General features: G+C 44.1%; 1 pseudogene; it reads left to right on the forward strand.

Annotated features, from left to right (window-relative positions):
* The first annotated feature begins 1,010 nt into the window (after positions 1 to 1,010).
* Positions 1,011 to 58,372, forward strand: LOC123482683 (annotated as a pseudogene).
* Positions 58,373 to 72,089: the final 13,717 nt, after the last annotated feature.

The raw sequence follows: 72,089 nt of genomic DNA on the forward strand, positions 1-72,089 counted from the left end.
TCTTGGTCAGGAAGAAATCCAAAACCAGTCTAATTGGAATGAATGGCAGTAGAGGCATAGGTGATGCATTTTCTGCTTTTACTTATGCAGGAAAATAAAAGTAAGGCATGTGATGTATCATAAATTGTGTAATGGAATTATAGTCAACCTAAAATATTGTCATATTATCAAAAATACAGTTTATATGGGGTTTATACCAACTTTCTGTATAAATAACCTCTAAAAAAATATAAACAGAACATAAATGTCTCAGATTTTGTTTTCTTGGAAAGCTGTGAGTGCTATTATATGATACAATATCAGTAGTTGTTGCATTTCCAACTTGTCTAAATCCTATCATTAACTGATTTGAGCCAGTGTATGGCTGTGGATTGACAGCAATGTTTGAATGGAATGTTGGCATATTGGCAGTTAATTTGAAAAATTAATGAAATCCTTCCTCTAAAACTGGCTGGTTCCAAGCTAACACACATACAGTGCAGATAAATCATTCACATTCATTGTTTTACAAAATATCTTATCACAGCACTGGCAAAACAAAGTTGACAAAGTCCTTGACCAACATGGCTGACCTGTGGCCCATCATCAGAAGGTTAATGTCCATTCAAGTATTCTAAATCCTAATGCTATGCTATGGTTCACTACCTCTCTGTATAGTTCTCTGTATAACAAAATATACAGGGGCCTTCTCACAATTCATTGTTGTGATACATATTGGAAAACTGTATGAAACATAGTATCAGTCAAAAGCCTCTAATCTAATATTATTCACCACCAATCATTTACAAGAGTAATATATTCAAGTGTTATTGTCAAAGCTTTTTCATTATAATTGTTTTATTCCCACTTTCATACCGTATGTGTTTCCTTTCCTTATGCAAATGTTCACCTCTATTCCTTTCACTCCCTCTCCCTTATAAACAGCCTCACTCTGTCTGTTGGTCCTAGTAAGTGACGTCTCTGGAGAGTAGAGAAGAGCAGCACCCTCCAGTTCAGCTTCAACATAAACCATGTTCCCTGCATCTCTGCTGCTGCTGCTGGCTGCTGCCTCCTGTGAGTCTCTGAATTTGGGGGGAACAACAAAATAATTAGTGATGGCTTTAGTTTTGTTAAAACTCTATGATGCTATTGGGCTAGCGTCGTCCAGGGTAGGGGAGGAAATGGCCGGCAGGGATGTAGCTCAGTTGATAGAGCATGGCGTTTGCAAAGCCAGGGTTGTGGGTTCGATTCCCATGGGGGACCAGTATGAAAAATAAATAAAAAACATTATTCACTAACTGTAAGTCACTCTGGATAAGAGCGTCTGCTAAATGACTAAAATGTAAATGTCTATTGCAATGGGTAATGTTTTAAATGCTTTGTCCACAGGTGTTCACTGTGAAGAGCTCACTCAGCCAGCCTCTATGACTGTCCAGCCAGGTAAACCACTGACAATCTCCTGTAAGGTTTCGTACTCTGTAGGTAGCCATTACACAGCTTGGATTCGACAACCTGCGGGGAAAACACTGGAGTTGATTGGAAGCATATATACTGGAGACACTTCCTAAAAAAACTCCCTGAAGAACAAGTTCAGCCTCACTTTAGACTCCTCCAGCAATACAGTGACTATAACAGGACAGAACCTGCAGACTGAAGACACAGCTGTGTATTATTGTGCCCGAGACTCACCGTGATACAAACCAGGGCCAGACATGTACAAAAACTCACTCATCCCTTAAACAGCTGGAGTTATATGTATCAATCAGGAGGGGGTGATATTAACCTTCTTAATAAACACAAGTCAAATCATTCCTTATTGGATTACTTTTAAATTAAAAAAGGATGTTTGCAAAACAATACATTGTGGCACCTTTCTGTTTTCTCAATGACATTCAATTAATCATTGAAAAAACACACAAGTTGAAGTTTGTTCCACCTGAGTGAGTCTGACCACAAGTCAGAGACCACTATGATGACACACCAAATGTGTTTGATGGATCCTTTTTGTCTTCTTCTAATACCTCTTAAGGGGAAAGTAATGCTTAAGTAACTGAAAGTAATCAGATTACGTTACTGAGTTTGGGTAATGCAAAAGTTACATTACTGATTACAATTTTGGGCAGGTGACTCGTAACTGTAACGGATTCCATTTAGAAAGTAACCTACCCAACCTTGTCTGTCATTGTAAAGCTCCAACCTGTTATTTCTCCATAATATACTATATATTGAAAAGTTCCAAACTGTGGACATGGAACCTCTCATTAAGACACGATACGAGCTTCAGTATGCCCACCTCTACAGTAAACCCCCTCTCCTCTCCCCCTCCATCTCTCTACCTCAATACAAACCCTCCCTTCTTTCCCTACTTAAACAGTGTCTGTCTGTCTGTCCTAGTTATAGAGTAGAGAAGAGCAGCTTCAACACAAACCATGCTCCCTGCATCTCTGATGCTGCTGGGGGGTCGGGGGACACTGTACTTAGTTACTGGCACTTGGACAGCTTGGATTCGACAGTATGGAGGGAAAACACTGGAGTGGATTGGAATTAAATATACTGGAGGCACGCACCACAAAGACTTCAGCCTCACAGTAGACTCATCCAACAATACAGTGATCTTAACAGGGCAGAGTCTGCAGACTGAAGACACAGCTGTGTATTACTGTGCTTGTCTCCAGAGTGATACAAACCAACACTAGACCTGTACTAAAACTCCCTCCTAACTTGTACAGTTGAAGTGAAATGTATCTACACAGGAGGGGGCGATCTGAGTCTGAATCTCAAACCTCCCATGATCTAATGACTACATGAAGTTTGTTCATGAGATAACATATGATAAGCATGGTATATAAAACAAGAAAACAAGAAACACAAACCTCCACTTCATTATCATATAACCTCAGAAACTGTCACAGCGGAAAACAGCTTATTGAAGGTGATTGTCAACTTACATTTACTGTAACTCCTGTCATCAAAGTTTACGAAATACACTTATCCACATTAAAGGTATATATCCTGAACAAAAATATAAACGCAACATACAACAATTTCAAAGATTTTACTGAGTTACAGTTCATATAAAGAAATCAGTCAATTTCAATGAATTCATTAGGCCCTAATGTATGGATTTCATATGACTGGGAATACAGACATGCATCTGTTGGTCACAGATATTACTTACAAAAAAGGTAGGGGCGTGAATCAGATAACCAGTCAGTATCTGGTGTGATCACCATTTGCCTCATGCAGCACGTCACATCTCCTTCTTGATTAGGCTGTTGATTGTGGCCTGTGGAATGTAGTCCCACTCCTCTTCAATGGCTGGGAAAATTTGCTGGATATTTGGGCGGAACTGGAATACGCTGTCGTACACGTAGATCCAGAGCATCTCAAACATGCTCAACGGCTGACATGTCTGGGGAGTATGCAGGCCATTGAAGAACTGGGACATTTTCAGCAAAGATTTGTTTCATTGCTCTATCTGTGTTTTCAGCTTCCAGGAATTATGTACAGATTGGACCGTGCATTATCATTCTGAAACATGAGGTGATGGAGGCGGATGAATGGTACGACAATGGGCCACAGGATCTCGTCACGGAATCTCTGTGCATTCAAATTGCCGTCGATAAAATGCAATTGTGTTCGTTGTCAGTAGATTACTACATCATTCCATATGTGTTATTTCATAGTTTTGATGTCTTCACTATTATTCTACAATGTAAAAAATAGTAAAAATAAAGAAAAACCCTTGAATCAGTAGGTGTGTCCAAACGTTTGACTTGTAGTGTATGTACACATTAAAATACAAAAACACAGACATGGGAAGCACAAATCAAACATCACAAATCACCCAGAAAAACAGTTACATTCCTCAACCAATAAGTCCCTAATTAATTATTTCAATTGTCCAAAAGTGCACCAGAACATCAAGACAAAATCTATTTTGAATTTAGCGTTCTAAGGCACTGCATCGCAGTGCTAGAGGCATCACTACAGACCTGTGTTCGATCCCAGGCTGTATCACAACCGGCCATGTTCGGGAATCCCATAGGGCAGTGCACAATTGGCCCAGCGTCATCCGAGTTAGGGGAGGCTTTGGCCGGGGGGGCTTTACTTGGCTCTTGGCGCTCTAGCAACTCCTTGTGGCGGGCTGGGTGACTGCAGGCTGTCGTCAGTTGAATGGTGTTTCCTCCGACACATTGGTGTGGCTGGCCTCATGGTTAAGCTGGCGGGTGTTAAAAAGCGTGGTTTGACGGGTCATGTTTCGGAGGATGCATTACTCCGTTTTTTGGGATTTTTTAAACAAATCAACCCATTCGTTTTAGGTTCTGTTCCGACAACATCTGTCATTTGTTTCAACAGGTGTTCATGGTAAGACACTGACTGAGTCTGAACCAGTGGTTAAAAAGCCTGGAGAATCCCACCAACTGACCTGTACAGCTTCTGGGTTCACGTTTGGTAGCTTTGAGATGAGCTGGATCAGACAAGCTCCTGGCAAATAACTGGAGTGGATTGCATATATTAGCACACAGAGTAATCCCATCTCTTACTCCCAGTCAGTCCAGGGTAGATTCACCATCTCCAGAGACAACTCCAGCAGTAAGCTGTACCTACAGATGAACAGTCTGAAGAGTGAGGACACAGCAGTGTATTACATTTTATATTTACATTTTAGTCATTTAGCAGACACTCTTATCCAGAGCGACTTACAGTTAGTGAATACATATATATTTTTTTTTTATACTGGCCCCCCATGGGAATTGAACCCACAACCCTGGCGTTGCAAACGCCATGCTCTATCAACTGAGCTACATCCCTGCCGGCCATTCCCTCCCCTACCCTGGACGACGCTGGGCCAATTGTGCGCCGCCCATGAGTCACCCGGTCGCGGCCGGCTGCGACAGAGCCTGGATTCGAACCAGGATCTCTAGTGGCACAGTTAGCACTGCGATGCAGTGCCTTAGACCACTGCGCCACTGCTAGAGATTTACAGTGGTAAAACTAATGGGAGTAGCTGTACAAAAACCACTTCCACATTCAACACAGACAACTTCATTTATTTCTGATGAATGTTTTAATAGCTAAATGTTCACAATCACCGATATACATGAGTCTTTAAAAGAATAACTTGATTCTACAGTATAGGATTACCAATAATAAGAAAACAAAGTTGATCCTTTTTACAGTTTCATCTCCAGTAAGTGTAGTGTTAAAAACTTACACATTATCACATAATTTCCCCCCGTTTTGCACTGATATTCCATGTCCTTTATACCTGATTGTCATTATGCAAATGTAATCTTAACCCTCTCTCTCCCTCTCTCTCTCTCTCTCTCCCTTATATAAACAGGCTCTATATGTGTGAGCCCTAATACATCCCTCTGAGTCCTGGAGAGTAGAGAAGAGCAGCTCCCACCAGTTCAGCTTCAACACAAACCATGTTCTCTGCATCTCTGCTGCTGGTTGTGACTAAATGGAATAGAGCTACTGTCGTGTATTGAGATTATGACTGTTTTGGAGGAACAAGGAATGCTGTTTATGTTAGTATCAAGAGGGAATGTTTTAGGTGTAATACCACATACCACAGACAGGAGGTGGGTTGTAGACAGGGGAGACTGGTGATTGGCCAGAAGAGGGGGCATCATTGTTTATAAATAGGGGGGAAAATGACGGAGAGGGGAGAGCAAGCAGCCATTCTGAGGCGTCGCTCTCCGGGTGTCATGTCACCTGTTACTCATGCTGAAGCTTGTGATCTGAATAAACCTTATGATCAACGTTCAGTATGAGCAGACTCTTTAATTGATGGTAACACCTACGATTGACGTATACTACAAATGGAGGCTCCGCTGAGATATTGATTGCATCGTTGTTGGTCCCTTTCCTGGATTCGCGAGGTGACTACTGTCCAAGCCGGCTTTAAAGGTGAGAGATTACTCACAAAGAAATTTGGCCATTGGTTATCCCGCTGATTCATGAGAGGGCTTTGACGGTGTACAGTTAAAAGTACTTGGGTCGTGGTCAATGTGGGGTGTTGCTGTTGATTGGGAGTCTGAACGAAAATATTCTAAATTTGGTTGATGTGTAAACGCTGTTTACAACAATGGATTGTACAAATGGATTGGAGAATAATGTTGGGATACGTATGCATTTTTAGGGCACCGTTAATCTGGAAAAGACCTCAAAACGGGGCGACTCGCAGGAGTGGGCCAGAAATCCGGGGCTTAGTTAGACTGAGTCAGGTTGATTCCTTAAGCGGGAATTATGAAGTGAATGGTTGTATGTATGTTATACTCCTCCTCTGGTCGACGGGAAATTGGTTGGGGGTAACCTCTTGATATGAGATTCATCTTTCAAGGCAGCATAAAGTTAGACGGGGAGAATTGGACGATTATTTATTTGGCAACGGTGCAGGATATTGATTTGTGTAGTATACCGCAGTTAGCTAGAGGCTACAGCTCATTCTTCATTGTTTCAGGCCACGTGGTACATCGTGGCTAATGCTAACGGCTAATGCTAACGGCTAAATGTGTGTTGTGTCACCATGTACTTCAGGCTAATGCTAACGGCTAAATGTGTTGCTAATGCTAATTGTGTTGTGTGCTACATGCTAACGTATCCTTAGAGATTCCGTTGCGACGGGTGAAAGTCTCTTAAACTTGTTACTGTCTGTAAGTCAGGTTGTATGTTTTGTGAGCGCTGGTAAATGTTATTTCACTAGGAGGGGAATGGAAGGTACAGCTGGACTGTTATCCGTTTAGTGGAGGGGAAAATGTGTTTTTGATTGGATGTGCGCATGCGCTTGAGTTTACAGGGCTAAGACTACCACGTTGGGCGCGCTGAGCCTCCAAAACAAAATGGTGGCTTAAGGTCAGAGGTCTTTGGGGTTTCTTGCAGGGGTTTAATAGCTACTGAGAAGGAAAGGTGGACACCATCTTTTAAAATCGTTAGAGTGACTTTTATTTGAACGGGAAACTATTTGGCGAGATGTAGTAAAGTTATAAATCAAATATATGTTGACGGAGTATAATTAATTAAATTAAAAGACGATTAAAATTAAATGAAATGTTTTGGAGCGATTTATGTAATAAATGATATTTGCGCATGCGTGGGATTCTGCAAAACAACACATTGGTTAAACTGCAGGGGGAGACAGAGGAACACAGACGACGGAACAAATAGGCACAAGGAGAGTTTAACACGAATCTTATAAGTTTACACGGCGGTGGGTTAAGATGAAACTTGTTTGGGTACCTATTGAATTTATAAATTAAATGTATGGTAACGGATTATAATAGAGTGAATTAAATAATTAAATAACGAATAAAAATAAATGTTTTTGAGCGTTCTATTTAGTTCTGAGTTTAGTCTTAGAGTGAATAATGTAGAACGAATGAATATTGAATGGTTGGAAATACTCAGTGATGGCATTAACTATTAAAAGCTGTTTCTGTGTCTTTGTCCCTTGTCATGAGAGACAGGAGAGAGGGGGAGCGAGGAGATACAGGAAGTGATCACGTGACGCGGTGGAGGGATCAAGTCATCAAACAGGTTACTGTTACAAGATATGTGAGCTTATGACGATTTTGCATAGGCTTGGCAAATACTATTTCATTAAAAATTGCATTTTGGATGCTCTGTGTATCATTTATTGAAGGGTTAGAGGCTTTGTTTTTGGGATTGCTTTGGAGTTGACTAATTTACTTGCATTTGATGGGTTGTGGTAATATAGTCAACACTAATGGATAAATTGGGGACATAGGATATAGGAATAAAAATTGGTTTTAATTATTCATGATTTTTAATTGACTTATTGGGATTTATTTGGAGTTGTTAGGTTATATTAAGAATTACAGGGGGGAAGGCTACATAAGCTATATAGTCTAAAATAGGATAGTTCACAATAAAGGAATAGAAAGGCTTGTTACAATGGGGTAAAAAAAAAAAAAATATCAGGACTAGGAAAGTCAGTACATCGGTTGATATAGTGCATAGTGGTAATCCTTTAACTAAAGTGTTGCTAGGGTATCCGGCAAGTGAAACAAAAGTTGCTCTTCATTCTCAAACACAAATTGATAAAATATGTCAGCGATAAGATAGGTTTAAAAAGTAGAGCTTAGGGAGGTTTATTCTCAGCTTACAATGATCATCCAGGAGTGATTATTGCATCAGAAATATAGATTAATAATAGATAGGGTACCCGCAGTAACAACGATGAAGATGAATCCAGAAGATGGAAGAAAATGAGATGTCTGGAATGTGAAGGAGAAGAGGATGATGAAGATGAGAGTGATTGATGAGAGGTCATGGGTGGAGGTGACTCTGTGATCAGAGGGAAGTGGCAAGAGAGGAAAGAAGAAATGGATACTAGAGATTTGATCTCTGATGGAAGTTGAAGATGAAGAAAGCGATGAAGATTTGGAGATTAAAGGTGCTTTATTTTCAAGAGGAGTTTGTCTTACAAGGACTGGCACAGAAGAAAAGTAAGAAGATGATGGAAGATGATATTTCAAGGACAGAACTTAGAACTAAGGTTGAAGAATACTGATATGTCAACGACGAGAAGGAACAGGACCAAGAAAACCTGCTGAGAAAATAATCCCAAGAGTTGGAGAAGGAGAAAATAAGTTTGGTTATGAAGAATCAGAGTGAACCAAATCAACAATCACTGTTACAGCTTCAACTGAACAATATCAAAGGCACTTGTACCAGCCAAGGGGGGTACCAGGTTATCCATATCCACTGTCAGTTTCTGGGCAGACACAGAATTGGAGAGGAAACAACAGAGGAAGATAAAGGAGCAAGTGAAGATCACCTGTTCTTCAGGTGAACACTAAATATTCTAGAGTGCCTAGAATATCCGGAAGGGGGGTATCAGCTGAGAGCATCGATTAGAGAAGAAGGGAAAATAGCCAACAATTGAAGTAAAAACAACCGACCATTAGAAGTGATAGTGAATAGGGGAAAAACTTATCTGGGTTCAGCCTAAAGAGGTTAAACATATCACTCTGTAAAATAAACTAATTAGGTTAGGATAGGGATTGGAAGTAGTAAACAGTTTAAATACTCTTAGGGAATCAATTGAGCTCTGCTATAGAAGTCAAATAGGAATTAAAAGAGACAATATACCAATGACATTGTGGGAAGAGATGCATGGTGTAAATTGAAGTGTTCAATCAGAGGCACACTAGATGACTGACTGTCTGGTAGAATATTTTAAGAAGTAGGGTTTTTGGGAATCATTTGCTTAAAAGATAATATCATAGGAAGGATGATAATGTATTAGATTGCCTGTTAGACAATCTGTCTGGGAAAATAAACTTAATAGAGTGACTGTTATTCTGGGTTACATCCTTACACCAAGAGATTTGAGGTTAGGCTAAAGGTGTTTAGTCATTTGCCAAGTCTGTGTAAAGGAGTCAGGAGCAGGTGGGGAATTCCCAATCACGTATTCTAAAAATTGGTGGGGAAGGAATTTTGTCAATAAATCAGTGGAAAAAGGTTTGTTTAAAGGTTAGGAGAAGATTAGATTAAAATAAGTTAGGAGAACTAGGGGTGAAGGAACTCTGAGACAGTGAGCTAAGTTCAAAGTTAGTAGTAAGAGAGAGAGAACAGTAATGAATGACACTTTAGAATAGGAAGATCAAGGTAATTGTGGGTACTTTTTGTTATAATCAAAAGGTTTAAAGTTTAGAGGTAGAACTGAAAGGGGGAAAAAGTGACACTAGTGGTGATAGATGGAAGTACAAGTAAAGAGTTCAGAGCTTTGGGAAAACTAGGCTGATTATAAGGGTTCAGCACCAATTATAGGGGGAAAATACTGTTATTAGAGTTAGGATAATAGTAATAATAATATGCCATTTAGGATGATGACGTTTCTTTCACAGAGAGAGAGAGAGAGAGAGATGATCAGGGAGAATATGTGTACTTATCTAGTGAAAGCATTAAAATTTGTTTTGGTTAAGAATTATTGGTTAAAGGGCTATGTAATTTGTAAGGTGACGCTTATAATGGAAGATTTGAAGTCTGTAGAAGTTTCCACAGTCACAGAGGGAGTTAAGGATAAGTTTATTGCAGTAGTCACTCCAACAGTGAATAATACACATAGGATATTGGTAGCTTTCCCACTAGAGGGAATTAAAGGTTTTAATTCATCAACTAAATCAACGACGTTAATGGTAACTTTGGAAAGAAATTAATGACTCAGGAGTTTATGTTACGGATGGAGAGGGCTGTCAATGATAGTACGAATAGGATTAAAATAGGAGAGCAGATATTAATAGAAACAATATAGATTAATCGGAAAGGGAGAAGAGAGATTCATCATGGAAGCTGCAGGATGGGGTCTTTTGATTTTGATGACAGAGGGGGGGGGGCATCTGATCAGTGCTGCTCGTTCCTCTGTTGTGAAAATTAGAGATAGATTAACTGTAACGATCCCGGCTGTCTGAGTCGGGTCCTGTCTGGTGACTAGTTTTTCCTGTTCGTAATCTCCAGTTTCCCGAGGGTTCGGGAACGCTCCGGGGAGCGCTCTGGTTTTCCGCACCTGCATCCCATCAGCAATCTGCACACCTGGTCCTGATCATCACCCTTCTTAGGCTCTGGCCGAACATCCAGTTCCTGCCGGATCGTTAGCTATGAACAGTATGTTTGTCAGCGTGTCAGCCTCTGAGCCCTTAGTTAGTTTTGTTGTTTTGCACCTTGTTACTTGCTGTGTACTGACCTCCGTTTTTGTTCTGTCTGCAGTCTCTCACCCGGAACCTTCACCCAACCTCTGCCTGATGGTCGGCGGCTGCCGAGCCAGTACCGGACCAACCACTGCACCCTCAACAACCCATCCACGCCACCCGCTCTGTTCCCTGGATTATTCAGCCTCACTCGGAATCTACTAAATAAACACTCACCTTTCTCTCTACGTACCTTGTCCTTGTCTGCTTCTGGGTTCTGGCATAGTAAACCGTGACAGAACGATCCGGCCAGTAATGAACCCAGCGGACCTGGACTCCGTTCGCCATGCTATTACCCAGCAGGAGAAGATGTTGGGCCATCATAGCACGGTACTACAGGAGATCGCGTGGTCAGTTCGAACCTTTCTACCGGGGCTGGCGGAGGTCCAGAACCAACGTAAGTGTCCGGTGGAGGATCCACTACCGGTCTCACCCATCTCGCCTGCCGCTTCTGAAGCTGTGTCCATCCGTGAGCCCAAGGTTCCGACGCCGGATAAATATGAGGGGGAGCTGGGAAGATGCCGTTCCTTCCTTATGCAGTGTGGATTAGTGTTCGATCTACAGCCCTACTCTTATGCTCACAGACAAGGCTAGGATAGCCTTTGTGATTGAGTTGCTGCGTGGTCGAGCGCTGAGTGGGCTTCAGCCGTTTGGGAACGACAGGATCCCTGCATGGCTTCATACCAGGGGTTCACGGCCGAGATGAGGAAGCTCTTCGACCATTCCGTCCGAGGGAGGGACGCAGCTAGGCGCCTGTTTTCGCTTCGCCAAGGAACTCGCAGCGTGGCCGACTTCGTGATCGAGTTCAAGACGTTGGCTGTGGAGAGTGGGTGGAACGAGGAGTCGCTGCAGCGGCCTTTACCAGGGTCTGTCGGAGCAGCTCAAGGATGAGTTGATCTCCTATCCGGAGCCTAGTGACCTGGACAGCTTGGTAGCCTTGTCTATTCGGGTGGATAATCGAGTCCGAGGAGCGAAGGAGGGAGAAGCAATGGGGTCCGTCCAATCGATCAGCTTCTCAGTTCCCAGTCGGGTCGGGTGGTGGACCAGAACACGCTCGATCATTCTCCACCACAATGGATTAGTGGAGAGGTCCTCTCTCCCGATTCTGAACCCATGCAAGTGGGGCGCGCACGGGTTAACCAAGGAGGAGCGTCAACATAGACGTAAGACCAACTGCTGCCTCTACTGTGGTAGCTCGGGACATTACATCTCCACTTGTTCCCGGCGGTCGTCAAACTGCCCGGCTCGCTAAAGTTGGGAGGACTTTTAGCGAGCCAGTTTCAACCTCTCAGTACCTCTGTCAGACCCCGTTTCCCGGCTACCCTTGTGAACAGGAATCAGAGCTTAGCGCTTAACGCTTTTATCGATTCAGGTGCCGATGGAAGCTTTCTTGATGCCGAGTTGGTGGAACAGCTGGGGCTTTCCAAGGAGCAATTGCCGGAAGCCATTGAAGCGACCACTCTGAACGGCAGTAGTCTGGCACGTATCACGATGAGGACTGAACCGGTTAAGATGCGGTTGTCGGGGAATCATTCTGAGATGATTTCATTCTTCATTCTGCCGTCTTCCCATGTTCCTCTGGTCCTTGGATACCCCTGGCTGAAGGGAACACAATCCCACGTTCGATTGGGTGACGGGCAAGGTAACGAGTTGGAGCCTTGATTGTCATGCTAACTGTCTCAAGACTGCCTGCCCCATTCGGTTCCCAGTCAGGTGATTGAGGCTAAACCCCAGATTTGTCCCTGGTTCCCGAGACATATCACGATTTGGGGGAAGTTTTCAGTAAGCGAGAAGGCTCTGTCACTCCCTCCCCACCGACCATATGATTGTGCCATCAACCTGGTCCCTGGAGCTGTCTACCCCAAGGGAAGGTTATACAGTATCTCCCGACCTGAACGTGAGGCGTTGGAGACCTACATCAAGGAGTCCCTAGCTGCTGGTCTCGTTCGTCCCTCGTCATCACCCCTGGGGGCAGGATTCTTCTTTGTGGGTAAGAAGGATGGCTCTCTTCGACCGTGTATTGATTATCGGGGGTTGAATGACATCACGGTCAAGAACAAGTATCCCCTGCCCTTGATGAGTTCTGCCTTCGACTCCTTACAGGGTGCTACGGTGTTCACCAAGCTAGACCTACGCAATGCGTATCACCTGGTCCGGATCAGAGAGGGGGACGAGTGGTTGACGGGTTTCAATACACCGATGGGTCACTCGAGTATCAGGTGATGCCATTTGGACTGACCAATGCTCCAGCGGTATTCCAGAGTATGGTGAACGACGTCCTGAGAGATATGATCGGTCTCTTTGTGTTTGTTTACCTGGATGACATTCTGATCTTCTCGAAGGAACCTTCCGACCACGTCCAGCATGTCCGGCAGGTTCTGCAGCGATTGTTGGAGAATCGCCTGTTCGTGAAGGCCGAGAAGTGCGAGTTTCACGCCCACACGACATCCTTTCTCGGGTACATCATCTCCAGGGGAGAGATTAGGATGGACCAGGAGAAGGTTAGAGCGGTTCTGGAGTGGGCCCAGCCCGGTACGAGATTGCAGCTCCAGAGATTTTTGGGGTTTGCGAATTTCTACCGCAGATTCATCCGGGATTACAGCCGTGTGGCCGCTCCGTTAACTGCCTTGACTTCCAGTATCAGGACCTTCAAGTGGAATCCGGAGGCGGATCGAGCGTTTCTGGATTTGAAGAGGCGATTCACCAACGCACCGATTCTCTCTCAACCGGACACGGCCCGTCAGTTCGTCGTTGAAGTGGGACGCGTCTGATGTGGGAGTTGGCGCCATCCTGTCGCAGCGATGCTCCACGGACAGTAAACTCCATCCCTGCGCCTACTACTCTCGTCGCCTTTCGCCTGCGGAGAGGAATTACGATGTGGGTAACCGGGAGCTTCTCGCGGTGAAACTTGCCTTGGAGGAGTGGCGCCACTGGTTGGAGGGGCGGAGCAACCGTTTATTGTCTGGACTGACCACAAGAATCTTGCTTACGTGCAATCGGCTAAACGTCTCAACTCCCGTCAGGCCAGGTGGGCGTTGTTTTTGGACGATTCAAGTTTGCCCTGACGTTCCGACCTGGATCTAAGAACGGCAAGGCGGACGCCTTGTCCCGGATGTTCTCCAAGACGGAGGAGAGTGGGTCCAAGACCGAGACAATTCTCCCCGGAACTGCGTCGTGGGAGCAGTTATGTGGAAGATTGAGGAGGAGGTGCTGGCGGCCCTTCGGACTCAGCCCGGTCCCGGTAACGGTCCACCCGGTCGGTTGTTTGTGCCTGAGTCGGTTCGTCCGGCTGTCCTCAAATGGTCCCACGCCAGCAAGATGGCTTGTCACCCTGGCGTGGCTCGGACAATGGCGTTTCTTCGCAGACGTTTTTGGTGGCCCGCCATGGCCGAGGATACTCGGGGGTTTGTTGCTGCCTGTCCAGTGTGTGCGCAGAATAAGAGTACCAATCGGCCCAGCTCTGGACTACTTCACCCCCTTCCCATTCCCCGGCGACCATGGTCGCATCTGGCCCTGGACTTCGTCACTGGGTTGCCCGCTTCTGAGGGGAACACGGTCGTTCTGACTATCGTGGGACAGATTCAGCAAGTTCGCCCACTTTGTGCCAATTGCCAAGCTTCCTCTGCCTCGGAGACGTCCGAGATCCTGGTTAGGGAGGTTTTCAGGGTCCACGGTTTGCCCAGTGATATCGTTTCCGACCGTGGCCCTCAGTTTACCTCTGCTGTCTGGAAGTCCTTCTGTTTGGCCATTGGAGCTACAGTCAGTCTCACATCTGGTTTTCACCCCCAATCCAATGGTCAGGCGGAGAGAGCCAACCAGAAGATGGAATCCACGCTACGCTGTCTGGTCTCTTCCAACCCCACCTCCTGGGTCTCTCAGTTGCCTTGGGTTGAGTATGCCCACAATACTCTTCCCTACATCTGCCACTGGGATGTCTCCCTTCCAGTGCCTGTATGGCTACCAACCTCCCCTGTTTCCTTCTCAGGAGAAGGAGCTCTCAGTGCCTTCTGTTCAGGCCCATATTCGTCGTTGCCACCGGACCTGGCATCGGGCCAGAAAGGCACTCCTTAGAGTTTCGGACCGGTATCAGCTCCAGGCGAATCGTCGCCGGATCCCCGCTCCCACCTATACCATCGGAGATAGGGTTTGGTTGGCCACACGGGATCTTCCGTTACGGACTGAGTCTAGGAAGTTGTTACCGAAGTTCATTGGTCCGTTTGTGGTGGAGAAGGTGATCAATCCAGTGGCAGTTCGACTCAAACTACCGAGGACGCTCAGAGTCCATCCCACCTTTCATGTCTCCTGCCTCAAGCCTGTCTTCCTCAGTCCTCTGTTGCCTCCTCCGCCTCCTCCTCCTCCTCCTCGGATGATCGGAGGTGGTCCTGCCTACACGGTGCGTCGCATCATGGATTCCAGACGGCGGGGCCGGGGTTTCCAGTATCTCGTGGACTGGGAGGGTAGTGGCCCTGAGGAGAGGAGTTGGATTCCGCGGCGACAGGTCCTTGATGCGGACCTCATCAGTGACTTCTACCGCCTCCATCCTGGCGCTCCGGGAGTCCGCCCCCGGTGGCGTTGGTCGAGGGGGGTACTGTAACGATCCCGGCTGTCTGAGTGGGTCCTGTCTGGTGACTAGTTTTTCCTGTTCGTAATCTCCAGTTTCCCGAGGGTTCGGGAACGCTCCGGGAGCGCTCTGGTTTTCCGCACCTGCATCCCATCAGCAATCTGCACACCTGGTCCTGATCATCACCCTTCTTAGGCTCTGGCCGAACATCCAGTTCCTGCCGGATCGTTAGCTATGAACAGTATGTTTGTCAGCGTGTCAGCCTCTGAGCCCTTAGTTAGTTTTGTTGTTTTGCACCTTGTTACTTGCTGTGTACTGACCTCCGTTTTTGTTCTGTCTGCAGTCTCTCACCCGGAACCTTCACCCAACCTCTGCCTGATGGTCGGCGGCTGCCGAGCCAGTACCGGACCAACCACTGCACCCTCAACAACCCATCCACGCCACCCGCTCTGTTCCCTGGATTATTCAGCCTCACTCGGAATCTACTAAATAAACACTCACCTTTCTCTCTACGTACCTTGTCCTTGTCTGCTTCTGGGTTCTGGCATAGTAAACCGTGACATTAACTCATTCTGTAAGAATCAGTGAGGAATCTTGAGGGTTGATGTCTGTTGGGGATGCCAGCCCAAGACGTGTTAGACGGTCGCGCGGCCTCTATCGGGTGTGGGTAAGTGTTATGCTTTGTCATAACTGTGGTATCGGCAACAGTCATTGACAGATAAAATAATGTAGGTGTCAGAACAGTAGGGTTTAAGTGTTCTTGGGTAAATGAATTACCCTATGGGAATTGTTAGATGGAAAGTAAAGTCAGGTAACAGTGGAAACCTGAAGTATTCAGGTGAAACATTGAGGGCTAAAAGTTATTTTTGTTCTAATAAAACATATGAGGTAAAGGGTATGTTTATGGGAATATCATATTGGGATGTTATATGATAACTTTGGATAAGCATGAACATAAGGTTAGAGATGACAAATATAATGTAATTTTTATGTACCAGGTAGTAGAAAAGCTGGACTTTGATGGTTAAAAGATTAGCTTTTGACTGACAGTGTGACTATGGGAATTTTAGAGATATTTGGTGGGTTTGTGATGATAGAGTACATTCTGACCCTATGGAGATTTGAGAGGATTTGGTTGCAAGATTAGTTAGGCCAGTAGGGGCAGTGATGGGTCAGATTTTAGTTTCAGCTTTGATAACACTGTGTGATGTTTGTAACTGACCTTTGAGAAAGCTAAGATAGGTTGGAGAGTGACTGGAGACAACACTCAGATGCCGGTGTTGACTGTTCCTGATCTGGATAAAGATGGACAAGTGGAACTGATGGATAAATATCATTTTTGATTATTTGATGATTTTTCAAATTGTTTTTTTTCAATATTAGTATGATTTTTAGTATGATTTATGAATCAAAGGGGGGAATGGATAATGTGATTCATGCATCATTTATGTATCATTTTTTAAAATTCTTAGGTGAAATTGAGGTTTAATTTGAAAGTGGTTGTTTTGCAAAGGATACTGTTTGGTCGTTTCTTTTCTTTTCATTCCAGAAGCATTTGGGGGAACATGTGACTCAAACAAGGACAATATGACTCAAAGACAATATGAAGGGACAATATGACTGGAGGAGATGAAACAAGGAGGGTGTGGAAAGGTTTCGATTCCATCATCAACGATGCAGTGGAAGTCGAGACTACGGAGGAGACTACGGAGGAGATGAAGTGTAGTGGACTACATTCCAGTGTCTGCAATGAAATATAGACATATTTGATGTGTAATACATAATTGTGTCATATTCTTAGGTATTGATTTTAGTAGAATGATGTTTGATGTTATTGAATGCAGATGAGGATCTTAGATGCTTTTGTTTATTTCGATGGGGTTAGGGAAAGGACGTTTAGGCAGGGAGAGATTCCTTTTCAAGTCCTATGGGTTGACCAGCTTGAGAGTGGATGTTTCTGGATAGGATTTTGTTTGCAGGGGCTGACATGTGTATTTAATGGCATCATAGTTTCAAATGTATTTACATGGTCTATGAGTTTATCTGGAGTACCGCGGTGGTTGCCTGGGGCAGAGGGACCGTGAGAGAATTTTACTGTCTTGATTGATGGATGGATGGATTTGGAACAAAGGTTGCCGGACAGGTTTTTCGCTCTCACACTCCATAAAGATTTGTTCATAATTCATAGTAATGTGTTAACATTTCATCAACAGTTATTCATATTTCATATGAAAGGTATTTACACTCTAGAGGAGAATGGTTTGGTTTAAGGTTAAGATACTCAATAAGATAAGTTGTTACTAGTCATAATCCTATTCTGTTTGGTTTCGAGACGTTTAGTTCGTCTCGAAAGGGGAATATGTCGTGTATTGAGATTATGACTGTTTTGGAGGAACAAGGAATGTTGTTTATGTTAGTATCAAGAGGGAATGTTTTAGGTGTAATACCACATACCACAGACAGGAGGTGGGTTGTAGACAGGGGAGACTGGTGATTGGCCAGAAGAGGGGGCATCATTGTTTATAAATAGGGGGGGAAATGACGGAGAGGGGAGAGCAAGCAGCCATTCTGAGGCGTCGCTCTCCGGGTGTCATGTCACCTGTTACTCATGCTGAAGCTTGTGATCTGAATAAACCTTATGATCAACGTTCAGTATGAGCAGACTCTTTAATTGATGGTAACACCTACGATTGACGTATACTACACTACAAATGGAAGGGACTTTTCGTAGCAGGTTAGGAGAGCATTTTAGCTAACTCTAACCCTTTTCCTAACCTTAACCTAATTATCCTAACTTGCTACGTTAATTATCCTAGCCTGCTGCGTAAGTTCTCCTAACCTGCTATGAAAAAGTCAGTAGCTGTGTACCACCCATGTCACGGTTTCGGCCGAGGCTGCCTCTCTTCCTTGCTCGGGCAGGCTTCGGCGGTCGTCGTCTCCGGAGTACTAGCTGCCACCGTTGTATGTTTCGATGTTCGTTTGGTTTTGTTTTGATGTTGTACACCTGTTTTTGTTTAGCGCTCATTAGTGTCCTATAAGTTCTCGCTGTGTTTGTCAGGTGTTGTGTGTGATTGTACTTGCTGTCGTGTTTGTGCGCTACTGTTGGTTGTCTGTGCTTCGTTGTTTTCCTCCTCTGTTAGGGTGTGTTCTCGCACAAGTTAGTGCGCATTTTGTTTTACGCCTGTATGCGTATTTTCTCGCCTCCGGGCTTTTTGGCTCGTGTTATGAGTGAGTGTTCACTAAAGTCTTTTGGACTAAGTTTCTGCGTCCTGCGCCTGATTCCTGCACCACACCCACCTACAGCACCCACTGACAGAATCACACACCCTAAGGATGGAATCAGCAGGAGCCGCAGAAGCACCTGAGTCTCTGGAGGATAGGGTCCGTGAGCAGAATGATCAGATCCTTCGTATCGGGACCGCCCTTCAGGACGTGATTAACAACCTTCAACGCTGGGAGACCAGAGGGACACCCACAACTCCACCTCCCGTGCCATCACCATCGGCCAGTCAGCCCATTCAAGCTCCGGAACCCAGGGGAATTCGGCTCTCGCTCCCAAGGGCCTATGATGGGACCACTGCCGGGTGTCAGGGCTTCCTTCTACAGGTGGAACTATACCTGGCCACCGTACACCCGGCGCCCTCGGGACACGAGAGCGTGTCCGCCCTCATCTCCTGTCTTACCGGCAAGGCGTTGGAATGGGCCAACGCCGAGTGGAGGAGAATAGACGCCTCCACCATCACCTACTCTGAGTTCTCCCGCCGCTTCAGGGCTGTGTTTGACCATCCACCTGAGGGGAAGCGGCGGGGAGCGTCTGTTCTACCTCCGGCAGGGGAGGAGGAGCGCCCAGGAGTTCGCAGAATTCCGAACTCTAGCGGCGGATGCAGGGTGGAATGAGCGGGCCCTCATCGATCACTACCGCTGTAGTCTACGAGAGGACGTCCGTCGGGAGCTGGCCTGCAGGGATACCAGCCTCTCTTTCGATCAGTTAGTGGACATGTCCATTAGGCTGGACACCCTGCTGGCTACCTGCGGATGTTCCGAGGGGGGTCCGTCCATTCCATCCTCCAGCACCTCCGAGCCGAGCCCTATGGAGCTCGAGGGTGCTGGCGCTAGAGAGAGGAGGGGTCGGAGCACGAGGGGGGCCGTCCTCTGCACCAACTGTGGCTGTGGAGGACACACCGCGGCTAGGTGCTGGGGAGGGTCTCCTAGGGGAGAAGACAACAGGCTCCGCACTGGGGAGTCCTTCCAGGTGACTAGGCGCCCCACTTGCCCAGAGCTCTCTGTTGCGCACTTCTGTATACCTGTGCGATTTCCACAGGTTGCACCTCATTCACAGCATAAGGCGCTAGTAGATTCAGGCGCGGCTGGGAATTTTGTTGATAGAACATTTTGTTTAGAATTAGGGATTCCACTTCTTCCTGTTGACGTCCCATTCCCCGTTCATGCCCTAGATAGCCGTCCGTCGGGATTGGGCTTGATCAGGGAAGTCACGGCACCACTTAGGATGTGTACGCAGGGGGGTCATGAGGAGATTATCCAGCTATATCTGATCGACTCTGCTGCGTATCCGGTGATGCTGGGAATGCCCTGGTTGAGTATCCATAATCCGTCTATTTCGTGGCAGGAGAGGGCTCTGATGGAGTGGTCTTCCCAGTGTGTGGGGCGATGTTTAGGTGTTCCCGCATTGCACATTACCCCCGAGTATGAGGATTTGGCTATTGTGTTCAGTAAGTCGAGGGCGAAGCAGTTACCTCCTCATAGGCAGGGAGATTGTACGGCTGCCTCTCTTCCTTGCTCGGGCAGGCTTCGGCGGTCGTCGTCTCCGGAGTACTAGCTGCCACCGTTGTATGTTTCGATGTTCGTTTGGTTTTGTCTTGATGTTGTACACCTGTTTTCGTTTAGCGCTCATTAGTGTCCTATAAGTTCTCGTTGTGTTTGTCAGGTGTTGTGTGTGATTGTACTTGCTGTCGTGTTTGTGCGCTACTGTTGGTTTTCTGTGCTTCGTTGTTTTCCTCCTCTGTTAGGGAGGGTTCTCGCACATGTTAGTGCGCATTTTGTTTTACGCCTGTGTGCATATTTCCTTGCCTCCGGGCTTTTTGGCTCGTGTTATGAGTGAGTGTTCACTAAAGTCTTTTGGACTAAGTTTCTGCGTCCTGCGCCTGATTCCTGCACCACACCCACCTACAGCACCCACTGACAACCCAGTCAAAACCCATTAACACTTCTGGGTTATAATAAAAAGAAATGGCAGATTGTAAAACTCATTGTATCACAGTCCTGCCTAACATTATCCTCCAGTAGCTGTCTGGCTTTTTACATGGACAACACAGAGTATGTATAGCTTGCACAGTTATCAAATAAATGTTGGTTATACGTGCACTAGTAGTACTTACACTGTAAACTCACTAAAGAGCAAGATCAGTTCTAGATATGACAGCTCCAGCAGTACAGTGTTTCTACAAGGGAACAACTTCCAGGCTGAAGACACAGCTGTTTATTACTGTGTCCGTGAGATAGAGTGATACAAACCATGACCAGAGCTGTATAAAAACCCATCCTCCAGGGATTCATTGTATAATAGGACTCATTACAATTAAAATAGAACAGAGATGCTTCTCAATATCAAATTTGTAAATTAAATTAAGCCCTATTTATCACTGGCTGTGCAGGAAATGTGTATCTGAATTGTTTGCCAATTATACTTCTTCCAGCCTGATAAGACTACAGACCTTGATGGTATTCTAATTGTCTATCAAACATTCAATTAAGTAATTCATGATCCATTACTTTATATTGTAATAATTAATGTGATAAAGGTGGCCAATACCGAACAAGAAGGTCTAAGCTCTTTACTATCTAAAATATAAAAATATTTAATATTGTGATACAGTATAAATAAAAATATATGCAACTTAATATTAACCTCTACGGAATCGGTGTCCTGTATACAGGACGGTTGAGCTAACGTGCGCTAATGTAATTAGCATGACTGTTGTAAGTAACAGCAAACTTTCCAGGACATAGACATGTCTTATACGGGCAGAAAGCTTAAATTCTTGTTAATCTAACTGCACTGTCCAATTTAAAGTAGCTATTACAGTGAAAAAATACCATGCTATTGTTTGAGGAGAGTGCACAACAACAAAAAACTTATCACGGCAACTGGTTTGATACATTCACCTCTAAAGGTAAATAATATACTTACATTCAGTAATCTTGCTCTGATTTGTCATCCTAAGTGTCCCAGAGATAAAATGCAGCTTAGTTTTGTATGATAAAATCCATTTTTACATTTAAATGTAGGAACTGGGTTCTACAGTTTGAACCCCTGCTGTCTCTGGCTCCACACCCGCCCCGCCATCTAGATGTGTGAAAGTTAGTGTAAAAGCTAATGATCCATCATGTATGCTAATCCTGGGAGTGTGTAAACTTACATTTTGTATTACCATATCATTTATGTATGTTCTCTATATTGATGTACCTAAAAATGTAAATTGACCAATTCGGCTCATTTGGGCAGACTTGATACAAAATGGTCCAGTATTGCAATGCTTCACTGGATCACTGGCCTTTCTCTTGCATTTCAAAGATGATGTAACAAAAAAAAAGATATTTGTATTATCTATTACCAGATCTAATGTGTTATATTCTCCAACATTATTTTCACATTTCCACAAACTTTAAAGCGTTTCCTTTCAAATGGTATCAAGAATATGCATATCCTTGCTTCAGGTCCTGAGCTACAGGCAGTTAGATTCGGGTATGTCATTTTAGGCGAAAATTGAAAAAAAGGGTCAGATCCTTAAGAGGTTAAAGACTGGAGACCATTGATACTCCTGTGTTATGACACAAAAAATATTAGCAGAATATAAAACTAATTGTATCACAGTCCTGCCTAATATTACATGGACAACACATTACAGTATTTATAGCTTGCACAGTTATTAAATATGTTTTTATCTTGTGATATTCCCATTAATTTTATATATCCTCTCCTTATGCACATTTCAACTAGCCCCTCTTCCTTTCTCCTCCTTCCTGTGAGTGTCTTTTTTTTTAAAGGTTTATGGTGAATAAATTGACTAATTAAGTTTTAGATTTTTAAGTTAATTAAGTTTTAGATTTTAGATTTTGTGATTTCTTTTAACAGGTGTTTATGGTCAGACATTGACTGAGTCTGGACCAGTAGTTCAAAAGCCTGGAGAATCCCACCAACTGACCTGCATAGCCTCTGGGTTCACATTCAGTAACTACTACATGGCTGATGAATGTTTTAATAGCTAAATGTTCACAATCACCGCTATACAATAGTCTTTAAAAGAATAACTTAATTCTTACAGTATAGGATAAAAAATTATAAGAAAACAAAGTTTAACCATTTTACAGTTTCATCTCCAATAAGACTAGCGATAAAAACTGCCATATTATCGCATAATTTCCCCCCATTTTGCACTGATATTCCCAGTCAGGTTAGGTCACATGAAGGGGAAGGAACAGTTTATTACCCACATCACTTAACTTCCTGCCTAGCAACAAAGATGTCATGTTTAGAAAAAAGGAGGAGACTCCACCTAAAGTAGTGTATATATACTTGTGCTGGTGGGAACATGTCTTTGTCTTGCAGCTGTTTGACCCATTGGGTGAATAAACTTTGTTTGAGCTTTTCTTAGTCGTCCGTGAGTTTTTACTTTGTTTATTTAGAATCTAATAGTTGGCACTGTGAGCAGGGTTCACCATGATTTACAGTCAAACTACAGAGTCCGAATCAGTGAAACAGGAGCTGGCACCAAAAACAAGGCAGGCACAGTTCCTACACCTGTTACCACTCATTCTGACATCTTGGGGAGATGAGAATTGTAGGCTGAAAAATAATAGAATACCGACCTAGAAAGCCTGAGCTTATTCAGAAGTCCCATTGTGTTACGACCAGTCGTAGATAAATGGTCAGTCCCGAACAGGGTAGTCACTGTGGAGGGTAAATCCCGAGAGGGTAAGTCCTGAACAGGGTGGTCCTGTGGAGGGTAAATCCCTAGTGTAGCGGTTTATCGGCCAGACCCATAAGGAGGGTGAAAGCCCAGCCACGGTTGCCGTGAGGCAGTAGAGTGTGTGTGGATGGATAAATTGTCATGCTTGTGTACTAGTATAAAAGGTTGCATATACGTTTTGGAGAAGAGCCTCATCCATGGTTAGAAAATTACAAAGATATTCAAACATTGTTTGAACATGATTTGAGTGTATTAGCAGTAGTGATAAAGAGAGAGGTTGGTTTATGCCCTATTGGGGCGGGGAACCATGACAGATTATGTGGAAATAGGAAGACAACTGTGGATAATTTTGGTAATGTGTGTTGTCAACAACAGTGATATTTGAGGCGTACCACTGGTATAAGACATTAGGTCACCAGTATTCTCCAGTAGTAAATTGGCAGAAGCTTCAGTATTGTTTCTAATACAAGGTATCAGGTCCAGTGACCAAATTATTAGGTACCGAAACTGTAACTATATCTCTGGGAAGTGGGATAACTATAAATATATATATATATATATATATAAATATATAGAGAAGAGAGAGAGAGAGAGAGAGAGAGAGAGAGAGAGAGAGAGAGAGAGAGAGAGAGAGAGAGAGAGAGAGAGAGAGAGAGAGAGAGAGAGAGAGAGAGAGAGAGAGAGAGATTAAAATTGCCGAGTATTACAGCAGTGGGTGAAGAGATCTAAACACTCTGGACACAGTCGAGAGAGGCGTCGGAATAATAACTATTGAAATGGCGTCCGGCGGCCCTGATTCTTCCTGTAAAGGGGGCTAGAGGAAGAAGAAAAGTTTAATAAAGTAATGGATGCGCTAAAAGAAGCGCACAAGCATTCTACCAATTCGGCTCGGATAGGGGAAAACTTCAGCAAACTGGATTAAATTGGTCAGCATTTTTCGTGCTGACGGAAAATTCCAATCAAATAAAGAACTCAGAGATGCTGTTGTGGTCTGGCACAATGACATCAGTGAGAAATCGCAAACTCAATATATAAGCGTTTTGATTTCGGCGTTTATCAACAAAAGAGTATAACCAATTAAGCTGACATTAAATAAATGCAGGGTCATCTTGTCCAGGTGACTGACAAGTATGAGGCAACTAATAAAACAATTAGAAATAGCAGATGGGTGGGCTCATGAATTACATGAAAAGAACCAGGACCTCACGAGGGCTCTGTAAAATAATCTAAATAAAGTCCAACAACTTAAGGCTGTCCTCCAGCAGAATCAGAGCACCTCTGGGGGGGTTGGGGTATATAATCTTGCCACTTCCCCACCGTTCGCCCCGAGATATCATGTATCCCAGGCTAAACAGATAATGTCTCTGCCATATTCCTCTCATATAGAGGAAAAAAGCGTTACGGGTATAGAGAGGCATGTATCACAATTCCAGACTAAAGCAGTTCTGTACTGAATCATAGATCCAAGGGATTTCAGAAACCATAGAGAGGTGCGCCTGGTTAGTACATTTTACATTTTACATTTTTAGTCATTTAGCAGACGCTCTTATTCAGAGCGACTTACAGTTAGTGAGTGCATACATTATTATTTTTTCATACTGGCCCCCCGTGGGAATCGAACCCACAACCCTGGCGTTGCAAACGACATGCTCTACCAATTGAGCTACATCCCTGCCGGCCATTCCCTCCCCTACCCTGGACGACGCCAATTGTGCGCCGCCCCATGGGTCTCCCGTTCGCGGCCGGCTACGACAGAGCCTGGATTCGAACCAGGATCTCTAGTGGCACAGCTAGCACCACTCATGCAGTTGCGATTCATTATTATCCCGGGCAGAAACTCACAGAGGGAGGGAATCCAATTCCTGCTGATGGCCAAAATATAACACGATTCCAAATTCAACACCAACTGCTTAGTATTGGTGAAATGCGCAGCATAATTAAAGATGATAATGTTGTACGTTATGTGCCAATATTGCCGAGAGCAATATTGGCACATTAGTCGGAAACTATCGTACTCCTGCCTGGTCGTCCTCTTGTGAGGCATGTGACCCAGCGACATGGAAATATTTTGTTCTGCCCTAACAGTTACAAATTAGTAAATGCACTCTGTGTCAAAATTAGGGGGTACGTGAGTACACTGATAGAATGTGTACGTCTGCTTTGATGGCAGGTTTGAAACCTGTTATCAAAACGGCTTTTGCGGGGATGGTTGACCAACATTTTCATTGGGATGAAATATATTTACATTTTATTTTGTCTTATTCTGACATAGATTTATAGAATTGACGAAAGGGAGGAGGGGTCACGAGAAATTAGATTGCTGTTAGTATTGTGAGTAATTGTTAGTTGAGTTTTGAAAGAAGCAACTCTTTCAAGCGACAGCATTGGGGTTAACAAACTTAAAATAACCTTTTAACATTTTTGTCATGGACATGAAGGGCATTATGGTGCGGTGGATAAGGTAAATCATGGAGAAAAGAGAGACCAGTCATATATGGGTGTAAATCGTTAGACTCAGTGATGGATTAAAACAAACGACTAATGATTGAAGGGAGGACAGTGGACTTTTCATTATCATGTTTTGTTTGTAATTCAAACTTTTGGGTTGCTGATTAAGATGTAGCATAGTGAATACTAATGTAAAGTACACTGTCTCTTCCAGGAGAGGATGGAATGTCATTATCTCTCTCTTTTAAATGTTTCCAGAGGCTGTTGTCTTGGGAGAGCAGTTAGTGAAATTCTGCAGTTTTATAAAGTATAAAGGTATCCGGAGCTGCCGTAAAGGGAGATCCTAGATAAGTAATGCCTGGCCATTTGTGTCTTTTTGCCCTACATTTTACCACACACACCAGCAGGCACACACAACTCACCGGTTATGAATAGTTGTTAGTGGTGTTAATGCCGTGTTTCATTTATTGTGAGGGATCTTTTTTATTTGGTTATAAACTGGGAACGCTGAATGATGAAATGTTTTAAATGGTTTTAAATGGTTTCTGAAGAACAGGGAAAGAAAAGGGAAAGAAAATACTTAATGGTGTTGAATGACCTTTGTCCTGATTTTCTGGTGAGGCCTGATCAACCTCACTAGAAATGATAGAGACATTAGGTGAGATTTAAGTATAATATGAATGAGGGACACCAGTCTCTAGTCTATTTTACCATTACCTTATGGGATACAATTATTTCCTTATGGAGTTATCAAGGGGTGTAATTCTAATTCTATTTGTTATTTTAATTTGTTTATTTTTTATTTAACAGGCAGTGTTGTTTTTGTTTTTTTATATGCATGAATCACGATGTGAATCATATATCCAAAGGGGTTCCCTGGGGCCCTGGGCCTTTGGTAAATATGCAAAAAAAAAAAAATCAGTATGCATATAAAAGGAAAATATATGTTGATAATGGTTGACAGTTACTCCAAATGGATTGAGGTTTCCCCCACCTTGAGTGATATATGTGTATTGCTGTTGTTGTTTTAGTTCTTGTTTTTGTCTTTGTTTCTATACAAATCTCACCAGATTGGCCTAAGGGTTGGCGCTCTAACTCTCTGAACCTGTAACTCTGCGGTGAGGTCGCCAGTATATGATAAGGGAGTATAAGCCAATTCGGAAAATGGTTTCAACAGTGTGTTGTTATGCTCTTGGACATTTGTCTTAGAGATTTTGGTATTAAGAAAATTGGGAATGTAATAATTTGTCATACAGTGAATAGATGGTCTGGATTTACAGAATCAGAAATGTCTTAAACTGTTGTTTTGCTGTGTCCTCTCTCGAGTTATGGCGAAGGTGAACACAGATGGTGTCTTGATGCATGGAAGGGATAATTTGAACAAGAACAGTGTGAACCTCAACCCCCCCTAAACTGCTGAAGAAATAGTGTCAAAGGCGTTCACTAAAACCTTGTCTTTCACCACTCCTATCTGAGACCTGAGTCCGAGCTAGCAACCTGTGTACGAGCGGTAAGAGCGCGGCATGATCCTGAGACCGTGCATGTGGGGTTAGCATGGAGAGAGATCACGTTCAAACTCCTCTAATGCTGCTGGTGCACTGGTGGGAAAATGGACCAGACAGAATGGACTCTTACAGAATGGTGGTGGCGGTTCAGGTGAGAGATTCGTGGGCTCTGGAAAATCAGATTATTCCCCAGATATTGAAATCGGGACATTATCATGGGCATCAATTGTAACAGGCATGAGTTACATACGTGCCGTTGGGAAGATGAACTGTAACGCTATCTGAAGAAGAGCATGCAGATACGCCAGAAGACGAGTGCCGGGAAGAAGGGGGGGTGGTCAACTTTGATTTAGGGTTGCCCTAAACTGTTTATTTGGGGTATCAGGTTGATTGTGGCGGTCTACACACTAGGAAATTCATGGTAATTTAGGTTAAAATGCATTGAGATACCAATCTGTCATTAACATGCCACTCGCTACAGTAAATCAGGGACAAACAGGGGACGTAATGAGACAATATATAATATCTGTAATATAAGTAGTACATATTGTTTATATATTTTCCCTGTTTGTAAAAGTACATTCTAAAAGTGTAAGTTGAGAGTCTCGAATTCGAGTGATAGACTCAATCTGAAGCACTAAGGACTGTCATTGTAAATTTGGTTTGGATAATGTATCAAGTGTTTCGTAAAGGAGATAAAGAGCACTACCCTAAGCTGTGAGGAGAGCACATTTTAGTCATTTAGCAGACACTCTTATCCAGAGCGACTTACAGTTAGTGAGTACATACTGATTTTTCATAGTGGCCCCTCGTGGGAATCTAACCCACAACCCTGGCGTTGCAAACGCCATGCTATAGCAACTGAGCTACAGGAGGGTGCACAAAGTAAGGGGGGAGGGTGCACTGCTCGAATCTATTGAGTCTAGGGAGGGTTTCCTCCCTGGAAACCTTATCTTCTCGTCTCCTACGAGAGGGAGGTTATTAGAGAACCCACTAGATGATAGCTTGGGCTAACCATGAGAGTAGGGTTTCGTTTTACCATGTAACCAGAATCCTAATGTTAAAGTGCATCAATACATATGGCTTGCTGGAGGATACACTATAATTAATTACGTACAAGACTCATAGTCTGTGTCTTGTTTTGACACCTGAGGATGAGGCTGAAGGAGACTAGCATTCCATTGGCATAGAACGGATGGACGGTTCTTTCGCCAGTCATATTCACTTCAAGGGTGGTGTGAAATGATTAAACATGTATTTTCTCTCTTCCGTGTTCAAGTCACTATGTTTTCTAGGTGTCGTGGAACATGAGAGTGATCATTGTTCCAGAGGAGGGATTGTTGGAAATTGACTAATTGACTTGAGTATGTTTTAGTAGTGACTAACGTGTTATGGGTTAGATGGAAGGATTATCATGGATTGGGAACACGTCTTGGAGCCTGTGGCCTGACAGGGGGAAGTCTGAGTGAAAGCATGAGGAGGTTTTTTAGGGCCTTCATTTGTGTAGAACCCAGCAGAAAAAGTATCCCGAAGGCATAGAGTCAGGCGAAGAGAGAGTGGGAATCGTCATGTTATCAAACTTTGGTTTTTCTTTGCATTTATAATTATGCATAGCTTAACACATTATTAAGACCTCTTATGTTTTGTGTTTCTTTTTGCTTTTCAAGTCTTGTGCTATCACTCTCATAGGAACCAAAAGGAGGAAATATAGAAAGTCAAAAGCTCCAGCTGAAATGTCATTCTCAGTTGTCCGACGAGAAATGGAAATAGGAGTGTACATAGTGTGATTATAGAACAGAGGCCATAAGTCTGAACTGTGAATGTTAATCATGTTTTATAAGTAATTTCCAAATTTATATAATGTTGAACAGTATGGAGTTATTGTTCAAAAGGGGGGACTGATGGGTTCTGACTTCTAAACTGGAAATATGAATATCCTTATTCATGTTACAGAGGGAGAGAGGGGAATGCAGAACATTTACATTCTGTCAGATCATGTTATTGTTAGACATCAGGTAGCCTATGGATAGGAGAAGGGCCACAGTCTGGTTTCAGTTGTTGGGTTGTAATTTGAAATACTTGCTACACCAGAAGTTAATGGTTATATGTAGTAGGAATGTCGGGGCGGCAGGTAGCTTAGTCGTTAAGAGCGTTGTGCCAGTAACCGAAAGGTCGCTGGTTCTAATCCCCGAGCCGACTAGGTGAATAATCTGTTGATGTGCCCTTGAGCAAGGCACTTGCTCATGTAAGTCGCTCTGGATAAGAGTGTCTGCTAAATGACTAAAATGAAAATTAATGTATATGGTTGGGTCAGATAAGGGTGGATTGGTGTGGAATGGGGGCCAAGGTCAGGTTAGGTCACATGAAGGGGAAGGAATAGTTTATTACCCACATCACTTAACTTCCTGCCTAGCAACAAAGATGTAATGTGTAGAGAAAAGAAGGAGACCACCTAAAGTGGGGTATATATACTTGTGCTGGTGGGAACATGTCTTTGTCTTGCAGCTGTTTGACCCATTGGGTGAATAAACTTGGTTTGAGCTGTTCTTAGTCGTCCGTGAGTTTTTACTCTGTTTATTTAGAATCTAACAGTGTCTTATCAAATCAAATCAAAATTAAATTGTATTGGTCACATACACGTGTTTAGCAGATACTATTGTGGGTGTAGCGAAATGCTTGTGCTTCTAGTTCCGACAGTGCAGTAATATCTAACAAGTAATATCTTACAATTTCACAACATATACCCAATACACACAAATCTAAGTATGGAATGAATTAAGAATACATATATGGACGAGCGATGTTAGAGCGGCATGGAGTAAGATACAGTAGAATAGCATAGAATACAGTATATACATATCAGATGAGTAATGCAGATATGTAAACATTATTAAAAAGGCTAGTGATTTCTAGTCTATGTCTATAGGCAGCAGCCTCTAATGTGCTAGTGATTGCTGTTTAACAGTCTGATGGCCTTGAGATAGTACGTCCCTCTGAGTCCTGAAGAGCAGAGAAGAGCAGCCCCCACCAGTTCAGCTTTGACAAATAACATGTTACCTCATGTTTCAGCATGTTAATGCACAGCCCCATGTCGCAAGGATCTGTACACAATTCTTGAAAAGGAGTTGGACAACATTCCACAACCCACAATCAACAGCCTGATCACCTCTATGTGAAGGAGATGTGTCGCGCTGCATGAGGTAAATGGTGGTCACACCAGATACGGACTGTTTTTCTGATCCACGCACGTACTTTTTTTAAAGGTATCTGTGACCAACAGAAGCATATCAGTATTCCCAGTCATGTGAACTCTTCCTAATGCATTTCTTTCAATTTACTGATTTGCTTATATGAACTGTAACTCTTTGAAATAGTTTCATTTTGCGTTTATATTTGTGTTCAGTGTAGTAGTCCAACCTCTCAAACTCTCAGTCAGCCCAGGGTAGATTCAACATCTCCAGAGACGACTCCAGCAGTAAGCTGTACCTACAGATGAAAAGTCTAAAGAGTGAGGACACAGCAGTGTATTACTGCGCTAGAGAGTCATTGTGGTAAAACTAATGGAAGAAGCAATAAAAAAACACTTCCCCATTCAGCACAGACAACCTCATTTAAAAAAATGCTTTAATAGTAAAATGTTCACAAGCACCGCCATAAATCTGTTTTTAAAAGAATACGCACTGTGCACACACTGGTTGAAACAACTTTGAAATTACGATGAACCAACGTGGAATAGATGTTGAATTGACGTCTGTGCCAGTGGAGTCTCCTCAGAGGAGAAAGGGAGGATGATCCTCCTCAGTGAATTTAATAAAAATTTAAATAGTGAAACATTAAAACAGTTATCCTTTTTAGATAAAACTATACTAAATATAGTCACATGTCACCAAATCATTGATTAAAACAGACTGTTTTGCAATGGTCTACACTAGTCTCAGCAACACTCGGGGTAGGGTAGCACCATGGTGTAGCCGGAGAACAGCTAGCTTCTGTCCTCCCCTGGGTATATTGACTTCAATACAAAGCCTATTTCTATTTTTATAAATTTCACTGAGGAGTATGGTCCTCCCCTTCCTCCTCTGAGGAGCCTCCACTGATGAAAACAATTTCCATTTGATTTGATGGTGAGATGGATAAAGAAATCAGACAATTGAATTAATATTATAGACCTTGACAACAGTTGTATTAATTATATTATTTTCAGCCATTCACTTACATTTTAGCAGACACTCTTATCCAGAGCGACTAGTGTTAAGTGCCTTGCTCAAGGGCACATGAACAGACTTTTCACTAATTCAGCTCGGGGATTTGAACCAGCAACCTTTCGGTTATTGGACCAACACTCTTTTTGTTTTAGTTTTTACCCCTTTTTTGTGATATCCAATTGGTAGTTACAGTCTTGTCCCACTGCTGCAACTCCTGTACGGACTCGGGAGAGGTGAAGGTCGAGAGCCATGCGTCCTCCGAAACACGACCCTGCCAAGCCGCACTTCTCGCTTAACCCGGAAGCCAGCTGCACCAACGTGTCGGAGGAAACACCGTACAACTGGCGACCGAAGTCAGTGTGTATGCGCCCGGCACGCCACTAGGAGTCGCTAGAGCGCGATGGGACAAGGACACCCCGGCCAGCCAAACCCTTCCCTAACCCGGACGACGCTGGGCCAATTGTGCGTCGCGGCCCGCTGCAAAACAGCTTGGGATTGAAACCGGGTCTGCAACGCAGTGCCTTAGACCGCTGCGCCACTCGGGAGGCCGTGGTCCACCAGGCTACTCCTCACACACAATTTTTTGGACAGACCATATTCATGGTTTGTGTTGGTAATAAATATAACACACTTTTTAAGAATTGCATTGAACAATGAGTCCTTCTCCAAAATAGCAAATTGCTCTATGTGGTTTCTCATTGCTGTCCTGGGCACCTCCCCCTAAATACTTTAGTATGTCTTGATTATAACTGCTTATAGGGGAGAGAGTTTAAGAATGTATTTTTATCAGGCGTGTCTATCAAAATGAGTGTTGGGCGCACTAATTCAAAACTACCCAAGCATGACTTCTACCCAGGATCAGTGGCGGCTCCTGAAAAAATTCTCAGGAGGGGCAATTTTTCTGATGATTTAGGTGACCTACACACATTTAAAAAAAGATATGTCCAGCAACAACATGAAGACAGGGGCAGCATATAAGTCAATACCAGAAGCATTTATTGACTGATCTCAAAAGTGTTGGCTTACCAGGGTTGGTGGAGCCCTCAGTTTCATCTTTGCCTCGCAAAGCTAACTCAAACACTCCGCAAAACTTCACACACTGGATTAGCCGGCTGAGGATGTGGCGGTTCTTGCTAATGTCGTAGTAAATATATTTGTTATAGTGAATATGGAATATGATATGTTGAGTAAAATGTTGTGCTAAGATCTATTTAGGTCAGGAGCTGGTTATAAGTTCTGTTCCTATCCAATAACAATGGACAAAAGGGTCCTATCTTGTCAGCCTTGTCAGCAGGTGGCCAAGGACAACACCCACGCCATAGGCCTCTCAGTTCTTCCAACTCACGAGTTCTTGCTCTGAGGACACACACACACACAAAAACACACACACACACATCATCACTGTTAAACACACACACACACACACATCATCACTGTTAAACACACACACACACACACACACACAAAATCCCCTCTCTTAGGCTGAACATTTGAAGACAGAGAACCCGACTCAGAGCCAATGCAACAGTGACAGTAGCCTGGAGGGGACCTCGCCCAACTCATCAGGACCAATCAGAAGATCAGAACTACTAGATTGAACCTACTTCATTTATTGCATAAAATGTCTGCACACAATGTTTGGGCTCTCTTCAGATAATAATAATAATAATAATATGCCATTTAGCAGACGCTTTTATCCAAAGCGACTTACAGTCATGCGTGCATACATTTTTGTGTATGGGTGGTCCCGGGGATCGAACCCACTACCTTGGCGTTACAAGCACCATGCTCTACCAGCTGAGCTACAGAAAGTGGATACTCATGGATGCGCATTGCAATTGTAAAATGTCAACACAATTGGAGACACCCACGTCATTTTTGGAGACATGTTATTGACAGTAAACTATTGTAGATGCGACTGCTAACTAAATAAAACATTTTAGCTGGCTAGCTAATCATCTTAGCTAAATGTGGGGCAAACAATTCAGTTATTTACCGTTAATTTGAGGGATTGGGGTGAAAGAAATCAAGTTACATAGTGATACTTTACGATATACTGTATTGACAATATCGCAATATTTTAGCGCTAGTTGGCTGTACCTGCACCAAAACACCATTATTGTTCCTTCATAGCTTGTTCTCAATCTTTTCACATTGGGAGCCAATTTGTTTTCAGCACTTTTATTTCCATGACTGATCAAAACTCGTTCTCATGGCTTTCTGATCCCTCTGCAACAGACATATGGTGCGCAATAAAATCACAGTATCGAATCGCAATACGTATAGAATCATGAGACTCGCAATGCTGATGCATATATCTTATCGTGAGGTTCCTGGCAATTCCCAGCCCAAGTTCATTTGCCACAACAAATCTCTTCGCTAGCAAACGCGATGTCTTCTCCAAAACGGCAATGTGTCTCCAGCAATGTTTACTTTTTTGACGTTCTATGGCATCTCCACTTTCCAAGCATATATGACCACATGTAATATTTTGGTAAGTGATGCAAATAGTGAACTATGTAGGGCCAGGATGTAAAATATATGTAGCTGCAGCAATTTCTCTTATCTGATATGGTAAGTAATGGGGCTTGATTTATAGCTCCCCTAAGAGTTTGACGAACGGGTCCGTGAACGCGATTCCAGATATATTTACCTCTGAATAAACTGCCTTTATTACACCATATCCACCCTGTCCAAAGTCTCTACTTGGTCTCAGTTGGTTCTCCAGTAAACTTGTGATTATCAACACTAACCTCATCGTTGTGGCGGCGGACAGCTAGCCTGTATCCCTCGTCATCCAGTTGAGTGAGTGGCAATGTCTTTTTTCGTTCGTACCAATTTTTGGAAAATCCTCGGTGTAGGACTTTCCGCCTTTAGTAGAAACCTGTTGAATTATTAAATTTGGTCTGGGGAGGTCCTAATTGTTTCGTTGCCAATTTATCTTCATTTGTTCGCCGACAAAAAGGAACTTCTTTCAAACAATCCACTCTTTTCTCAGTTACGTTCATGGTTACGTAACGTGTAAAGCGCGTAAGTGCAAGCCCACAGACACCCATTGAGATTGTATTGAATGCTCTGAAATTTGAAAAATAGATTTTACATGGGGAGTCTATGACAGACTTCTGGGCGATTTTCAACCTGACTGAAATCGCCCCAAAAGGGGGGGGGAGCCATTTGAAGCACGACTTTAGCCTGATTCGACATTTAGTGGCAGTGTGGCACTGTGGCAGATCAGACGTATAGATTACAACACTGATAACTACTGTTGCCGTGATATAATTGATTAGAAAAAAAATCCCTTCCTTTTCCCGTTTGGCAGTGCGTCGCCCATATCGCCCTATTGAACAGGCCGCCCCTGCCCAGGATGCACCTGCACTCAGAGCATAGTAAGACCAATGTATCGTTGAAAAAGTGCTGTAACACATTTAAAAACAACACACAACAGTGATGTATTGCAGATGTCGGAGAAAATGACTTATCCACCAGGCACATACTGGTTACATCAACATTGTTTCAATTTAATTTGTCAATGTATTGTTATGTGGAATCTACATGGAAAATACATTGGAAGTTATAATTTCAACCACAGGATTATGTCATCATGGTAACCACATTTCAGTTTCAAATATGTTCAATTTGTACCTTTAAAACAAGGTCACTGATATTCCCATTATATAATTATACAGTATATATCCTCTTTCACCTAGCCCCACTTCCTTTTTCTCCCTCTACCTGCTCCTTATATAAACACCTCTCTGTATCTGAGAGTCCTAGTTCGTCCCTCTGAGTCCTGCAGAGTAGAGCAGCTTCAACACAAACCATGTTCCCTGCATCTCTGCTGCTACTGTTGATAGCTGCATCCTGTGTGTCTATTTTTTTTAAAGGTTTATGGTGAATAAATTGACTAATTAAGTTTTAGATTCCGTTTTAACAACATCTGTGATTTCTTTCAACAGGTGTTTGTCAGTAATCCGTCGTGGGTGTGGTGGAGAAGTCAAGCGCAGGAAAACAGAGGTATAGTCCAACAAGACTTTTAATAGTCTCAAATACAAACACAACCTCGACCTCAAAACAAGAAGTACGAGGGAGAAATTACGCACACGCGTAAAACACTAAACAAAAACAAATGATACGGAAAAAACAAACACGTATCAAAAACGGAGGCAACAGGGAAAGCAACACACAACTACCCTAGATCACACCACTAAACTTATAAGACACGTAATCAACTCTAAAACAGACACAGGTGTGACAGAAAGACAAAAGTAATCAAACACAGAAACATAGAGCAGTGGCAGCTAGTACTCCGGGGACGGCGAACGCCGAAGCCTGCCCGAACCAGGAGGAGGAGCAGCCTCGGCCGAAACCGTGACAGTGTTCATGGTCAGACATTGACTGAGTCTGGATCAGTAGTTCAAAAGCCTGAAGAATCCTACCAACTGACCTGCACAGCCTCTGGGTTCACATTCAGTAACTACTACATGGCTGATGAATGTATATATTTTTCCACTATTTCCAATAGGTTGGAATTAGTTTATGTCATAAAAGTCATTAATTTCGTTCAAACTTAGGTTTCTTTTCTAATTTGTTGATTACTTGGTAACTTAGATCAGTGGTTCCCAACCGATGTGCCGCCACACACTGGTGTGAGTTGAGGAACTCTCAGCTATGCTTAGAAACTTGGATCACTCATGAAATGAATCCACATAAAATTTTGACTTGAGAGCAAAAACATCTGTATCGTTGTTTCAAGTCCAGTGCCCTCAGGCTGTTGAGGGGCAACCAACAAGGGCAAAGTCTGTGAAAACCATTTAAGCACACGAAAGTATGATTATGTTTAGCCAGAGTATTGTATTTCTATATGGCTCTGGGCTTAGCTATACCACAGCATCTGCCATAGAAACAAATGGAGCATGGCTTTGTGTCCGTGGTTGTGCCTTTACAGTGCGGAAAACAGCTTGTCTCCAGCTCAAACCATTCAAAAGTAAAGACCTATTTTACTGGAGCTAAAAATATATATTTCTGGAGCAGATTTGTGGGACGCTCTTCACCCTAAAAGTTTAAGCCTTTGAGGGGAGGGGGAATTGTTTTAAGATGGTCATAACATGGATCATTTATCTATTTTATTTGGAATTTGAGGACCCCTTCTGGTATCAACAAAAATAAATAAACTAATTACTGTATTTCATAAAATAGTACATTTGGCCTTTATAAATATTTATAAATGGCAAAACAGACAAATCTATCAAAAGTAAAACGGTTTTGAACTGTCTATCCTATATCTAAAGATATGAGAAAGCTCAGGATATTTTATTTACAAACCGGTACCGGGTTTATGATACCTCTGGGGGTTGTAGGACAAAACAGAGAACACCATTGTGTTTGTGAGAGTCTCATCCTGTTGGCTAATCCATTCAGACACTACAGATTTTAATGAGAAGACTGATTTTCGAGATGTCCCCTGGTCTGGAAAACAGCGCTGTAGCTCTGCCACTTCCCACCTCAGATGCCGAAGGCATCTCATACACAAAACAGATATATCCCTAGCTTAAACTGACTGATTTTGATTTTTAATGTTTTATCCCAATGTTATATCCCATCACGGTTGTGAACCACTGACTTTGATACAGGTCACTTTTTATATGTGTAAATGCTACTGGAGACTAACAGGCTGCCAGGCATCAGAGCTGCTATCCACAGCAACTCTTGTATTCAGTGCATGAGGCTACTTCTGCTAGCAATTACAGGGAGCTTCAGGACAGCAGCTCTTGTAAACCAGTTAAACACTATCATCTATTGGAGGTCTGTGAAGTCACACCATGAAGGAAGTATTTTTTACTGTAATAAGAGACTGGCCCTCATCTCTGCCATATATAATACAGTAAGTATTATTAAGAGAGAATAATGTTGAATAGTGCTGGAGATTAAATCAAATCAAAGTTTATTGATCATGTATAGGATTTGCAGGTGCTACGGCAACTTTGATTTGATCTCTAGTGCTATTCAAAATAATTATTTTTGGATATGGAATCAAATGATGGAAAATATGGAAAAGGTCTATCCTATGCAGCATTTGGTAATAAATAGTAAGTCTATTCAGTGATAGGTGTAGAACCTACAGGGAGATAAGTTGAATAGCCCAGTGCTAGCTGTGGCCAACCTCCAGAGGGAGAGCTATGCTAACTTACTTCCCTTCCCCTCTGTGTATAAAGCAGCATGTTGCCAACTCAACATTCAACACATACATTAGTTACTAGAGTTATATGACATTTCAGAAACCAGAATGATTTTGAACAGCTGTGGTTTTGTTATTTTCACACTAGCATGCATATAGGGTGAGTATGAAGCCAGTACATTTTCACCAGAAAAGTTACATTTGTTGAATTAATAATTTATTGAATGACCTTCGTGATGTTTGCAGGAGTTTGCTGTGATGACATGGATCTGTCACCTTCTCAGGTGAAAATACCTGGAGACACTGTTAAATTGTCCTGTAAAATCTCTGGGTTTGATATGACAAGCTACTACATGAACTGGATAAGGCAGAAACCATGCAAAGCTCTGGAGTGGATTGGGGGTATTGACTCTGGTTCAACAGATGCTCCAGACTAATCAGACTCCCTGAAAGGCCAGTTCACCCTGACTGAGATTGTCTCCACAAGCACACAGTTCTTAGAGGCCAAGAGTCTGAGAGCAGAGGACTCTGCTGTTTATTGTTGTGCTCGAGAGACACCGTGACTGAAATTGCTGGGGCAGCTGCACCAAAACCACCCAGCCAAAACTATGCCACATATGCACACGCAATACCTCTGTGGCCCGCCTAGGGGTCACTGCCCCTTCTTAAAATACCATTGATCAACAGTATGATGTCCCAATACTGTACCATAATATGTAACACACTCCACATTCTTACAAATTCTCATTCTCATTCATATTCCTGTAGTGCAAAGAACATTTATTTTACAACCTAAAGAGATGCTGCATAACTCACTCTAAGATTTATTTATTATCCATGCTCATCTGTGCACGCTCTCCTTCAAACGCAATGGCCGGTGAGAACGGAATGGATTGGCATTTTTTCATATACAGTGGGGGAAAAAAGTATTTTGTCAGCAACCAATTGTGCAAGTTCTCCCACTTAAAAAGATGAGAGAGGCCTGTAATTTTCATCATATGTACATGTCAACTATGACAGACAAAATGAGGGAAAAAAATCCAGAAAATCACATTGTAGGATTTTTAATGACTTTATTTGCAAATTATGGTGGAAAATAAGTATTTGGTCAATAACAAAAGTTTCTCAATACTTTGTTATATACCCTTTGTTAGCAATGACACAGGTCAAACGTTTTCTGTAAGTCTTCACAAGGTTTTCACACACTGTTGCTGGTATTTTGTCCCATTCCTCCATGCAGATCTCCTCTAGAGCAGTGATGTTTTGGGGCTGTCGCTGGGCAACACTTACTTTCAACTCCCTCCAAAGATTTTCTATGGGGTTGAGATCTGGAGACTGGCTAGGCCACTCCAGGACCTTGAAATACTTCTTACGAAGCCACTCCTTCGTTGCCCGGGCGGTGTGTTTGGGATCATTGTCATGCTGAAAGACCCAGCCACGTTTCATCTTCAATGCCCTTGCTGATGGAAGGAGGTTTTCACTCAAAATCTCACGATACATGGCCCCAATCATTCTTTCCTTTACACGGATCAGATGTCCTGGTCCCTTTGCAGAAAAACAGCCCCAAAGCATGATGTTTCCACCCCCATGCTTCACAGTAGGTATGGTGTTCTTTGGATGCAACTCAGCATTCTTTGTCCTCCAAACACGACGAGTTGAGTTTTTACAAAAAAGTTTTATTTTGGTTTCATCTGACCATATGACATTCTCCCAATCCACTTCTGGATCATCCAAATGCACTCTAGCAAACTTCAGACGGGCCTGGACATGTACTGGCTTAAGCAGGGGGACACGTCTCGCACTGCAGGATTTGAGTCCCTGGCAGCGTAGTGTGTTACTGATGGTAGGCTTTGTTACTTTGGTCCCAGCTCTCTGCAGGTCATTCACGAGGTCCCCCTGTGTGGTTCTGGGATTTTTGCTCACCGTTCTTGTGATCATTTTGACCCCACGGGTGAGATCTTGCGTGGAGCCCCAGATCGAGGGAGATTATCAGTGGTCTTGTATGTCTTCCATTTCCTAATAATTGCTCCCACAGTTGATTTCTTCAAACCAAGCTGCTTACCTATTGCAGATTCAGTCTTCCCAGCCTGGTGCAGGTCTACAATTTTGTTTCTGGTGTCCTTTGACAGCTCTTTGGTCTTGGCCATAGTGGAGTTTGGAGTGTGACTGTTTGAGGTTGTGGACAGGTGTCTTTTATACTGATAACAAGTTCAAACAGGTGCCATTAATACAGGTAACGAGTGGAGGACAGAGGAGCCTCTTAAAGAAGAAGTTACAGGTCTGTGAGAGCCAGAAATCTTGCTTGTTTGTAGGTGACAAAATACTTATTTTCCACCATAATTTGCAAATAAATTCTTTAAATATCCTACAATGTGATTTTCTGGATTTGTTTTTCTCATTTTGTCTGTCATAGTTGACGTGTACATATGATGAAAATTACAGGCCTCAATTGGTGGCTGACTAAATACTTTTTTTCCCCACTGTACATTTGGATGATAAAATCTGGCAAGATCAACTCTACTGGCTAAATACACATTTCCATGGTAAAAATAAGATCATTCATTGAATCAGAGAGATTTATGATGACTCCAGAGAAATATGACAGGTCCCTGATAGATGTATTGGTCTCTGGTGTGTGGAGAGGTTTTTGTATGGGTGTGTGTCATCGTGATAACTACGGGGGCACAGTGTTACACACCATAACAAAAACCACTGTGGTGGAATATGGTTACTTACTTCATCTCATACGCAATTACAAGAGAAAACATTTAAACAGCTACTCCAATTATTGGATTCTGACAACAGAATGTATTTGTAAAAAAAATAAATAAATAAACATTTCACTTTAAATAAGAACTAAACATTAACTTAATTACTGTGTATAAAACTGACCACAGCAAGGTTCTTTAATCATTGTCATGGTCAAAATGCCTGACAGAGCAAAAGCTGAAAGCTCAAACTAAACAAAGAGTTATTAATAAAGTAGTAAAACATCATTTGACATACTGTTCATCAGATTAAAATCAATACATCATGTTATGGTTGTTTTGAAAAGTTGCACATGTTTATTCCAGCTTTGGCACTGCACAGAGTTGTGGGTAGGTTTTTGTACAGGGTTAAACCACTGTGCCATATAGCAGGTCACAATGATACAGTCCATGACAAAAACCTACCACCTCTACCAAACACAGAGTGTGAGAGTGCTGACACCAAAGGCACACAGGCATATACATTCTGATTGTCTACAGGCAGCTAACCTAAACGTGCTGTATGCGTTTCTACACATTATCAACTCAAACTAATGTCCATACTCTTTAGGCATACTTCAGAGAAAGAAATCTCATCATTAAAAACTTTAAAACAGACATACACTGGGGAACAACTATTTTCTTTACACTGTAAATCATGTGATCAAAAAATGTGCTTTAATTGAACTTCCATGGTGGTTGTAAATTATACAGGATTGGAAAAGACATTGTCCACATGGAGACATTGGAGGTTTCCGGTGAGTTTTACTGAGAGGATTCTGTGGCTGTATGTGACATGGGTTTTTGTAATGGCGTGAGTCACTGTGTACCTGAGTGGCCACTGTGATAAACATCAATACAAAAACCTCTCCATGGACATGAGGGTTGACAGGATTGTACTCTCTGCACACTGCACACTGACTGCACTCTGGACCCATATGGGAGATCATTTCACTGCTATGAATCTGAATGGTCATATTCTCATCTCCATTCCATTATTGGTTGCTATTCTGCTATTGTGTCCTATGTTTGTGATTTCGTACTGATTTCTACAATGCTGTTTTTAGCCAAATTATTGAATGACAATCATGTTTATTTTTCTGACATGCCTGTCCATATAAATATATAGTGTAGCACCCTTTAAAGGTAGTCCATCCTGACTGTAAAGATGTAACAATATAATATGCCATTTAGCAGACGCTTTTATCCAAAGCGACTTACAGTCGTGCGTGCATACATTTTTTTTGTGTATGGGTGGTCCCGGGGATCAAACCCACAACCTTGGCGTTACAAGCGCCGTGCTCTACCAGCTGAGCTACAGAGGACCACGGTCAAGGTTATCATGTTGTCCAGACATATAGCTTTATTTACAGGAGGTATTGACATTTTGAAACAAAACCCATGCCCTGTTAAGTAGAACCAATGAATTTGGAACCTGTAGAGACTTGTTAACTAAACTTAAAGCCCAGTATATCCTGTCTTAGGTGCCAGATTTATTATGGAAAGAGCACTCCATCTACAGTGAACTGTTACTTTTCAAACAGTTATTATGCTTTAAGACATGCAAATATACAGAAAGGATGAAAATGCAGATGTTTTCAGCTACAGTTGTGGTCTGTAGCACCACCAAGGACCATTCTCCGATGACGTAGACCCTCTGAGAAAACTGAACCAGGAGAACTTTATCTCGTAAGAATCTGTTTTTCTGGGCCTGAGATATTGAAACTGTAATGTCATATTTGGTGTCAGAGGAAGGCCCTCAAAATTGTCAAAGACTCCAGCCACCCTAGTCATAGACTGTTCTCTCTGCTACCGCACGGCAAGCGGCACCGGAGTGCCAAGTCTAGGTCCAAAAGACTTCTCAACAGCTTCTACCCCCAAGCCATAAGACTCCTGAACAGCTAATCATGGCTACCCGGACTATTTGCACTGCCCCCCCACCCCATCCTTTTACGCTGCTGCTACTCTGTTAAGTATTTATGCATAGTCACTTTAACTCTACCCACATGTACATATTACCTCAACTACCACAACTAGTCTCGGTGCCCCCGCACATTGACTCTGCAACGGTACCCCCTGTATATATAGCCTCCCTACTGTCACTTTATTTTACTTCTGCTCTTTTTTTTCTCAACACTTTTTTGTTGTTGTTTTATTCTTACTTTTTTTGTTTAAAATAAATGCACTGTTGGTTAAGGGCTGTAAGTAAGCATTTCACTGTAATGTCTGCACCTGTTGTATTCGGCGCATGTGACCAATAACATTTGATTTGATTTGATTTGATATTTAAGACCTAAAATGTAAAAGGAGCCAAATAGTCACAGATTCTGACCAAATTGACTGAACATATCAAAATAAACGGACTATTTAGTCGTACATACTTAGAGTATGGAATAAACATATTTATAGTTACTTTTGTCATAATTATTATGCTTTAAGTCATAGAAACAGCATATTTTCCATCATTTTGGTCAAACTGTATGAAAAGTAACTATTAATGCATCCATTCCATAGTCTAAGGGTTTATGTTTGATAATCCATTCCGTTCCACACAGGCCCTGCTCTCCTTTTATCAGTTGTGTCTGTATCTCTCACACACACACCACCCCTCTCTCTTCCCATCTGTGACCCTCACAGCTGTGTGGCACCACGCTTGGTGAACTCCAGTCTGTCACCTGAGCATTTCAGGGACCAGTTTAGCATCTCTGATGATTCAGATAGACAGTTAAAGCAGTTAAGTAGCACAGGGACTGCAGGGACTGTCCCTATAAACTTTCATGATCTAATTCTCACTACCTTGTTTCAGCTGAGGAGAAACAGCCTTTTGCATAAGCCAGCAGGTGGCTTGTGATTATAATTATAATTGTTTATAGGGGAGAGAGTTTAAGAATGTGTTTTTATCAGGTGTGTCTATCAAAATGAGTGTTGGACGCAATAGTTCAAAGCTACGCAAGCATGACTTCTACCCCAGGATGCACATGCACTCTGATAAAGCCTTTCCCTGGTATAGCATCTTGATTAACCCAAAAAATTGACCAATGTATAATTGTGAAAGTGCAGTAACACAATTAAAAACGAAATAGATTCACTGTTGCTATCGAACTCATTCCAAATGGTAGGTTTAACAGAGCAAATGAAATGTGACCATACTTTCATATGATAGGTAAGCTAATCAAAACAATCTCTTAGAAAAATATATAAATAATTGGAACCAAGATTTAAAAAAAAACTGATATTGGCGGGAATGTTGGAACATAACTAACAAGATTTCAGTTAACTCAAATATACTCTAAATCAAGTATACATTAATGTATAGATTGTATTAGCCCCGTGTAGCTCAGTTGGAAGAGCATGGCGCTTGCAATGCCAGGGTTGGGGGTTTGATTCCCATGGGGGGCCAGTATGAAAAAAAGTATGAAAATGTATGCACTCACTAACTGTAAGTCGCTCTCGATAAGAGTGTCTGCTAAATATGTAAAATGTATTATACAAGAGACAATATTCACAAATTCTACAGCACAAGGGCAGAGTCATGTCTGAAGTGTAAAACTGCTAATGACACAATAATTAATGCCTTTTAGGAATGTCAAAATGTTATGGGCAGAGTTGGAAAGATGGCTGTCAGAAGTATTACACTGTAAATGTAATTTGTCTGTCTACGTATTTCAAGACATGGAAAATGAGGGTGCAATGAGATACCCAATGGGTTGGACAATTCTTTACCCTTCAATCACCTTAAAACAACTGTATACTTAAAAACTGGAAATCAACCAATTGGCCATCGTTCACGCAATGGAAAGGTAAAATGCTTTACCATCAAAAAATGGAAAGTGCGTGGGCGACAGGGAGAAACAGAATCGTGAAGTTTGAGGCCCTGTGGCAGAAAGTGATCCGGGAGCTGGAGATAGCGGTGAGGGCTAGTGGGTCTGAGCAGGTGTGATTTAGTTGATGTTTGTATGATGTCGTTGTTTGTATGTGTATGTTTTGTATTTTTGATAAGAGATGACATGCATAGGCCATCTGCAGGTCTGTGGAGATCTTCACAATTGCACCAGCATTGATCACCTGCACCATGTATTTTAATGTAATCTCAACTGCAATCCAGGCCAATTGGTTCTGATATTAGATGAAGCACAGTAATATCACATTAATATGTTGTATAAATAAACATAATGTCTGACATTGTATTCCCATTTGAACTTCGCTGTGCTTTTTGAATGGTTGAAAGCGCAGTGATATCCATTTGCGTGACAACCAAACCAAAAATCGGACATTGTTTTTCCGTTGGAATTCGGTTGTGCTTTTAGATGGTTGAAAGCAGTGATTACACATTGGAAATTCAACTAACTTTTGGCTTTCTTTTTCAGAGGGTGAATATAGGTTGTAATCTCATTGATCAACGTCTCAACCAAATATTACCAGATTCTGCACGTTGAAATGACGTAGTGTGCCCAGTTGGGAGCCATCTAAGGCAATTTGTTTGGTGACAGTTGCTGACCATGTGACGTTGAAACAATAGGAACGCATTTCAGGGTACAGTACATCAGGATGTGAATTTTCTTGTCTTGTTTTATGTGTTTAATAAAAAGTTTAAACATTTTAAAGGTATTTTCTGACTATTGATCAGATAGAGAGAGAGAGGATGTCAATGATAAAAGACAGAGAGAGGTTGTGTCAAAGGGCAGTAGGACGGATTCAAACCTATGCTGACAACATTTGATAAGATACCGCAATTCGTTCAGGCGCCACTTGTATGAATGTGTTTGTGATATTGTTGTGATAATATCAAAGTGCAATATGATTTAATATACATTATTTAATGACTGTTCTTTATGTTAATTTATGAAAAAAACTATGACTTTACTGTCTGAACAATACATAAAATGTTTGCTGATTGACAGTGAACGCTGATGTCTGGCATTGTCTTAGAATTGAATATTTACCTTGAAACCTCTTTTATATGCATGTGACATAATACCACCCAACCATGGTTGTCATGCAAATTCTGTCTCCCAAGTCTGTGTACTTATATGATGTTTTCTACTGTGGGTGAATTGTCTTCCATCCTGAAAAGATGACAGGCAAACTACACCTCCACCTGGTCTTGCTGGGCCTCTGTAGTATGTACTCAATAATCTAGCCATTTATTGGAACAAAGTATTTTACGTATAGAGATAATGATAATATCCATTGAGTTAACATATTAGTGATCTATTGTCTTCATTCTCTTTTCTCTATTAGGGGTGTATGGTCAGAGTCTGTAGGCCATTCCCTCCAGTCCAGTCCTGAAAAAGCCTGCAGAACCTCTCAGCCTCTCCTGTAAGGGATCTGGATTTACATTTAGTAGCTACAACATGGCCTGGATACGACAACCTGCAGGAGGAGCACTTGAATGGATAGGCATTATATGGAATGATGCTAGTGGAACTGCATATGCAAAAAGTGTTGAAGGACGGATTGAAGTCACCAGAGACAATTCTAACAGCATGGTGTATCTGAAGCTGTCTGGTCTGAGAGCAGAGGACTCTGCTGTGTATTACTGTGCAAGAGACACAGTGGTGTGAGTGAGAGGAGGATCTGTACAAAAACCCCTCAGAGAATCTAACTGCCAGCAGAGTCAACAGAGGGCAGTAGAGCATCAGTACAACAGCCTATAAAAACTGCACATATTCCACTGAGAACATAGCAACCAGTAAACCATCAACTGAACTACTATTAACATGAGCATTGTCCTATAGGCAAGAGTAGAAAGTTAGAAGTTAGAAAAAATGATTACTCCACAAAAAGTGTCACTCCACAATACATACTGATATATTAATTGACCAATGCCTGCTGACAGTTCCATCTGAAAATGATCACTGCACCTCCATAAGAATATCATGTTCATGTTGCTGTCCGAATCATCTCTTGTATTTATCTCAACTTGCACGTTATTTCCCCTTGCTTCCAGCCTAGCATTTAGTTTGGTATATATAATATAAGCCTAACTTTATGCCTATCAGACCTCAGAAGATTTGTTTTACATTTGAAATGCAAACTCCCCTGTAGAGAAAATGGTCGCGTTCCCCTGCTCAGACGTTGCATGCATCAACCAATGGTTGCGTGCCACATCATTGACTGTGTCATCGACTGACAGATTGCCATAGAGATCCTATTACATTTCTAATTCCTAGTTCTATGCAGATTGGTATAACATGTAATGTGGTTAGCTGATAATAAAATAACTATCCAGGCGTAAGATTTGGCAGGCGTCAGCAACGCCTGGGCTATCGCTTCGGGCCAAACAACACCATTTACCTGTGACTGTATTCAGCACATAGCACGGCCTCTAGTCCCTTATTGCTCATTGCATCATCTATACACATGTATGCAGAAACAAAACAAAGTACAGGCTATGTGAGGTGTTGAATCTCATTAAGATGTGTTCATTCATGAGAAAAAATATAAATGTAAAACAGATTATTTTTTGTAATGATTGATTTTGCTTAACTGCCCTATTGGAAACATGTCTTGTGAATACTAGTGTACTGTTTTTGTCACCCATGCCTTTTTTATGTATATAATTTTCAATTCTTGTTAATTATTTCCTTGAAAAATTGATGTTTATACAGCATATGCCATTTAAATGAATCCACAATTAAATTAAATCATGAAGGTTATCAATATTTAGAAACTCATTATGTTCCCCACAGTTCCTCAAGTCCTTGAGTCAGTTATGTGTGTGGTGAGTAGGCCCTGGAGGTTTGTGACCTGACCAGGAAAAACTCGTTTTTTTCCTGGTCATGTCATGTGATAAAGGACATCTCCTGGCACTACTGATGAGCCAAAAATTGACCTCTGACCTCAGAGTCACCAGTCCCTCCCCCATGACATCATGATGTAAATCCAGATCCCTCAGAGTTCATATATACTTATGTTCTGCTGCTGACTTGTTGTCTTGTTGTCTTGTGTGGAGCAGCTGAGTTCAGACGTGTTGCTTTTTTCCATCGTAACTTTTTTCCCTCATTCAACTTTTTCACTCCGGACGCTTTATCTGGACATGGTTCGTCAACACCGTCAACAACCGAAGATAAGTAGCAACATTAACATGATGTCTTCTAATTGCAGTCGCTGTACTCATAATATACAGGAGAACGATCGCCTTACGGCGAAAATAGCTGTGCTACAAGCCTAGCTTCAGACGCAATCGTTAGGCAAGGGTAATTTCAGTGTAGGAAAGGAAGAAACAGCGTCTGTGCCACCAGTAAGTACAGATGGTAACGTTAGTATAAATCCCCCCGCACAGTCCCCGCAGCCGGACAACTTTCTCATGGCTTCTGGAGGGAAATGCTGTTGGAATACTCAACCGGTGTCGCTCATTCAACCGACAGAAACCTTCAACCGGTTTTCCCCATTATGTAGCGAGTCTGAGTCTGTCTTCTCTTGTCTCTACTCCTCCCGTTACGGGGTCTGAGACGCCGAAGCCTCCCACCATTAGCTCTGACAAATTGAAATGTAACGATCCCGGCAGTCTGAGTCGGGTCCTGTCTGTGGTCTAGTTGTTCTGCTCGTGATCTCCAGTTTCCCGAGGGTGCTGGAACGCTCCGGGGAGCTCTCTTGATTTCCGCACCTGCATCCCATCAGCAATCTGCACACCTGGTCCTGATCATCACCCTTCTTAGGCTCTGGTCTAACATCCATTCCCTGCCGGATCGTTAGCCATGAACATCATTCTCCCGGAACCTTCACCCAACCCCTGCCGTGCCATCGTTTAATCTGCCACTTCACCTCCACCTACTCATCTCCGCCACCCGCTCCGTCTCCTGGATTATTCTGCACCTTTTGAATCTGTAATAAACACTCACCTTCGTTCAACTCTCCTTGTCCTGGTCTGCTTCTGGGTTCTGTCTTAGGGAACCGTGACAGAACGATCCGGCCATTAATGAACCCAGCGGATCTGGACTCTGTTCGCCATGCCATTTCCCATCAGGAGAAGATGTTGGGACAACATAGCACGGCACTACAGGAGATCGCGTTGTCAGTTCGGAACCTTTCTACCGGTCTGACGGAGGTCCAGAACCAACGCGAAGTTTCCGGTGGAGGATCCACTACCGGTTTCACCCATCTCGCCTGCCGCTTCTGGAGCTGTGTCCTTCCGTGAGCCCAAGGTTCGACGCCGGATAAATATGAGGGGGAGCTGGGAAGATGCCGTTCCTTCCTTATGCAGTGGATTAGTGTTCGATCTACAGCCCTACTCTTATGCCACAGACAAGGCTAGGATAGCCTTTGTGATTGAGTTGCTGCGTGGTCGAGCGCTGGAGTGGGCTTCAGCCGTTTGGGAACGACAGGATCCCTGCATGGCTTCATACCAGGGGTTCACGGCCGAGATGAGGAAGCTCTTCGACCATTCCGTCCGAGGGAGGGACGCAGCTAGGCGCCTGTTTTCGCTTCGCCAAGGAACTCGCAGCGTGGCCGACTTCGTGATCGAGTTCAAGACGTTGGCTGTGGAGAGTGGGTGGAATGAGGAGTCTCTGCAAGCGGCCTTTTACCAGGGTCTGTCGGAGCAGCTCAAGGATGAGTTGATCTCCTATCCGGAGCCCTAGTGACCTGGACAGCTTGGTAGCCTTGTCTATTCGGGTGGATAACCGAGTCCGAGAGCGAAGGAGGGAGAAGCAATGGTGTCCGTCCAATCGATCAGCTTCTCAGTTCCCAGTCGGGTCGGGTGGTGGACCAGAACACGTCGATCATTCTCCACCACAAAGGATTAGTGGAGAGGTTCTCTCTCCCGATTCTGAACCCATGCAAGTGGGGCGGCACGGGTTAACCAAGGAGGAGCGTCAACATAGACGTAAGACCAACTGTTGCCTCTACTGTGGTAGCTCGGGACATTACATCTCCACTTGTTCCCGGCGGTCGTCAAACTGCCCGGCTCGCTAAAGTTGGGAGGACTTTTAGCGAGCCAGTTTCAACCTCTCAGTACCTCTGTCAGACCCCGTTTCCCGGCTACCCTTGTGAACAGGAATCAGAGCTTAGCGATTAACGCTTTTGTCGATTCAGGTGCCGATGGAAGCTTTCTTGATGCCGAGTTGGTGGAACAGCTGGGGCTTTCCAAGGAGCAATTGCCGGAAGCCATTGAAGCGACCACTCTGAACGGCAGTAGTCTGGCACGTATCACGATGAGGACTGAACCGGTTAAGATGCTGTTGTCGGGGAATCATTCGGAGATGATTTCATTCTTCATTCTGCCGTCTTCCCATGTTCCTCTGGTCCTTGGATACCCCCTGGCTGAAGGAACACAATCCCACGTTCGATTGGGTGACGGGCAAGGTAACGAGTTGGAGCCTTGATTGTCATGCTAACTGTCTCAAGACTGCCTGTCCCCATTCGGTTCCCAGTCAGGTGGTTGAGGCTAAACCCCCAGATTTGTCCCTGGTTCCCGAGACATATCACGATTTGGGGAGGTGTTCAGTAAGCAGAAGGCTCTGTCACTCCCTCCCCACCGACCATATGATTGTGCCATCAACCTGTTCCCTGGAGCTGTCTACCCCAAGGGAAGGTTATACAGTATCTCCCGACCTGAACGTGAGGCTTTGGAGACCTACATCAAGGAGTCCCTAGCGGCTGGTCTCGTTCGTCCCTCGTCATCACCCCTGGGGGCAGGATTCTTCTTTGTGGGTAAGAAGGATGGCTCTCTTCGACCGTGTATTGATTATCGGGGGTTGAATGACATCACGGTCAAGAACAAGTATCCCCTGCCCTTGATGAGTTCTGCCTTCGACTCCTTACAGGGTGCTACGGTGTTCACCAAGCTAGACCTACGCAATGCGTATCACATGGTCCGGATCAGAGAGGGAGACGAGTGGTTGACGGGTTTCCAATACACCGATGGGTCACTTCGAGTATCAGGTGATGCCGTTTGGACTGACCAATGCTCCAGCGGTATTCCAGAGTATGGTGAACGACGTCCTGAGAGATATGATCGGTCTCTTTGTGTTTGTTTATCTGGATGACATTCTGATCTTTCTCGAAGGAACCTTCCGACCACGTCCAGCATGTCCGGCAGGTTCTGCAGCGATTGTTGGAGAATCGCCTGTTCGTGAAGGCCGAGAAGTGCGAGTTTCACGCCCACACAACATCCTTTCTCGGGTACATCATCTCCAGGGGAGAGATTAGGATGGACCAGGAGAAGGTTAGAGCGGTTCTGGAATGGGCCCAGCCCGGTACGAGATTGCAGCTCCAGAGATTTTTGGGGTTTGCGAATTTCTACCGCAGATTCATCCGGGATTACAGCCGTGTGGCCGCTCCGTTAACTGCCTTGACTTCCAGTATCAGGAGCTTCAAGTGGAATCCGGAGGCGGATCGAGCGTTTCTGGATTTGAAGAGGCGATTCACCAACGCACCGATTCTCTCTCAACCGGACACGCCCGTCAGTTCGTCGTTGAAGTGGACGCGCGTCTGATGTGGGAGTTGGCGCCATCCTGTCGCAGCGATGCTCCACGGACAGTAAACTCCATCCCTGCGCCTACTACTCTCGTCGCCTTTCGCCTGCGGAGAGGAATTACGATGTGGGTAACCGGGAGCTTCTCGCGGTGAAACTTGCCTTGGAGGAGTGGCGCCACTGGTTGGAGGGGGCGGAGCAACCGTTTATTGTCTGGACTGACCACAAGAATCTTGCTTACGTGCAATCGGCTTAGACGTCTCAACTCCCGTCAGGCCAGGTGGTCGTTGTTTTTCGGACGATTCAATTTTTTCCCTGACGTTCCGACCTGGATCTAAGAACGGCAAGGCGGACGCCTTGTCTCGGATGTTCTCAAGACGGAGGAGAGTGGGTCCAAGACCGAGACAATTCTCCCCCGGAACTGCGTCGTGGGAGCTGTTAGGTGGAAGATTGAGGAGGAGGTGATGGCGCCCTTCGGACGCAGCCCGGTCCCGGTAACGGTCCACCCCGGTCGGTTGTTTGTGCCTGAGTCGGTTCGTCCTGCGGTCCTCAAATGGTCCCACGCCAGCAAGATGGCTTGTCACCCTGGCGTGGCTCGGACGATGGCGTTTCTTCGCAGACGTTTTTGGTGGCCTGCCATGGCCGAGGATACTCGGGGTTATGTTGCTGCCTGTCCAGTGTGTGCGCAGAATAAGAGTACCAATCGGCCCAGCTCTGGACTACTTCACCCCTTCCTATTCCCCGCGACCATGGTCGCATCTGGCCCTGGACTTTGTCACTGGGTTGCCCGCTTCTGAGGGAACACGGTCGTTCTGACTATCGTGGACAGATTCAGCAAGTTCGCCCACTTTGTGCCAATTGCCAAGCTTCCCTCTGCCTCGGAGACGTCCGAGATCCTGGTTAGGGAGGTTTTCAGGGTCCACGGTTTGCCCAGTGATATCGTTTCCGACCGTGGCCCTCAGTTTACCTCTGCTGTCTGGAAGTCCTTCTGTTTGGCCATTGAGCTACAGTCAGTCTCACATCTGAGTTTCACCCCCAATCTAATGGTCAGGCGTGAGAGAGCCAACCAGAAGATGGAATCCACGCTTACGCTGCCTGGCCTCTTCCAACCCCACCTCCTGGGTCTCTCAGTTGCCTTGGGTTGAGTATGCCCACAATACTCTCCCTACATCTGCCACTGGGATGTCTCCCTTCCAGTGCCTGTATGGCTACCAACCTCCCTTGTTCCCTTCTCAGGAGAAGGAGCTCTCAGTGCCTTCTGTTCAGGCCCATATTCGTCGTTGCCACCGGACCTGGCATCGGGCCAGAAAGGCACTCCTTAGAGTTTCGGACCGGTATCAGCTCCAGGCGATCGTCGCCGGATCCCCGCTCCCACCTACACCATCGGGAGATAGGGGTCTGGTTGGCCACACGGGATCTTCCTCTACGGACTGAGTCTAGGAAGTTGTTACGAAGTTCATTGGTCCGTTTGTGGTGGAGAAGGTGATCAATCCGGTGGCAGTTCGACTCAAACTCCCGAGGACGCTCAGAGTCCATCCCACCTTTCATGTCTCCTGCCTCAAGCCTGTTTTCCTCAGTCCTCTGTTGCCTCCTCCGCCTCCTCCTCCTCCTCCTCGGATGATCGGAGGTGGTCCTGCCTACACGGTGCGACGCATCATGGATTCCAGACGGCGGGGCCGGGGTTTCCAGTATCTCGTGGACTGGGAGGGGTATGGTCCTGAAGAGAGGAGTTGGATTCCGCGGCGACAGATCCTAGATGCTGACCTCATCAGTGACTTCTACCGCCTCCATCCTGGCGCTCCGGGAGTCCGCCCGGTGGCGTTCGTCGGAGGGGGGTACTGTAACGATCCCGGCAGTCTGAGTCGGGTCCTGTCTGTGGTCTAGTTGTTCTGCTCGTGATCTCCAGTTTCCCGAGGGTGCTGGAACGCTCCGGGGGAGCTCTCTTGATTTCCGCACCTGCATCCCATCAGCAATCTGCACACCTGGTCCTGATCATCACCCTTCTTAGGCTCTGGTCTAACATCCATTCCCTGCCGGATCGTTAGCCATGAACATCATTCTCCCGGAACCTTCACCCAACCCCTGCCGTGCCATCGTTTAATCTGCCACTTCACCTCCACCTACTCATCTCCGCCACCCGCTCCGTCTCCTGGATTATTCTGCACCTTTTGAATCTGTAATAAACACTCACCTTCGTTCAACTCTCCTTGTCCTGGTCTGCTTCTGGGTTCTGTCTTAGGGAACCGTGACATGAAAACCCTAGTCATTGGCGACTCCATTACCCGCAGTATTAGACTTAAAACGAATCACCCAGCGATCATACACTGTTTACCAGGGGGCAGGGCTACCGACGTTAAGGCTAATCTAAAGTTGGTGCTGGCTAAAACTAAATCTGGCGAGTGTAGAGAGTATAGAGATATTGTTATCCACGTCGGCACCAACGATGTTAGGATGAAACAGTCAGAGGTCACCAAGTGCAACATAGCTTCAGCGTGTAAATTAGCTAGAAAGATGTGTCGGCATCGAGTAATTGTCTCTGGCCCCCTCCCAGTTAGGGGAGTGACGAGCTCTACAGCAGAGTCTCAGCACTCAATCGCTGGTTGAAAACTGTTTTCTGCCCCTCCCAAAAGATAGAATTTGTGGATAATTGGCCCTCTTTCTGGGACTCACCCACAAACAGGACCAAGCCTGACCTGCTGAGGAGTGACGGACTCCATCCTAGCTGGAGGGGTGCTCTCATCTTATCTACCAACATAGATGGGGCTCTAACCCCTCTAGACCCACAGTGAAATAGGGTGCAGGCCAGGCAGCAGGATGTTAGCCAACCTGCCAGCTTAGTGGAGTCTGCCAATAGCACAGTCAGTGTAGTCAGCTTAGCCATACCCATTGAGACTGTGTCTGTGCCTCGACCTAGGTTGGGCAGAACTAAACATGGCGGTGTTCACCTTAGCAATCTTATTAGGATAAAGACTTCCTCCATTCCTGCCATTATTGAAAGAGATCGTGATACCTCACATCTCAAAATAGGGTTACTTAATGTTAGATCCCTCACTTCAAAGGCAGTCATAGTCAATGAACTAATCACTGATCATAATCTTGATGTGATTGGCCTGACTGAAACATGGCTTAAGCCTGATGAATTTACTGTGTTAAATGAGGCCTCACCTCCTGGTTACACTAGTGACCATATCCCCCGTGCATCCCGCAAAGGCGGAGGTGTTGCTAATATTCACGATAGCAAATTTCCAATTTACAAAAAAAAAATGGCGTTTTCGTCTTTTTGAGCTTCTAGTCATGAAATCTATGCAGCCTACTCAATCACTTTTTATAGCTACTGTTTACAGGCCTCCTGGGCCATATACAGCGTTCCTCTCTGAGTTTCCTGAATTCCTATCAGACCTTGTAGTTATAGCAGATCATATTCTATTTTTTGGTGATTTTAATATTCACATGGAGAAGTCCACAGACCCACTCCAAAAGTCTTTCGGAGCCATCATCGACTCAGTGGGTTTTGTCCAACATGTCTCTGGACCTACTCATTGCCACAGTCATACTCTGGACCTAGTTTTGTCCCATGGAATAAATGTTGTAGATCTTAATGTTTTTCCACATAATCCTGGACTATCGGACCACCATTTTATTACGTTTGCAATCGCAACAAATAATCTGCTCAGACCCCAACCAAGGAGCATCAAAAGTCGTGCTATAAATTCTCAGACAACACAAAAATTCCTTGATGCCCTTCCAGACTCCTTCTGCCTACCCAAGGACGTCAGAGGACAAAAATCAGTTAACCACTTAACTGAGGAACTCAATTTAACCTTGCGCAATACCCTAGATGCAGTTGCACCCTTAAAAACGAAAAACATTTGTCATAAGAAACTAGCTCCCTGGTATACAGAAAATACCCGGAGCTTTGAAGCAAGCTACCAGGAAATTGGAACGGAAATGGCGCCACACCAAACTGGAAGTCTTCCGACTAGCTTGGAAAGACAGTACCGTGCAGTACCGAAGAGCCCTCACTGCTGCTCGATCATCCTACTTTTCCAACTTAATCGAGGAAAATAAGAACAATCCAAAATTTCTTTTTGATACTGTTGCAAAGCTAACTAAAAGCAGCATTCCCCAGAGAGGATGGCTTTCACTTCAGCAGTAATAAATTCATGAACTTCTTTGAGGAAAAGATCATGACCATTAGAAAGCAAATTACGGACTCCTCTTTGAATCTGCGTATTCCTCCAGGGCTTAGCTGTCCTGGATCTGCACAGCTCTGCGAGGGCCTGGGATCGGGAGAGACACTTAAGTGTTTTAGTACTATATCTCTTGACACAATGATGAAAATAATCATGGCCTCAAAACCTTCAAGCTGCATACTGGATCCCATTCCTTCTAAACTGCTGAAGGAGCTGCTTCCCTGTGCTTGGCCTCCTATGTTGAACATAATAAACAGCTCTCTATCCACCGGATGTGTACCAAACTCACTAAAAGTGGCAGTGATAAAGCCTCTCTTGAAAAAGCCTAACCTTGACCCGGAAAATATAAAAAACTATCGGCCTATATCGAATCTTCCATTCCTCTCAAAAATTTTAGAAAAAGCTGTTGCGCAGCAACTCACTGCCTTTCTGAAGACAAACAATGTATAGCGAAATGCTTCAGTCTGGTTTTAGACCCCATCATAGCACTGAGACTGCACTTGTGAAGGTGGTAAATGACCTTTTAATGGCGTCAGACCGAGGCTCTGCATCTGTCCTCGTGCTACTAGACCTTAGTGCTGCCTTTGACACCATCGATCACCACATTCTTTTGGAGAGACTGGAAACCCAAATTGGTCTACACGGACAAGTTCTGGCCTGGTTTAGATCTTACCTGTCGGAAAGATATCAGTTTGTCTCTGTGAATGGTCTGTCCTCTGACAAATCAACTGTACATTTCGGTGTTCCTCAAGGTTCCGTTTTAGGACCACTATTGTTTTCACTATATATTTTACCTCTTGGGGATGTTATTCGAAAACATAATGTTAACTTTCACTGCTATGCGGATGACACACAGCTGTACATTTCAATGAAACATGGTGAAGCCCCAAAATTGCCCTCGCTAGAAGCCTGTGTTTCAGACATAAGGAAGTGGATGGCTGAAAACTTTCTACTCTTAAACTCGGACAAAACAGAGATGCTTGTTCTAGGTCCCAAGAAACAAAGAGATCTTCTGTTAAATCTGACAATTCATCTTGATGGTTGTAAAGTCGTCTCAAATAAAACTGTGAAGGACTTCGGCGTTACTCTTGACCCTGATCTCTCTTTTGACGAACATATCAAGACTGTTTCAAGGACAGCTTTTTTCCATCTACGTAACATTGCAAAAATCAGAAATGTTCTGTCCAAAAATGATGCAGAAAAATTAATCCATGCATTGTGTTACTTCTAGGTTAGACTACTGCAATGCTCTACTTTCCGGCTACCGGATAAAGCACTAAATAAACTTCAGTTAGTGCTAAATACGGCTGCTAGAATCCTGACTAGAACCAAGAAATTTGATCATATTACTCAGTGCTAGCTTCCCTACACTGGCTTCCTGTTAAGGCAAGGGCTGATTTCAAGGTTTTACTGTTAACCTATAAAGCGTTACATGGGCTTGCTCCTACCTATCTTTCCGAGTTGGTCCTGCCGTACATACCAATACGTACGCTACGGTCACAAGACGCAGGCCTCCTAATTGTCCCTAGAATTTCCTAAGCAAACAGCGGGAGGCAGGGCTTTCTCCTATAGATCTCCATTTTTATGGAACAGTCTGCCTACCCATGTGAGAGACGCAGACTCGGTCTCAACCTTTAAGTCTTTACTGAAGACTTATCTCTTCAGTAGGTCATATGATTGAGTGTAGTCTGGCCCAGGAGTGTGAAGGTGAACGGAAAGGCTCTGGAGCAACGAACCGCCCTTGCTGTCTCTGCCAGGCCGGTTCCCCTCTCTCCACTGGGATTCTCTGCCTCTAACCCTGTTACAGGGGCTGAGTCACTGGCTTGCTGGTGCTCTTTCATGCCGTCCCTGGGGGGGTGCGTCACTTGAGTGGGTTGAGTTACTGACGTGATCTTCCTGTCTGGGTTGGTGCCCCCCTTGGTTTGTGCTGTGGTGGAGACCTTGTGGGCTATACTCGGCCTTGTCTCAGGATTGTAAGTTGGTGGTTGAGGATATCCCTCTAGTGGTGCGGGGGCTGTGCTTTGGCAGAGTGGGTGGGGTTATATCCTTCCTGTTTGGCCCTGTCCGGGGTTTCTTCGGATGGGGCCACAGTGTCTCCGGACCGCTCCTGTCTCAGCCTCCAGTATTTATGCTGCAGTAGTTTATGTGTCGGGGGTTGGGGTCAGTTGGTTATACCTAGAGTACTTCTCCTGTCTTATCCAGTGTCCTGTGTGAATTTAAGTATGCTCACTCTAATTCTCTCGTTCTCTCTTTCTCTCTGAGAACCTGAGCCCTGGGACCATACGTCGGGACTATCGGGCATGCTGACACCTTGCTGTCCCCAGTCCGCCTGGCCTTGCTGCTGTTCCAGTTTCAACTGTTCTGCCTGCGATTCACGAAACCCCTACCTGTCCCAGACCTGCTGTTTTTCGACTCTTAATGATCGGATATGAATTGCCAACTGAGAGACCTGAGGCCCTAGGACCATACGTCGGGACTGCCGGCCGTGGTGACTCCTTGCTGTCCCCAGTCCGCCTGGCCTTGCTGCTATTCCAGTTTCAACTGTTCTGCCTGCAGTTATGGAACCCCTACCTGTCCCAGACCTGCTGTTTTTAAACTCTTAATGATCGGCTATGAAAAGCCAACTGAGATTTATTCCTGATTATTATTTGACCATGCTTGTCACTTATGAACATTTTTGAACATCTTGGCATGGTTCTGTTATAATCTCCACCCGGCACAGCCAGAAGAGGACTGGCCACCCCTCATAGCCTGGTTCCTCTCTAGGTTTCTTCCTAGGTTTTGGCCTTTCTAGGGAGTTTTTCCTAGCCACCGTGCTTCTACACCTGCATTACTAGCTGTTTGGGGTTTTAGGCTGGGTTTCTGTACAGCACTTCGAGATATCAGCTGATGTATGAAGGGCTATATAAAATAAAATTGATTGATTGATTGATATCTCCACCCTCAGTATGACGGGCAAACTCTACCTTCTGCTGCTCTCTCTCTGTCTGCCCTGTGAGTTCTGCAGTCACCTACTCCTTTATCAACTACTTTTACTATGAGGAATGACTGAACATTGACATTATTTTGTTATAACCTCAATTTCTTTAATATCTCTTTCTCTCCATCAGGTTTAAATGGCCAGAGTCTGGAGTCCATTCCCTCTGGTCCAGTCCTAAAAAAGCCTGGAGAAATTGTCAGTATCTCTTGTAAAGGATCTGGGTATACCTTCAGTGGCCATGGCATGCGCTGGATAAGACAACCAGCAGGAAAAGCTCTAGAATGGATTGGCGCTATATGGAGTGGTGCTAGTAGAACTGCATATGCAAAAAATGTTGAAGGACGGATAGAAGTCACCAGAGACAATTCTAACAGCATGGTGGATCTGAAGCTGTCTGGTCTGAGAGCAGAGGACTCTGCTGTGTATCACTATGCAAGAGACACAGTGGTGTGAGTGAGTGGAGGATCTGTACAAAACCCCTCAGAGAAGTAGAGCCAACAGAGGGTAGTAGAGGATCAGTGTGTTCCATCCCCCCTCCACACACAAACTGCACACCTTCCCCTGAGACCCACAACAACCAGTACACTACACCATCAACTGAACAACATCAACACAAGGAGTACATTTTCCTGGAGAGTTGTTGTAAAGAGAGGGACATTATCATAAATGGAATCGGTCATCAGACCCAAAACACGTTTTCATGGTACTTCAAGCTAGGTGAAACGTGTCAGTACGGAACTATTAACCTGGTGATTGGTGGGCACAAGGGTTTCCTCCCCCATGACATCATGTAAATCTAGATCTCTCAGAGTTCATATATACTTATGTTCTGCTGCTGCCTTGTTGTCTTGTCTTGTCTTGTGTGGAGCAGCTGAGTTCATATCTCCACCCTCAGTGTGATGGAAAAACTCTACCTTCTGCTGCTCTCTCTCTGTCTGCCCTGTGAGTTCTGCTTGGTTTTACTCCGTATCAACTGTTCCTATGCTGAGCAAAGAAGACATACGATTTTCCATTGCAACCTCTATCTCCTTCGTGTTTTTCCTCAATATTCAACACTTCTCCTTTCTCCCCTCCCCTTGTTTCCTCTCTCTCTTTCTCTCCTTCAGGTTTAAATGGTCAGACTGTTGTGTCCCTTCACTCCAGTCCATTCCAGAAAAAGCCTGCATAAACTCTCAATCTCTCTTGTAGAGGAACTGGGTATACCTTTACAAGCTATAGTATGAACTGGATTCGCAAACCTACAGGAAAAACACTGGAATGGATGGGCTGGATCAACACCAATACTGGAGGGACGGATTGAACTGACCAAAGACAGCTCAGTGAGCATGACTTCTGAAAATGTCTGGTCTGAAGGCAGAATAATCTGCTGTGTGTTACTGGGCATGCTGGGTACAGTGATGTGAGTGGTGGAGGTGTAAAAAAAACCTCAGACATACACCACCAGTCAAAAGTTTTAGAACACCTACTCATTCAAGGGTTTTTCTTAATGTTTTACTATTTTCTACATTGTAGAATATTAGTGAAGACATCAAAACTATGAAACACACATGGAATCATGTAGTAACCAAAAAGTGTTAAACAAATCAAAATATATTACATTTTTGAGACTCTTCAAATAGGCACCCTTTGCCTTGGTGACAGCTTTGCACACTCTTGGCATTCTCTCAACCAGCTTCACGTGGAATGCTTTTCCAACCGTCTTGAAGGAGTTCCCACATATGCTGAGCACTTGTTTGGCTGATTTTCCTTCACTCTGCGGTCCGACTCATCCCAAACCATCTCAATTGGGTTGACGTTGGGTGATTGTGGAGGCCAGGTCATCTTATGCAGCACTCCATCACTAACCTTCTTGGTAAAATAGCCCTTTTTTTTACCAGGTAAGCCAGTTGAGAACAAGTTCTCATTTACAACTGCGACCTGGCCAAGATAAAGCAAAGCAGTGCGATAAAAACAACAACACTGAGTTACATATTGGGTAAAACAAAACATAAAGTCAAAAATACAACAGAAAATATAAAATATATATACAGTGTGTGCAAATATAGCAAGTTATGGAGGTAAGGCAATAAATAGGCCATAGTGCAAAATAACTACAATTAGTATTAACACTGGAATGATAGATGTGCAAGAGATGATGTGCAAATAGAGATACTGGGGTGCAAATGAGCAAAATAAATAACAATATGGGGATGAAGTAGTTGGGTGGGTTCATTTCAGATTGGCTGTGTACAGGTGCAGTGATCAGTAAGGTGCTCTGACAACTGATGCTTAAAGTTAGTGAGGGAGATAAGAGTCTCCAGCTTCAGAGATTTTTGCAGTTCGTTCCAGTCATTGGCAGCAGAGAACTGGAAGGAATGGCGACCAAAGGAGGTGTTGGCTTTGGGGATGACCAGTGAGATATACCTGCTGGAGCGCATACTACGGGTGGGTGTTGCTATGGTGACCAATGAGCTAAGATAAGGCAGGGATTTGCCTAGCAGTGATTTATAGATGGCCTGGAGCCAGTGGGTTTGGCGACTAATATGTAGTCAGGACCAGCCAACAAGAGCGTACAGGTCACAGTGGTGGGTAGTATATGGGGCTTTGGTGACAAAACGGATGGCACTGTGTTAGACCACATCCAATTTGCTGAGTAGAGTGTTGGAGGCTATTTTGTAAATGACATCGCCGAAGTCAAGGATCGGTAGGATAGTCAGTTTTACGAGGGCATGTTTGGCAGCATGAGTGAAGGAGGCTTTGTTGCGAAATAGGAAACCGATTCTGTATTTAACTTTGGATTGGAGATGCTTAATGTGAGTCTGGAAGGAGAGTGTCACGCCCTGGCTCTAGGGACTCTTTTATGTTGAGCCAGGGTGTGTAGAGTCTATGTTTTGTGCTCTTTGTTTTCCATTCTGGTTATTGTATTTCTATGTTGGCCAGAGTGGTTCCCAATCAGAGGCATCGAGTCTCAGCTGTTGCTGGTTGTCTCTGATTGGGAACCATATTTAAACAGTCTGTTTTCCCTCAGTGTTTGTGGCATCTTGTTCCGTGTTTCCAGTTGGTTTGTGTTTGACCGTGAACTGTCACGTTATCGTTTTGTTGTTTTGGTCGTTTATTCGCTAAATAAAGAGTATGTTTGCCTGCAACGCTGCGCATTGGTCCTCTGTTCCCGACGATCGTGACAGAAGATCCCACTAAAACTGGACCAAGCAGCGTGTCCAGGAGCCATCGCCAGGGGAATCGCTGGCGTATCTCCGTGGCAACCTCGACTGGGTCAAGCCTAGTGAGGAGCAGAGAGGGTGGACTTTGGAGCAGTGGAGGAAGAGCCTCGACTGGGTCAAGCCAAATGAAGAGCAGAATGGCTGGATTTGGAAGCAGAAGAGCGAGAGTTGGGCGAGAACTATAGAGGCCTGACCCACAGGGAGGAGAGAACCCCAGACATTTTTTAGGGGGGGGCTCACGCCGTGGACGACGGGGCAGCAGGAGGCCGCGATGGAGCGGTCCAGCGGGTGTGCAGAGGAGGCCGCCAGGTTAAGGAAGCCACTGGTCACAGAGGAGAGGGAAAGTGTGGAGGCACGGCGAGAGGTATTGGGTGTGTTACCAGTCCGGTCAGGCCCGTTCCTGATCCCTGCATAGGGCCAGTGGTGTGTGTCCCCAGTACGGTCCGGCCTGTTCCTGTTCCTCGCATCGAGCCTGTGGTACGTGTCGTCAGCCCGGCCCGGCCTGTTCCTGCTCCCGCACCGAACCTATGGGGCGCGTCGCCAGCCCGGCCCGGCCTGTTCCTGCTCCCCGCACCAAGCCTATGGTGCGCGTCGCCAGCCCGGTCCGGCCTGTTCCTGCTTCCCGCACCAAGCCTATGGTGCGCGTCGCCAGCCCGGTCCGGCCTGTTCCTGCTTCTCGCACCAAGCCTATGGTGCGCGGTCGCCAGCCCGGTCCGGCTGTTCCTGCTTCCCGCACCAAGCCTGTAGTGCGGCGTCGCCAGCCCGGCCCGGCCTGTTCCTGCTCCCCGCACCGAGCCAATGGTGTGCGTCGCCAGCCCGGTCCGGCCTGTTCCTGCCACTCGCACCAAGCCTACGGTGCGCGTCGCCAGCCCGGCCCGGCCTGTTCCTGCCACTCGCACCAAGCCTACGGTGCGCGTCGCCAGCCCGGCCCGGCCTGTTCCTGCCACTCGCACCAAGCCTACGGTGTGCGTCGCCAGCCCGGCCCGGTCCATTCCTGCTCTCCGCACCAATTCATTGGTGCTCTTCGTCAGCCCGGCTCGGCCTATTCCTGCTCCCCACACCAAGCCAGTGGTGTGCATCGTCAGTCCGGCACGGCCCGTGCCTGCTCCACCGGTGCCTGGTCCGGTACCGGTGAGCTGCTCCACGTCGGAGCTAGAGCAATCCGCTCCACCAGTGTTCAGTCCAGCTCCGGTCAGCAGGGCCAGACCGGACCAGGGGTACTGTGGGGGGTTAGAGAGGGCGTGGGGATCATGCCCAGAGTGCCTACCCGGTCCCTCCCCTGTGGTGTTCTGTTGGCGCGGTCGTAGTCCGCGCCTTTGGGGGGGGGGGTACTGTCACGCCCTGGCTCTAGGGACTATTTTATGTTGAGCCAGGGTGTGTAGAGTCTATGTTTTGTGCTCTTTGTTTTCCATTCTGGTTATTGTATTTCCATTCTGGTTATTGTGCTCCTGAGTGGCGCAGTGGTCTAAGGCACTGCATCGCAGTGCTAACTGTGCCACTAGAGATCCTGGTTCGAATCCAGGCTCTGTCGCAGCCGGCCGCGACCGGGAGACTCATGGGCGGTGCACAATTGGCCCAGTGTCGTCCAGGGTAGGGGAGGGAATGGCCGGCAGGGATGTAGCTCAGTTGATAGAGCATGGCGTTTGCAACGCCAGGGTTGTGGGTTTGATTCCCATGGGGGGCCAGTATAAAAAAAAAAAAAAAAGGTATTCACTGTAAGTCGCTCTGAATAAGAGCGTCTGCTAAATGACTAAAATGTTGACAAATTGGGCCCAATTTGGACATTTTCACTTAGGGTTGTACTCACTTTTGTTGCCAGCGGTTTAGACATGAATGGCTGTGTGTTGTGTTATTTTGAGGGGACAGCAAATTTACACTGTTATACAAGCTGTACACTCACCACTTTACATTGTAGCAAAGTGTCATTTCTTCAGTGTTGTCACATGAAAAGGTATACTCAAATATTGACAAAAATGTGAGGGGTTTAACACATTACTGTAAGAACAAGACTATGATAGAATGACAGCTGTAAGCGCTAAATGTTCAAAAGAACAGCCTGTGAAATTCAATATTCAACAAATACACAGCAAATTGGGCATAGATCGTTTTAGTTTAAAAGTTGCACATTGTTGATTTCTAAACTCTTTGACTCTAAATGGCACGCTCCGTGGTCATAAATGCCACACTCCCATAGTTAATTTAATACTGATGAATACACCATTTTTTGTTGATAAGGGTAAAATATTAGGACTTCAAAACAATAGTCCAATGGCTGTTTTTCTAAACATACTATAGTCCTATCCCATAAGTGAATCGTCAAAAGTAATTATGGTTCAGAGTGTTTTCTTAAATTCCTATCCCTATCATACTGTACCTGCCTTCTTATGCTAATTACACATAGCTTTGTAACTTTTTAACTTTCATCTCACTCCCTCTGCCTTATATGTAAAATCATATAGATCTCTCTCTCTGAGTCCTGAAGAGTAAAGAAGGGCAACTCCTATGAGTTCAGCTTCAACACAAACCATGTTCCCTGACTCTCTGCTGCTGTAGCTGTTGGCAGCTGTCTCCTGTCTCTCTGGTTTGGGGTGTTTAATTAACAGATTTATAACATGTTTAAAGGAATATATTATGTAATTCATGCCTGTATTGCTTTAAAATAGCAATACTTTGAGATTGTTCTATATGATATGATGATGTTTCTAAACAGGTGTATACTGGGGTCTTGAGCTTACCCAGCCAAGTTCAATGGTTATAAATTCTGAAGAGTCATTGGTAATCACCTGTAAGGTCTCTGGGTATTTCTCTGACTGATAGCACCAACCTCTATGTAGTATCATGGGTAGTGGAGTATAATGCAACCTGAAGGCAACCTGAAGGCATTATACCAGAGTGGGTTGGGAACATCTACTGTATCATGATGCAGGCACAGCTTACAAGTTCAGCTTGACCAGAAACACTTCGAGAGGCACGGTGACTTTAATAGGACAGCTGTCTATTACTGTTCTCAATACCACAGTGATACAAACAAGCACCTAACCTGTACAAAAATCCCAACAGCCATGAGTAGAAAATAAGCTCAATCATATAGTATTTTCCCGACCAGAAATACTGGTGTACCATTCGATATATTGTATGTCTACATAGTAAATTAATTGTGAAAAGACACAAAAGTAACGCTCAAATCATTCCTTTGTTTCACTCTACATGGTGTGTTGTATCTTATTTGCTCTATAAGAGGTGTCAATGTTCAAGGAAATTCAGAGTTCATACTAGCTATCTACAGTGGGGAGAACAAGTATTTGATACACTGCCGATTTTGCAGGTTTTCCTACTTACAAAGCATGTAGAGGTCTGTAATTTTTATCATAGGTACACTTCAACTGTGAGAAACGGAATCTAAAACAAAAATCCAGAAAATCACATTGTATGATTTTTAAGTAATTAATTTGCATTTTATTGCATGACATAAGTATTTGATCACCTACCAACCAGTAATAATTCCGGCTCTCACAGACCTGTTCGTTTTTCTTTAAGAAGCCCTCCTGTTCTCCACTCATTACCTATATTAACTGCACCTGTTTGAACTCGTTACCTGTCTAAAAGACACCTGTCCACAAACTCAATCAAACAGACTCCAACCTCTCCACAATGGCCAAGACCAGAGAGCTGTGTAAGGACATCAGGGATAAAATTGTAGACCTGCACAAGGCTGGTATGGGCTACAGGACCATAGGCAAGCAGCTTGGTGAGAAGGCAACAACTGTTGGCGCAATTATTAGAAAATGGAAGAAGTTGAAGATGACGGTCAATCACTCTCGGTCTGGGGCTCCATGCAAGATCTCACCTCGTGGGGCATCAATGATCATGAGGAAGGTGAGAGATCAGCCCAGAACTACACGGCAGGACCTGGTCAATGACCTGAAGAGAGCTGGGACCACAGTCTCAAAGAAAACCATTAGTAACACACTACGCCGTCATGGATAAAATCCTGCAGCGCACGCAAGGTCCCCCTGCTCAAGCCAGCGCATGTCCAGGCCTGTCTGAAGTTTGCCAATGACCATCTGGATGATCCAGAGGAGGAATCGGAGAAGGTCATGTGGTCTGATGAGACAAAAATAGAGCTTTTTGGTCTAAACTCCACTCGCCGTGTTTGGAGGAAGAAGAAAGATGAGTACAACCCCAAGAACACCATCCCAACCGTGAAGCATGGAGGTGGAAACATCATTCTTTGGGGATCCTTTTCTGCAAAGGGGACAGGACGACTGCACCGTATTGAGGGGAGGATGGATGGGGCCATGTATCGCGAGATCTTGGCCAACAACCTCCTTCCCTCAGTAAGAGCATTGAAGATGGGTCGTGGCTGGGTCTTCCAGCATGACAACAACCCGAAACACACAACCAGGGCAACTAAGGAGTGGCTCCGTAAGAAGCATCTCAAGGTCCTGGAGTGGCCTAGCCAGTCTCCAGACCTGAACCCAATAGAAAATCTTTGGAGGGAGCTGAAAGTCCGTATTGCCCAGCGACAGCCCCGAAACCTGAAGGATCTGGAGAAGGTCTGTATGGAGGAGTGGGCCAAAATCCCTGCTGCAGTGTGTACAAACCTGGTCAAGACCTACAGGAAACGTATGATCTCTGTAATTGCAAACAAAGGTTTCTGTACCAAATATTAAGTTCTGCTTTTCTGATGTATCAAATACTTATGTCATGCAATAAAATGCTAATTAATTACTTAAAAATCATACAATGTGATTTTCTGGATTTTTGTTTTAGATTCCGTCTCTCACAGTTGAAGTGTACCTATGATACAAATGACAGACCTCTACATGCTTTGTAAGTAGGAAAACCTGCAAAATCGGCAGTGTATCAAATATTTGTTCTCCCCACTGTATATGGTTAAGCATCGTCATTTTACTGCAAATATCATCAGCAAACAGAATCAAAACTGAAAGTAATCATCAAAAGAAAATGTTAAAATAAAGTAAAAAAGAGTAATGGATCAAGTATTTTTCTTTGGAGGCCACAAGTCATTACATTCTGATACTGATTCTGTGTATAACATGTCACAATGGTACAAGTCATTTATTTCCTCCATGTTATACCAACTCTTTCAGTCTATGCAAAGCAATTCTCCTCTCTTGTATAAATAGGAATATCACACTCGCTTTCACTCAGTTAGCAAGTGCAGTTACCCTCAGTTCAGCTTCAACACAAATCATGTTCCCTGCATCTCTGCTTTTGCTGCTGGCAGCTGCATCCTGTGAGTTTTGGGGGACTGATACATCAACATTGGTGTAATGGGGAGTAATAGAATTTTGGAAATGTAATTAACAAAATGTTCTTTTTTGTTTGTTTTGTTTCAAAGGCGTGTTTTGTCAGACTGAACTCACACAGCCAGGCTCTATGACCCTGCAGCCTGGACAGCCTCTAACCCTCTCCTGTAAGGCCTCTGGGTATTCTTTAACTAGTAGCAGCTACTGTACAGGTGTGAATCGCCAACCTGCAGGAAAAGCACTAGAGTGGATCGGATTCATTTGTCACGATGGTAGCACATATTACATTGATAAACTGAAAAAAAGTTCAGTATCTCCAGAGACACGTCCAGCAGCACAGTAACTTTAACAGGACAGAGTCTGCAGACTGAAGACACAGCTGTGTATTATTGTGCTCGCTACCCACAGTGATACAAAACAACACAGGACCTGTACAAAAACTCCATCACACTCATATGAATATAAAGTATCTGAACACTAAACATGACACTACAATGCAAACTTTTATATCAGTTAAAACACATATAATTTATACACAATTGCTATTTTACTACAATTTCTTAGCAGTGACACGCCATCCATCAAATCTGCTCAAAGTATTAGTATCACGCTCCCCTCTTCATTTGTTTGGTGTATTCTGTCTTTATGTATAACCTAGCCACTAGAGGGTGAGCTAGGTTAAGGTGAACTGAATGGTTTTTATAGTAAGGTATCATTATACTGTAATTAATTCCCCCTTATTCAAACATGTTCCCAATCTCTGACTCTCCATCTTCCCACCAACTGAGGAGGAGTCAATGCACAACTCTGACCTCATCCATCACTGCTTATCTCTTTGCAGAGACTAGACTGAAGAACAGGGACACACCATAACTACTGACTGTTCATGATGAAATATACTATTGCTTTACTGCTGATGATTATAGGGTTGACAGGTAAACACTTTAAGACTGGATTTACTTGAACAGATTATGTGAGGTTTTGAGTCCAGGGATTATCTCTAATGTTACTTTGTCTCCACAGGTGTTCAGGGTCTGTAACGATCCCGGCAGTCTGAGTCGGGTCCTGTCTGTGGACTAGTTTTTCTGCTCGTGATCTCCAGTTTCCCGAGGGTTCTGGAACGCTCCGGGGAGCTCTCTTGATTTCCGCACCTGCATCCCATCAGCAATCTGCACACCTGGTCCTGATCATCACCCTTCTTAGGCTCTGGCCTAACATCCATTCCCTGCCGGATCGTTAGCCATGAACAGTAGGTTTACCAGAGTATCAGTCTTAAGAGCTTCTAGCGTTAGTTTTGTTGTTTTTGCACCTTGTTGGTTTGTTGTTTACTTACCTCCGTTTTGTTCCATCTGCAGTCACTCGTCCGGAACCTTCATCCAACCTCTGCCTGGTGGTCGGCGGCTGCCGAGCCATGATGGGATCAACCACTGCACCCCCAACAACTAATCAACGCCGCCCGCTCTGTTCCCTGGATTATTCAGCATCACTCTTGAATTTGTAAATAAACACTCACCTTCGTTTCAACTTACCTTGTCCTGGTCTGCTTCTGGGTTCTGGCTTTGTAACTCGTGACAGGGTCAGACAGTGACTTAGTCTGAATCCGTAGTTAAAAAAATCCTGAAGGATCTCACAAACTGACCTGCATATATACTGGGTTTAATGGCCACAATATATAAATAGATACATATTCTACTATGGTTTTCTTGGTAGCCTAGTGGTTTATGTTGCTGTAAGTTTGAACTGAGGGGACTAAGCCCGTTCTACACCCTTCGTGGCGCCGGGTATGATGCAGCTGCCAACAACAGAAGCAGAGATGCAGGGAACATGGTTTATGTTGAAGCTACAACTTTTCTTCTCCAACTGAGTGAAGGACAAATAGACACACCTCCTTACATACAGAAAATAGCTTATTTGCATAGAGGTGAGGGAGTTGGTATAAGAGGAACATGAAGAAAAAAAACAGATTGTTATAAGCTGCATCAACTTGTATTACTGACTGAAATTTGAGTGAACTTTGTACACTCTCTTGGTTTACATTATTTTACTATTATGAACACAATTATTATTGTCTTCAATGTTTCTTGGAATGTCACAGCATATAGCAATCTAACTGTTGGTGTCTCTCAAGAATAGGGTTGCAAAATTCCTGGAACTTTTATTCAATTCCCTGCTTTTCCCGAAATCCCTGTTGGAGGAGTCCCGGAATCAGGAGGGAATAAGCAGGAAATCCAGAATCCTTCATTCAGGATTTCTGGAAAACCAGGACATTTATTGAAAGTTCACGGAATTTTGCAGCCCTACTCAAGGATCTACACTCGGCCCGCTACATATTTTAATTATTGTGTTTCATTCATATTCTTATCAAAATGTCAAGTATTATTTTAGATATAATTGAGAGTGTAACCTGTGTATGACAGTATGAAATGTATATGCCGACCAATGTGTGTTGTTGATGACATGGGGTAGTGGATAGAGTGGAACATAGACGTAGGGCCAGTTTCCAAGACACAGATTCAGTCTAATCTAAGACTAAAAAGCAATTTTAATGGTGATTTTTAGTCAAGGCTTAATCTGTGTCTGAGAAACCACCCCTAGAGACTTTAAATCTTCTTGCTATCTATGTACCTCAGCACAAGCACCAGCTGTGTCTGTGTAGAAACGTCCGTGGTCTCGTCAGCTTGGATAGCTACGAAGTTCGCCGACTTCACCTCCTCCACAATATGTTCCCTCATGACCGCTAGCATACACTCCAGTAGCTCGTTTTGAATGGTCTTTGATGTGCCCTTGAAAACTTTAGCATTTTTAAGATGGTCATCAAACACCTCATCTAATTGTGCCACAAAGTTGACAAGTCCAAGAAAAATACCAGGGTTGGTGGAGCCCTCAGTTTCATCTTTGCCTCGCAAAGCTAACTCAAACACTCCGCAAAACTTCACACACTGGATTAGCCGGCTGAGGATGTGGCGGTTCTTCTATCCATCTTGACAGTAGTACGTGAATTGATTGACGCTGCTACCCTCTCTTTTCTTAGTTACGTTCATGGTTATGTTACGTATGACGAAAGCGCGTAAGTGCAAGCCCTCCCGGAACCCATAGAGATTGTATTGAAAGCTCTGATATTTGAAAAAAAAAAGATTTTACGTGAGAGGCTATGAGAGACTTCTGGGCGATTTTCAACCTGACTGAAATCGCCCCAAAACGGGCGGGGCATTTTGAAGCATGACTTTAGCCTGATTGGACATTTAGTGGCAGATCAGACGTCTAGATTAGAACACTGATAACTACTGTTGCCGTGATATAATTGATTAGAAAAAAAATCCCTTCCTTTTCCCGTTTGGCAGTGCGTCGCCCATATCGCCCTAATGAACACACCACGCCCCTGGTTAGGGTTTAGGGTTAAGTTTAGAGTTCAGTTTAGGAGTTAGGTTAAAGGGTTAAGGTTAGGGTTAAGGGAAGAGTTAGCTTAAAGGGTTAAGGTTAGGGTTAGGTGAAGGGTTAGCTAAAAGGGTTAAAGTTAGGGTTAGGGGAAGGGATAGCTAACATGTTAAGCAGTTGCAAATCAGCTAAAAAGTAGTAAGTAGTTGAAAAGTTGCTAATTAGCTAAAATGCTAAAGTTGTCCATGATGAGATTCAAACTCGCAATCTTTGGGTTGCTAGACGTTTGCGTTATATGCCCACCCATCCACCCCGACGTTGGTGTTATATGCCGACCCATCCACCCTGACCAACCACCCTATTTTCGTTTTTGGCTTAAGTAACCATCTGTCTTATGTAACCATGCCAAATGTAACGTATCATATACAGTGAAGGAAAAAAGTATTTGATCCCCTGCTGATTTTGTACGTTTGCCCACTGACAAAGACAATGATCAGTCTATAATTTTAATGGTAGATTTATTTGAACAGTGAGAGACAGAATAACAACAAAAAAATCCTGAAAAACGCATGTCAAAAATGTTATAAATTGATTTGCATTTTAATGAGGGAAATAAGTATTTGACCCCTCTGCAAAACATGACTTAGTACTTGGTGGCAAAACCATTGTTGGCAATCACAGAGGTCAGACGTTTCTTGTAGTTGGCCACCAGGTTTGCACAAATCTCAGGAGGGATTTTGTCCCACTCCTCTTTGCAGATCTTCTCCAAGTCATTAAGGTTTTGAGGCTGACGTTTGGCAACTCGAACCTTCAGCTCCCTCCACAGATTTTCTATGGAATTAAGATCTGGAGACTGGCTAGGCCACTCCAGGACCTTAATGTGCTTCTTCTTGAGCCACTCCTTTGTTGCCTTGGCTGTGTGTTTTGGGTCATTGTCATGCTGGAATACCCATCCATGACGCATTTTCAATGCCCTGGCTGAGGGAAGGAGGTTCTCAACCAAGGTTTGACGGTACATGGCCCCGTCCATCGTCCCTTTGATACGGTGAAGTTGTCCTGTCCCCTTAGCAGAAAACACCCCCAAAGCATAATGTTTCCACCTCTATGTTTGATGGTGGGGATGGTGTTCTTGGGGTCATAGGCAGCATTCCTCCTCCTCCAAACACGGCGAGTTGAGTTGATGTCAAAGAGCTCGATTTTGGTCTCATCTGACCACAACACCTTCACCAAATTCTCCTCTGAATTATTCAGATGTTCATTGGCAAACTTCAGACGGGCCTGTATATGTGCTTTCTAGAGCAGGGGAACCTTGCTGGTGCTGCAGGATTTCAGTCCTTCACGGCATAGTGTGTTACCAATTGTTTTCTTGGTGACTATGGTCCCAGCTGCTTTGAGATCATTGACAAGGTCCTCCCGTGTAGTTCTGGGCTGATTCCTCACCATTCTCATAATCATTGCAACTCCTCGAGGTGAGATCTTGCATGGAGCCCCAGGCCGAGGGAGATTGACAGGTCTTTTGTGTTTCTTCCATTTGCGAATAATTGCACCAACTGTTGTCACCTTCTCACCAAGCTGCTTGGCGATGGTCTTGTAGCCCATTCAAGCCTTGTCCCTGATAGCCTACAATCTTGTCCCTGACATCCTTGGAGCGCTCTTTGGTCTTGGCCATGGTGGAGAGTTTGGAATCTGATTGATTGACTGCTTCTGTGGACAGGTGTCTTTTATACAGGTAACAAGTTGAGATTAGGAGCACTCCCTTTAAGAGTGTGCTCCTAATCTCAGCTCGTTACCTGTATAAAAGACACCTGGGAGCCAGAAATCTTTCTGATTGAGAGGGGATCAAATACTTATTTCCCTCATTCAAATGCAAATCAATTTATAACATTTTTGACATTTGGCGTTTTTCTGTATTTTTTTGTTGTTATTCTGTCTCTCACTGTTCAAACAAACCTACCATTAAAATTATAGACTGATAATTTCTTTGTCAATGGGCAAATGTACAAAATCAGCAGGTGGATCAAATACTTTTTTCCCTCACTGTGTCTCACTGCAGAGTGGAGGAGAGGAACTGAAGCTCTGACTAGACTGAGGAACAGAGACACACCATAACTACTAATAGTTCATCATGCCATTTAATATTGTGTTTCCACTGATTACAATAGGCTTGACAGGTGAACACTTTTAGACAATTTTCATTTGATACAGCATAATCACAGAGGTTTTGAGTCCAGGAAATGTCTCAAATGTTACTTTGTTTCCACAGGTGTTCAGAGTCAGACATTGACTGAGTCTGGACAAGTGGTTAAAAAGCCAGGAGAATCG

The sequence above is a fragment of the Coregonus clupeaformis genome, chromosome 35 (genome assembly GCF_020615455.1).
Source record: "Coregonus clupeaformis isolate EN_2021a chromosome 35, ASM2061545v1, whole genome shotgun sequence".
Classification (NCBI taxonomy): domain Eukaryota; kingdom Metazoa; phylum Chordata; class Actinopteri; order Salmoniformes; family Salmonidae; genus Coregonus; species Coregonus clupeaformis.